The sequence below is a fragment of the Cyprinodon tularosa genome, unplaced genomic scaffold (genome assembly GCF_016077235.1).
Source record: "Cyprinodon tularosa strain WSP-4 unplaced genomic scaffold, ASM1607723v1 ctg14, whole genome shotgun sequence".
Lineage (NCBI taxonomy): Eukaryota > Metazoa > Chordata > Actinopteri > Cyprinodontiformes > Cyprinodontidae > Cyprinodon > Cyprinodon tularosa.
This window is the reverse complement of record NW_024038220.1, coordinates 394,299-466,387: the sequence shown is the minus strand read 5'-3', so window position 1 is coordinate 466,387 and position 72,089 is coordinate 394,299.

Genomic DNA, 72,089 nt, shown 5'->3' with positions numbered 1-72,089 from the left:
TGTTTACTTTCGTTATAGCTTTGATGGGATGGCCACTAATTGACCAAACCAGAAGCTTCTCTGGCCGACAAGGCACTCGTGAAGACTTCCTGAAAGCTGCTGGCTCCTTTGCCCAGCTGACTCTCAAACTATCATAATGTACTTCTGAATAATTAGCAGTTAATGATTTTATTTACATCATGTCCTTTGCCATGTTCTGTGTGAAGCTCCAGTAAAGCCATATTGCTCAGTTAGAATGTGATCAATCACTTCAAAGCTGTTGCAACAAACTGCTTAAAAGGTGCTAGTTTTAAACACATTTTAAAACCAAATTGACAAAGGGTTTTAAGTCCGATAATGATTATTTTTACATCCGTCTAAAGATCCCTGATATGCACGGCCTATTTTGGCGAGGATGATTTTTGATGCTTATATTGCTGGTTCTTTTATTTGCATAATAAAAATAACATTTTGAAAATCAAACAAGATATGAACAATGGATAGAAATTGGAGGGGGCAGCAATACATGCGCATCACATGATCTGAAAAATTCAGAAATCATTAAAGAATATTTTAGAGGCCCATCTTGGTATACTTGAAATGGCTCTGAAGCTTTGAGATCTGTGTTCTGTGTGGAAATCTCTGCCTTCTTTTAGGCCCCATGCTGGCCTTTGGGTCCTAAGATTTTACTTACTTTTCTTATTCCTTAAGTTGGCTGCTATTTATCTGTGTATATAAATTGAGTTTTAGCTTGAATCATGATGCACAGCAGACATGCGGTGAAAATATTTTGAGTTAAAAGATTTAAAATATGAATCTGTGTGGTTTTCACTAACCTATGCCTCAGTCCTTGGTAGGGTGTCTGGAAACTTTACACTTTATCTTTGACAATTTTGGCACAAGCAAACAAACTAGTGTATTTTGTGGAATTTCACCAGTGTTGGCTCATGGTCACATTATAAACAAAGCAAAAATGTCCCTCTAAAACAGATGTAGTAACAGCCTATGTACTCCTAATGCTCCATATACCTTCGCTTATTTTTAATATTTCAATTCCCGTCGCATCTAAGAGAGCTAATAGGTAAACAGTCTTGAATGGAAGAAATGAGGCAGGCCTACATGCCAATGAATTAGCATATAGATGAGTTCATCTCATACAAATACTGCTCTTTAGCCCAGAACTCCCCGTGCTGAGCAAAGATCATGTATGTAAAGTAAGCATGCAGGAAATGTAAATTAATCCATTCCAATCATCATTCAGTCTAATAAGATTTTTTTTTCTTCATCCCATCTTTCGTTTGTCCAGAGTTCCTCAAACAGCCAGTTAAACTATTGCCCCTCAATGCATTTTAATTGTTTAACAGAATAAATACAATTTATAAACAAAATTTTCCTGATAGCAGACATTAAATTGGTGTCGATAACAAATGAGCATAAGGGATGTTGCTTGTACCTCAGAATACAATGGGTTGGCCTTTTTCTGTTAAGCATAAATAAGCCACCTTAGGGTTTCTATGGGAAATCATAATACATTCTTTCTGTAGAACGGAAATTCTATTTTATAAGTGCCATTGACAATATGTTGTTTTATCCTCATTATTGTAATTCCATAAACAAACACCGCCTCTGTGAAACCAGACCATTTTATTACATAGCTCCTTTTAATATGCTAAAAGGAGCTTATAGAATTGGGTCAGCTAATTAAGCAATTAGCTTATTTCAGCTCTGTGGTCAGACTGGTGCTAATCTATGCCTTTCTGAGCCAACATCTGTGAAAACTGAGAGCTTGTGTGTCTCTCTATCCCATCCAGTCTGACAAAGGATCATGTTGGAAGCCTCTCCTTCCCCTCTGCAGAAAGGCAGAGGACTTGTCTCCTCTCGCTAATGCTCACGTTTCTTATGCAAATCCCTACAAACTGAAAAGGCTGTTTATTGTCTAATTAAGATACTGAGACAGTTATGTAGTGTTGTTGAAGTGTTTGCTTTCTGCATTTTTAGCTGTGTTAACACACAGAGAATCCCAGACAGATTACAGTTTTAAAGCCTTGATGACTGTTGGTGGCTTTCAGTAGAGCCTACCACATGGTTTAATGCAGTGTCACAGCGGAGAAGTAAATATATCAGTTTAATATCCTGATTTCTATGTAACTTTCTGACATTTGGCAGTTCCGGAGTTAACCTTTGAAACTTCTGAAGCATGTTCATTTTTGGTAAATAAATTTGACATCCCTGCTTTGGTTCTCAGAATTAAAACTTGCAAGCTTGTGGCAATTACTGCAGTTTTATTATGTACAGTTAATACGTAACAGATGAACATATTGCAGGTCAAAAATATATTGACTTTTACTATACTTGGCAACAATGGTGTCTCCTTTGAATCAGCCACACAAATCAAGGCCTCTGTGAAAAGTTGTAGGGGTTATTTTTCAGAAAAAAAGGCACTCTTATCCTGTATATAATGTTTTGTATGGTTTAATAATAAAAAAAGGAAAATGGGAGATAATTTTACAATTTTTTACAAAAGTTTTATGGAAGTAGAAAATCGCACATTTCTACTGAACTGTTCAAATGTGCCTGATAAGGTGCTTTTAAAATTGTCCATCCTGGGTCACGGGAGATGCTGGTGCCCATCTCCAGCTGTCTACGGGTGAGAGGCGGGGTACACCCTGGACAGGTCGCCAGTCCATCGCAGGGCAACACAGAGAAAAACAGGACAAACAACAATTCTTGCACACACTCACACCTACGGAGAATGTAGAGAAGCCAGTTAACTAACAGTCACGTTTTTAGACTGTGGTAGGAAGCTGGAGTACCCGGAGAGAATCCATGCATGCTCAGGGAGAACATGCAAACTATGCAGAAACTATCCTGCAAACTATGCAGAAACTATCCAGAACCTTCTTGCTGCAAAGCAGCAGTGCTACCCTCTGCGCCACTAAGCAGCCCTTTTAAAATTGTCCTTTTAATAATATATATGTATATATTTTTAAATTAAATGGCATACTGTATTTATTATGTTACCCGACAATTTGTGACCAATCCCAACCACTAATAATGACACCCTATATGTTTTATCTAATTTGTTGGAGTGTTTTTTTTTTCCTCATTGGTTGCAGAGTTTATGAAAGGTTCAACAAAATATTTAGACACCTTAACCGAAGAATGCAGAAATTATTTTTTAATGGACTGTTTGACCTGGCTCATGTCTACAATAAGTGCATTTGGTAAGTATGTTTTTTTATTTTAAAGAAAATTTCAGGCTGCTGTTATTCTCTGGTGACTGGTAAGTTCTCTTCCTTGTCAGGTTGATTGACCTATCGGTGACCAGGCTGGGGCCTGAGCCTTTCAGTTGACACAGTCCTTGGAGTTGGGGTCGGAATCCCTTTAGGTTTTCAAGGGGCAACAGGGCCAGCAGATGATGCACTGGGGCACGTGGTTGGGTGTTTTACCCCGGCACAGCTCAATTGCTATGCTGCTTGCACCCTGGTATCGATTCGTGGGTGCCATCTACCTAGTCCCTTGGGTTCCATCTGCAGTTCCTACACCGGCCAACTATGTGTCTCCGGGTCATGATGACTGTCAGCAGTGATCCGCTGAAAGTGCTGAAACTGGACCAGGAACTTCAGACCTTGCTGGCCAGGTGCCTGTGGTTCACCCTGAGACTTTTATTCAATGTGTTTTCTCGTGCTGGAGAAGACAGTGGACCTTCACCCAGTTTTGGATCAAGGGGTCTAAATGTGTTATTGAAGGTAATGTCTGCTCTCTTGCTGATCACCAATGAAGTTGTTGCAAGCATTGTCCCCAGGGGATTTTTTTATGTCAATCTATCTGGTGGATGTTTAATTTCCCTTTCCCATCATTGTCTATCATTGGCTAATTCTCTGCTTTGCATTTCAGGGAAGGACCTTTCAGTTTTGGGATTTTCCCTTTGGTTTATTCCTTTGAACCAGATGTTTTCAATGAGTGTGTGGCAGTGGCCCTCTCCCTTCTGCAGGCACAGTGTGTGTGGATCCTGCCCTACCTTGGCGATTGGGTCATCTAAGCTGCAAGTAGTAATTTGGGGCACTCAGACTAGGATTGCTCATGTGGGTGACCTGGACTTGTGGGCAAAACTACAAGAGAGCAAGCTCACTCGATCCTAGAAGACTGTGCTTCTGGGCATTATCTGTGATTCACTGCTGATATTTAAACTGCATATACCCTCTCCCCAGGAGTACACTTGCTGCAGCCCTTACTAGTGTGGCAAAGTTGCCTGCATCAGGGAGGACACAGGGTTCTGTTGGTGGCTCTATTTTGGCTGGTGAGGACCTGGTTGGCTCTGCTACAACCCTTACTTAGTAGCAGTTTTGGAATACTTGCTTTTTTTCAGGGGCTTTTGAGTCATGGGTGGTCCCCATTCAACTTGAAAGTGTACCTGGCTGCCATTTCCCGTTGGCATGTCAGATTCTGTGGTTGCTAGGTGGGCCGAAACAATGACGTCGCACTGTTTTTGGAAATGGCCAGGCACATTTGACCCCCCACACATCCTGTGGCACCTGCATTGGACCTTCCCTAAGTGATGGTGGCCCTCCAAAGCTCCCCTTTTTAAACCCTTGGCCAAACCAACTAAGCACCCAACAGTAGAGTTGACTTTCAGGAAGGATGGAAAATGTAATCTCCCAAATGATTCCCATAAATTTCTCTGATCACTTGGGTAGTTTAAAGTAAAATGGCTTTTACCAAGAGCGAATAAGGAAATCTGCAGACGATCTACTCATGCAGACTCCAATATGAAACAAGCTTCTTTCAGGAAATTATAAGGTAATCAAGCTTATGCAGCAAAGTTGCAGCACAGCATAGTTCTTACAAAAGGTTCCCAAACACTTGATTCCTGGGATCTTATCTGCTCACTCAAGAACAAAGCTGGTAGGAGTGAATAAGGAAATCTGCAAACAATCTGCTTGTGCAGACTCCAATCTTAAACAAGCTTATTCTTTTAGGAACTGAAGGTGATCGAGCTTACCCAGCAAAGATGCAGCATACCATAGTTTTTACCATAAGATTCTGAACACATGGCACTTTAGCTGTGGCAGACATGTCTCAATAGCAGTAAACAGCTGCAAAAGAGGTTGGATACTGGACTTCCTCACTTATTTTTTCACCAATGGTGTGATGTCAGAGCTCCAAGGCATGAATGGACCTGTAGCTATATATTGTTTATGAAAACAAATTACCCAACATGGTGTGTATTCAGGAGGTGTTTGAGGTTTTAAATATTCAAAATACAGGTGGTCAAAAGTGTGCCCATCTAATTTATTCAGTATATAGCCAATAAAAATAAATCGGGCGATTCTAACAGGTCTAGAGCAGAATGTTTTTAATCTGGTCTAATCTCAGTAAAGATTAGAAAAAGGTTGCCTCTGTGTACCGTGTCAACATCAAATTTTACTGCTGCCATCATCCTGGGGAGTTTTCTGTATTCTTTTGTTGTATAATGCATCCAAACATTTTGCATTTATGCCTAGCCTACCCATACATGTGCTGGTCATAAAATTAGAATATCATGAAAAAGTAGATTGATTTCAGTAATTCCATTTAAAAAGTGAAACTTGTATATTATATTCATACATTACATACAAACTCATATATTTCAGATGTTTATTTTGTTTAATTTTGATGATTACAAATGACAACAAATGAAAATCTCAAATTCATCATATCAGAAAATTAGAATATTACTGAAGACCAATAAAAACAAAGGATTTATAGAAATGTTGGCCAACTGAAAAGTATGAACATGAAAAGTATGAGCATGTACAGCACTCAGTATTTAGTTGGGCCTCCTTTGGCCTGTATTACTGCAGCAATGCGGCGTGGCATGGAGTCGATCAGTCTGTGGCACTGCTCAGGTGTTATGATAGCCCAGGTTGCTCTAATAGTGGCTTTTAGCTCTTCTGAATTGTTGGGTCTGGTGTATTGCATCTTCTTCTTCACAATACCCCATAGATTTTCTATGGGGTTAAGGTCAGGAGAGTTTGCTGGCCAATTAAGAACAGGGATACCATGGTCCTTCAACCAGGTACTGGTAGCTTTGGCACTGTGTGCAGGTGCCAAGTCCTGTTGGAAAATGAAATCTGCATCTTCAAAAAGTTGGTCAGCTGCAGGAAGCATGAAGTGCTCTAAAACTTCCTGGTATGTGGCTGCGTTGACCCTGGACCTCAGAAAACACAATGGACCAACACCAGCAGATGACATGGCACCCCAAACCATCACTGACTGTGGAAACTTTACACTGGACTTCAAGCAACGTGGATGAAGTGCCTCTCTTCTTTTCCTCCAGACTCTGGGACCTTGATTTCCAAAGGAAATGCAAAATTTACTTTCATCAGAGAACATGACTTTGGACCACTCACCAGCAGTCCAGTCCTGTTTCTCTTTAGCCCAGGCAAGACGCTTCTGACGCTGTCTGTGGTTCAAGAGTGGCTTGACACAAGGAATGCGACAGCAGAAACCCATGTCTTTCATACGTCTGTGTGTGGTGGTTCTTGAAGCACTCACTCCAGCTGCAGTCCACTCTTTGTGAATCTCCCCCACATTTTTGAATGGGTTTTGTTTCACAATCCTCTCCAGGGTGCGGTTATCTCTCTTGCTTGTACACTTTTTTCGACCACATCTTTTCCTTCCCTTCGCCTCTCTATTAATGTGCTTGGACACTGAGCTCTGTGAACAGCCAGCCTCTTTAGCGATGACCTTTTGTGTCTTGCCCTCCTTGTGCAAGGTGTCGATGGTCGTCTTTTGGACAACTGTCAAGTCAGTAGTCTTCCCCATGATTGTGTAGCCTATAGAACTAGACTGAAAGACCATTTAAAGGCTTTTGCAGGTGGTTTGAGTTAATTAGCTGATTAGAGTGTGGCACCAGGGGCCATCAATTTTGAACCTTTTCACAATATTCTAATTTTCTGATATGATGAATTTGAGATTTTCATTTGTTGTCATTTGTAATCATCAAAACTAAACAAAATAAACATCTGAAATATATGAGTTTGTATGTAATGTATGAATATAATATACAAGTTTCACTTTTTAAATGGAATTACTGAAATCAATCTACTTTTTCATGATATTCTAATTTTATGACCAGCACCTGTATTGTAAATAATGAATTTGGTAATTTACTTTTTGTTTTGCATCTGCTGAGAATAACCTTGTTTTAGGCTTGTCATTCAGAAATATTGTCTACCTTGAAAAACAAATACAGTGTTCAGAGAGGTTTCATTGATCCCAAAAAATGCTGTTGACTTTGCAAACTGTCCAATAATTTTTTGTTTATGGTTATGAATGGCCACTTCAAATTCAACTCATCTGTTCAGACATAACAAATTGATATTGATTAGAAACTGTTTTAAAGCTTGATGTATAGGTTCTAGTTTCCATTTAGATGTCTAGCTGCATACAGTATCAATCTAACCGCTAATGTCATCTTATGCTCATCATGACTGTCGTTTTTGCTGCTAAATTATGAATAATATTGCCATTTACAGCAGTTAAAATCTTGTGCTGTTTTAGATGGCTAGTATACTTCTAAACTATAGTATGCTAATAGCATTTTGATGAGAAATCTGACTGAGAAGTGTACCTAATTGAAGCAAAAGGCTTGAAATGCATTGTTAACGGGTCAGAGAGGCACCACTTACGGTCATGATGATGATGTGCAAGGTGTGGAAATGCATTTCCAATCTTCCTGGCTTGAGCCCATCAGTTTCCATTCAGAAGTGTATGCACTTGTTCATTAAGCTTATGCATATCATCATCTGGCGCACTCATTCTATCAGGCAGATATGGCAGGGATAAAACGATGTGAAGGATGGAAATTCAAACAACCATTCTCATTTGCAAAGGTCATTAAAGCCTGGCATACATTAGAAAATCTGCTAATTATGAAATGGCTTAACTCCACATTCAGTGGGATTATGTCTGCTCATTCAGAGTATGTTGATCCCCTCCCTTATTTGCCACAAGACAGTTGATGTATGGGACTTGTGGAACAGAACTAATGTCCCCGTGTTTGTCGGTCATCTTATGTGACTGTAAAAGTCCAAAAACTTGACATGTTATGTCAAATCAGGATCCACATCAACCCAACAAAACATAACGTTTAAGGAATTGTGTGGTTTTGTTTTATCTATGATAGGGATAAACCCCGAAACTCATTATTATTTTTTTTATTAAGTCAAGTATTTATGAACCAGTAATATAATTTATATAAAAACCTTTCAGTATTAAAAGTCGCAACATGAACAGCATAATACAAATGTACAAAGAGAAGCTCCAACTGCTTTTCAAAAACCCCTGTTCTACTTGAATTTCAAAGTACAATTGAGTACTGAGATGAAAATATGATATTCAAAAAGGACGTGGCAGTCCTGGTTTCAAAAATATATCACTAATTGAGAATTGAGAAATATATCCATAAGGTATATCAGATTTTCACCTTGTTCTGGTGTATTACCCAATACTGCCTTTAGTACAAGCTGTTTGTAAATTTATTTGCAAGTGGATGCAAAACATACAGGCTGTGTAAAAGAAGAAAAATCCAAAAGATTTCAAGTTGAGTTTGTGTTAAAAGTGTCCTGCTTTTATCTCTGACAATATCCTGGTCTATCTTGGACCTAGAAATAAACAAGCGGTATTGGCAGACTGTCACATAACTTCATCCCCGTCTCTTACTGCTGGTTGAAAACAATTCTGTAATGCACAAACAGTTCATACTCAGGGCAAGGACATCTCATCATTTGATGCTGGTGTAAAACTTCTAAAACAAAAAAAAATTGCTCTAAACAAGCTTTTTAACTGGTGTTTTAATGATCTGAGTCCATCTGCTAACTGCCTTCTGCCTATCTGACGGTCACAGATGTAACAGATCTAGAGGGACAATATACACATTCCTCCTGAGCATAATGTATCCCAAAGCATCCCCTGGACACCAGTTGTACACTGGCTTTGGAGACTCCTGATATTTGCACAGAACGACTCTTGTGAAAATACTTCCTTAGAGTCTAAGGAAACATGATAAAGTTACTCCATTTCTCATGATCATACGAACAAGATAAAGTATATAAAGAACAGTATATCAGAAGCTTTGTTTTTACTGCATGAAATCTGAAATGCACCCAAAGCCCTGGTTTGCTTATTAATGCCTCATGCCTGAGCAGGAGATAATTAAACACAGGCAAATGAGACAAAACCCTTATACAAATGGACAGGTTCAACTTGTGTTTATGAACCATGTACTTTGATATAGCTGGGCTGAGTCTTTTTGTTGTTTCTGTAATTAAAGTGATAACTAGCAATACATACTTATATTTCTGTGCAACTAGGTACTAGGTATGGCAAACAGTCATGGTTTCTTGGAAACAAAGAACAAAGTGCCCAAAAGGCTACAACTTCAGAAGAGCGGTTGACAAATCAATCCAATGTTATTCAGTTTTTAAAGGTTAATCTAAGATAAATGTAGAAATGTATGTTTTATTAACCACTGTTAAAGGTTTTCTGAAAGGGGATACATTCTAAAGATGTCATTGGACCTTTGAAGAGACACTACCCAGACAAATCCCAGGACCTTTGCCAAAATCAATAGTGACCACTTTGAGCTTTTTAACATTTTTGTATGTTGTTTAACTCTAGCTATCAGGGGTGTTACAGTAGTTATCAAAATTACAGAGCACATGATTCTGGTGAAAGTAGTTGAGTAAATTCTACATGATTGTGTTTCTTGTGGTAGCAGAAAAGGGTATCTTCTGGCAGAAATTCCAAGCAGTTTGTAGATTTGTGGCTTTTGTTTCTAACTCCTATTCCTTCACCTTTAACAGGGTGAAAAGTAAGAGACTTCCCTACCTTCAGTAGTGGGTAGGAAAGGAATTCCTAACTGCTGTACACAATCTGAACAGAAGTTTTGCATTTAGCGGAGCAGGTTGGAGTTTCTACTGATTCGTACTGTAGACCTGCTGTGCTGAATCCGGGCAGCCTTTACAGACATTATTATGGGACGGAAACATGGGCACATGAATGATGCTAGTCAAATTGGGACCTTAGCCTTCCACAAATGTAGTAAAAGGGTTGAAGCTGTCTATTATAAAACCCAAAATACATGAGGGTGTGTATATTTGCATGTCACTCTCAGTTAGAAATAATGTGTTTTTGTCTGCTGTGCCTATATGTCCTTTTATGCAAAGTATGGGAACAGTATATCTCTTAGCTGTGAATAGGAATGTTGGGTGGTCCATGTGCTAAAGCATCCAAATGTACCATCCTACCTCCTATTCCTATCTCCTTCCTTACTGCTAGCCGTATTCCAAAGGTTTTTATCATGACTCACTTTCAGTTTGGCTTAAAGTGGAGGATTGTCTTTTTACAGGTGGATCATCAAAATAAGTGGTCCTCCTAATTGTCAACCATTCTGGTGATATGTTTGCGTAGGGCTGTCCTATTTGCTCGTCCCCATTCTCACTTACCTGTGGTGAATCTGACATAGTAAAACATTTGTAAATCTTCTTTTGGAAAATAAGCTTGTATGACTGATGTAAAGAGCAACTTTTAAACAGAGCGTGCACGATAAGAAATGGGCTTGTGCATGCTCTTGCATGTGCTTATTAGGCGTTCCCCCTCGGGAGTGGGTACAGGGTTGTGCATGTGCATTTTTTTTTTTTTTTGAAGTGTAGAAGGCAGGTTTTTTCAAAAATTCGCAAAAATCCTCCACTATACTTTTAAGTGTTCTTACTGATTTGCCTGATTGGGAATGAACCAGTGTCTTTGGGTTGTTATCAAAATAAGGAACCCCTAAGATGAAATTTTTGCTGCAGTCCACAAATAGGGTTCTTTGGAGATCTTATAACCCTGTTCTCCTTCCACCTTAATGTGTGTGGTGAAAATATAAACTTGAACCCTCATTCAGCCGAGTGGCCAGTAGCCAAAGGTTGAGATCCTCTGTGTGTCTCGTTATATTTATTCCTCAAGGAAACAGAAGGTCATAAATTATCAGAGGTTTGAATCCTCTGATCGACACAAAAAGAAAAAGGTTTAAAAAGGTGTAGGTATATTTATCTGTAGAATCATAATGGCAGATTTAACCACTTTTTTTACCCCAGAAAATACATGTGGGAAGCACCTGATGATGTTGCTGATGCTTTTAGTATAATAATTAGAATGTTTATAGTTTTGTAATTTGCATAAGTCTTTTTAATTTGATTACCAAGTCTTATGCTTAATGTTTACAGCTAAGATATTTAATGACCAAGTTTTCATCAGTTTCAACTTTGGAACTGAATCAAATATTTCTCATCAATGACCTCTTATAAAAAAAATTCTCCAATTATATATTCTTTCAAAAATATATTTAATGTTCACATAGATAGGATGGAATCTAGGATTGGAACTGGACCTTCCCAAATTCATTCCTCTCTCAAAGACCTTGATGGATCAAATCACTTTGAATTTGGTCTGTATAATAATCCAATTGCCATAAAGACAGGCGGTAGTGCTCAGATCTTTAAAAGGTTAATAAGCCTCAGCTGTGGCTTGTTTCTCTTGGGTAAATGTCACTTAGACACAGGCCATTGTGGGTCAAGATCTCCCACCAGATCTAAATTTAATCACACAGCATTGCCTGGCCCTGTCCTCACCCTCATTAGTCCTTGGTCTGTGCAGGAGTACGATCTGCCCTCGTTCAGCTCTGCCACTCTCCATCCAAGCCTTGACTGTGACCCAGACGTGCCAGCAGACACAAACTCAGAGCAGACATCAAGTCCAACAGTTCAACAGATCTACTGTAGATTTGCATGACATCTGGGTTCTGCTGAAGAGCTTTTCATCAGGGTAAGCTACAAAATTCACCTTTTACCATTATACCATGTGTTCTGTTGGCTCGGCTGTCACCTGGTGCAGACTTGTGCCACCTGTCGGCTTGCCCCAGATAATGGCAGAATGACCAGAATGATTCAACCAGCCGTCTTGTCTTAATTATCTCCTCTGAGTTTAATTAACTACCTCATCTATTGGCCACAGGATGGGGAAAAAAATAAAATCTTGAATCATCTAAAGTCACACTCACAGAGAGGGAACAGAAGATTTTTATTTTGTTTGAAGCTATTAAAACGCATAAGATGCATCTTTACAAATAATTCCTGTCTATGTTTATGATAGATACATTTCCACATTGTAAGTGGAAGAATTTTCATTCCACTATTCTGTATGTTGAAAATATAAATCATGGCGTAAGGACTCCATATGGAAAATAATGCAAAATTATTTAGTTCTAAATGCTAATACAAATTACCCACAAAATGGGTAATAATTCCTCTGCCCTGCAGAAATGATTAACATAATTCTGATAAATAGGCAGATGGCAGAATGTGTGAATTGAGGTGGATTTATCTTAATTAATATCTTGAACCTACTTGGCGAAAGGTAAATGGCTCCACCGGGGCCAGGGATGTTCCTCTGTCTTGTGTGCGTATCTTTCTCCTGGCCTGACATGTAGTAGTGGCCCGAGGATATTAAGTTGCTCTCCAGGTATGCATCAAACCAAGGCAGCTTGCTGATAATGAACATATACCCAGGCAAGCAAGCTGCACGCACACTCGTACCCACACACACACAGATAAACCCACCCACACAACATATACACCTCATGAAATTCCCCACTTTTGTTTTATTATTTTTTTTCAGCGATTATGAGCTTTATGGGGCCAACATTATTAATCATTCCGGTGAGCTCAAATTTCTTGTGTTATTGCTGGTGTCAAATAAAACATACATTTCTTTTTACTCATCACAGATTAAAGCAATTAAAATGTTAATTATTACTAGTAGAAAAGGAACAAAGGAATTTAAATAAATTGATGTATTGACGTTTTTTTAATTAATTCATTCGGGTTCCCACTGTGTTGGGTAATTATGCTTAAGTGTTTAATTACATATTTTGATGGGATCCTCAATTACTCTGGCTTAATAAAATATCATTAGCCTGTCTCCTAGGTTTTAAGCTGTAGACACGTACAGCATTAGTTGATGTATTTAAATAAATTGTTAGATTAGAGACTGGTAGGCATATGGTAGGTGTCCAGCTCTCAATCTCAACTAAGTCTCTGTTAACCTAGTAGCTGCTCTTCACATCAAAGTTTGACACAGCAGCAAACAAACAGTGTCAAATTTACATATTAATTAGCAGCAGGGCTATTGGTGTAATATGAATTCAAATGTGGGGCCCAGCCATATACTGCGAGCTACAGTGCCGCCTTGTGGGAGTCTTCAGCTCACAATCCTGCGGAACAATGGGAAAAATTACTCAGACCTAAAGGCCATTGAAACCCTCCCCAGCACAGACGTGATAGGTATTATTACCAGGCGAGTGTAAATATTCAATATCCTTTCACTGGCTGTGTGTCTTACAAATCAATTTGCAGGGTCACAACATCAACTGCAAATATATGCAAAGCACAGATAAGCACCTAGTTGTCACCCATCCAGTGTTGCTCAGTCAACCTCCTCTGTTAGAATGCACATAAGGAACGAAAGCTGCCATCTGGTCGCTGTATGAAATGATCTTGTTCAAATCTTCCGAAAGGTTATTGCAGTTATGCGAGTGATCCATCAGCTTTTCTGCTTGTTTTTGCAGAGCAGTGGGACGGCTGAACACATTTACCCTCTGTGTTCTGCAGATTGTAGCACCCTCAACATGGGTTTTTTTTTTTTTACTTTTTTTTTGCATGTATTACATTTTCTTGAAAGGAACAAGGCTCTGCGGAATGGCTCAAAGGAAAGATCCTATAATTAGAACAGGGTTCACTTGGTTAGCAGGTAATTTACCTTTAGGGTGGAAGTCTAATTATTGCCTTTGAAAAGCTAATTTGGCGTCAGACACTTCAGGTGTCTTTTCTCTATACCAAAGAGAAAGGTATCCTGGAGCGCTGTCTTGTGCCTGGTGGGTTTACTGCTTGATGTATACATAGCTAATTCTTCGGAAACATGAGTTAAAAAGCAATACAAGGAATCTACTCTTTTTATTTATTTAATTCTTTTTTCTGCAGGAATCTAGAAAGACAGCACTCCTTGACCCTCTGATAAATGCTCTAAGAAGAGCATTTATCTGGCAGATGGTGTTTGTGAGTGACACTGGTTCCCAGCAGAAGCAGGGCCCTGGGAAACGATCACAGCCAAGTCTCTGCAGAGCAAACCAGCTTGGTTACCTGACGGCATATGCTCTGCTGTGGCCTACACCAGCTGAAGGATGCCTTTCACACCACACTCCCCGGACTCTGCCTCTGAGAGGGGCTGTTAATCACAGCTCAACACTCATCCAGGCACTTTTAAAAACGATAAACAGCTCTCCAACACAGAGCAGGTTCCTTACTTGAACTTTGCATATTGACAGTTTTTTTAGAAAAAGAAACAGGATGATGTTTTTGTTAACACCATTTAGGAGAGCCTGAAAGCTGCTATTCTACAACAGAATTAGGATTCTCTAGACAGACATGGCCTCTGTAGGATTTATTACAGTCTAAGAAACAGAAATACTTTTAAGGCCCAAAAACGATTTAACAATTGCATTAAGTTTTGCTGCATATTCTTTAACAGATTAGATACCTTTGAATTAATGAAAAATAAGAACAGAATAGACACTTTTTAAATTCCCAAATGTTTTATTTTGAAACTCAAAGTTGCAACGAACATTTGTGAAGTAAAATGTATTACACATTTGTTAGCAAACTCTTAATTTGTTCACTTTTATTCTTTTGAGAACTGTTTAAAAATGACAGAAAAAAAAAGACAAAACAATAGCATAATCATATAAAAGAACCTCAATTCTAAAAAAAAAAAAAACACATGAAGGCTGGATCTTGATAATTCCCAATATGTGAATATTATTTTTAAATAGATCAAATAAAAAAAGTAAAAGCAAGTATTTGGAGCATTGCACACACTGACATAAAGTGTTATTTTTTTGTAATTATGATATTTGAACCAGAAATATTGTGTTTTGACAGAATCACAACTGCTCACTAACCATATGTCTGCAGAACAGTCACTGACAGCTCCTAAAAAGATTCCTAAAAAGATTCCTTTATGTAAGAAATATTAGCAACATCAGAAATCTGCACATGTAATTTGTAAACTCGCTAAAAGAACATCCAATTGTTACCCATCTACTAGACTGTACCTCACAAAAACATATCAAAATGTTTCTAAAAAAAATACAAAAATATAAAGTGGTGATAAATGGTTAACAGCCTTTTTTTTTTTCAAAAATCAATTGTTATTTTCTGCTTAAGATTGTAAATGTGTGTTCCCGTTCTTAGATTTGTTGCTGTTTTGATTAACCTGACATAATATAGTTAGAAGTTAATGACATGTGTACATTATTAATGATAAGTGCAATCTAGAAATTACAGTTTGTATAATAATCTGCAGATGGCTTTTTTTCTGGCACTTAGGGAGTGTTTAACCAACACTGTTGTGTATTCCAGCCACACCAGCAGGGCCTGAAGGACAACAGTGTCCACAGCCACAGAGATCAGTAACAGGTCTGCTGCTGAAATATGTGCAAAGTGTCAATAGTCTGGATCCCCTCTGTCCAACTGGAAGCCATTGAGCTGCTAAAATAGAACTGGTGATTAGGACGCAGTCACCCCAGTCAGTGCCAATTCAGACGTCTCAGCAACCATGGGCACGGCAGTTTGATCTGCCTTGCTGTCATTGATTCACAAGGCTTCCAGCTGGAGCAAAGATCCCTGTTGAAGCGTGAGATAGAAACCTCTCCATCTTGGCACATCCTGACTGGCTCAAACCCCTGCAGGCCATTAGGGAGAGAATATGTTGTTTTTCTATTTTTTTCCCCTCCCTCCTGAAGAAAAATACAGTCTGTCTTCATGCTATAACAGCCATTACTTAATTGTGCCGGATTTTCTGAGCAGAGTGTTGCTTTAATTAAGCAGCTAATTGCTATGTAGCTCTTGATTAGCTTTGGGGGATGGGAATGTTCAGACAGGCTGATATGTTGTGCACACTTCAGAATCATTTACAGAAATTGAAGCTAATTTCGCTCTCTGTCTATTGCTGCATTAATTTAATTTGGGTTGCTTTTAGCTCGTTAACACTTCTAATTAATACGTTGACATCACTATTAAGATGTCTCTTTGAAACTGGTGTCTCCTGATAATCAGGATGGAGGAGGCTGACTGATGAAGTGAGAAACTGGCTGTGGAGACTGTTAAAAACTGTCAGACTGAAGAGGAGGACGACACCGTCCTCATTTATAGATCCCCACCCTAATACTTTATGATAGTGGACACTAATAAGAGACTGTGGCAGGTGAGGTGACCTAATTGGAAATGAAAGGAATGCTGATTGTTTTAAAATCTAACCCGGTTTCATGTGGGTCTGTGCACATGCATGTGTGTGTGGCGCTCTTGGGAGTTGGGGAAGGGGTGGAGGAGCATCAGGGCCAGATGCCATACACAGCTGAAGATCACGCCTGAGTAACTGTGTGTTTGGGTTTGTCATTTTAATGAGCTGAATTTAGTGACTATGGGCTGGTTACGCTGTGTGAAAAGCCGAATCGCATTACTATCACTTTAACCAGCCTTCCCTGTATAGGACATATGAGGTGGGATTTTCTCCAAGTGGGATCTTAGAAGTAAAATTTGAGCTAATAAACTGGTTTGGATTTTTCCCCTTGATGATTTTTTTCTATTACAATAAATCCGACTTTAGGATGTGCATTTAAAAAAAGCATATCTTTATCTTAAATATTAAATTGCAAAGTGTGAGTAAAACCACAGTTTAAGCAAGAGCCATGTTTTTCACCACATGAACGCTAACCCAGAGCAACAAAACAACTCGATGATGGACTTCCTCTCACGGTGTCTCCTTGCTTCCATAAGTTGAGAAATAGACATTGACCGAAGGGGGATTTGGTTATTTGGAACAACAATCAATAGTGGACCTTGTTTTTTTCTGTGAAGTGCTTTTGGCGGGTATTCCTCAGGACGGGCCACGCCGTAGGAAAGCCTTCTGTTTAGCACTTCATTAAAACTCCCTCTAATAGGAGCCACCAGGGAGACGCTCCCTGCATCATGTGTAAAAGCGATCAACATCTGCATCAATTAACCTCCTTATCCCCTCGGGGCCCATTAGAAAGAGAAACACCCTTTAAGGCTGCATGTGGTTTTTAGCTCACAATAGAGTGTGAACAGATATAATTGCTTGTTTACTTTAAGATTTTTTTTTTTTGCTATTTCTTTGAGTATTCAGAGAATATGTTTTCCTAATGTTTTTGCCAAGTTAAAAAAAAGGCCTATATGGACATAAGTGGATCAGTTTAAGAAGAAAAAAATGTGGATTTCAATATCAAACAATAGTGACGCTTTGAAAAATATCCTTGATTTAATAATAATTGATTACACTATAATTGATGTTTGTGGCATTGACATATAGGGTAATCTGACTCATGGTTACACTCCAATATTGTATTCTATTAAAAAGATTTAAAGGGTCTTACAATCATCTGATCCTACTTTATGTTCAATGTTCCCACCTTTTGCATTAGTTGTATCACTTATAATAACCAGCAATATTACAAAAGGCACTTAATATATGGTTATCTTGTTGTATAATTATAAGTGCATCATAAAATGTGTTCATATTTTGTTTCAAATCTTTCCAATTCAACAAGTAGCCTTCATTTTTTTTTTCTACAGATTTTCTGAATTAATTCATGCTACCAAATTCAGTTTTATCCATCTAAGTGCTTTGGATAATTATTCAGTAAATATATTCCAATCGAAAATAACTTGTCAAAGGCTTTTGAAAGATTTGTACTTGGTATAGATATGAAGCCTATCTCTTAATTTAATAATCAGTTTGATTCAAACCATAAAAGAGCCCTTAAGGAAAAAAGGAATTAGTATTAGTCCAAGTACTCTTTATTGGCTTTAATGATGCACCTAGGTCATTGTTGAAGTTAACCACAGAAACTGTTGCACTAAATTGATGAAAAGGAGAGGTTCTTGGAGTGTTGTGTTCTTATTATAAAAGCTGCATCCTTTGGAGTTAGTGATGCTAGTCAGAGAGGAATTGTATTTAAATATAAATAAAATAGTGAGGATCTATTTAAAAAGCTCAGAGCCTAAAACAAGAGAAATAAAGACAGTTTAGCCAACTTTCTGTATGCAAATGATCTAGTTATCTTGACAGAGTTTGAGTTGGTTTTACGATATTTTCTTAATACATATCCTGACCATGCTATGCAATTTAATATAAAATTCAATGCAGTTAAATGTAGAACTAAGCAGCAAAAATGGGACAATTTATCTTAGTGTTTGCTGTAAAGTTTTATTTTTTTTTCAAATACCATACAATGATAGTGAATTATGGTGCAGTCATCTTACACAAGGCAGAAGTTGTAATTTTATGTTCAAGGATGAAAAGAGTATCTAACTTTTAATCATGTGAAACATTTTGATGGTGCTGTACTCATCATCTCTGATGTAAACTAAGTAAAATTGATTCAGATTCAGTGTTACTAGTTTGTAGCAACATGAATGAATTTTTAAATTGGAGGAATGCATTTAGGTTTATTACACTGCGAAAGCAAAGAAAATATGGCTAAACAATTTTTATTCCACATTTGAATTTAATTTCATCAAATGCGATGTTCTCCTACTGGCTGTCAGCATCTGCCAGAAGTGTTTATCCTTCAGTAAACAACGACAGCTGAGCCCCTGATATGTTTAACAAACCCCAAACCAAATCAGCAGTAATAAAATCACTCATTTTGGTTAATGAGTATATTAACAGCAGAGGTAGTGTTTAAGCACAAACAAGAACAACAACATTAATAATTGCAACTCTCTAGTGGCTGGCTGATGTAAGCTTTAATAATTAACAAGTCTTTGTCTTTTCCCCGGGAGGCTCTTTTCCTATTATCCAACTAAGTTACAAACAAGTAATTACGCTGTCACTGAATGGTCACAACAGTTTACCCCCAGAATATCCCCAGGTTCACATTTAATACCTGCTTCAATCTGTGCAGCATTTACAGCTTACCTGACAGATGCCTCAGTTAAAGGCATGGGGTGGCATTTTAACTTATTTATTTCTTGTTTTTTTCCCTTCTCATTAGAGGATTAGCCTTCTTACCTCCTGTGTTTACATATTAGTGCTAATCCAATTGAGTCAACAAGGGCACTTAGTGCAGGCTATGAACTGAGTCTGCGGGACTTAAAATGAAAAGGGGAGGGATATTAATTTACTTCTTCCGATTTTAGGCTTCCAGGGAAAATAGTTTTTAACATCTGCTATGACAAATGAAGCATTGCAAGAGAGCATGCTGACAGTGAGAGACTAATCTACATGATGTTGGAGTAAGCAGTCGACCTGTAGAGGGAGCTCCTGGTTCTGAGTCTCTCCAGGCACTCAGTCACAGCTGTATAATGTAAATCCCTTTGCTTTTTTTAAATTAAAAAATTGCCTTTAGAGAAAACATGCAGAAACCTTTATTGATGCAATGCAGACTTCAGCTCAAATAATTCAGATGTGTAAAACAAGTGATTGGAGGAAGATATGTGTTAAGTTCTGGTTTAGCATGTGATTTGGTGCAGGGTGCACCAGTTTCTGGTTAATGAGGATTCTGATCCCTTGGCTCTCCCCTGCTTCCCTTCTTCTACACCATCATCTCCATAACATCAGTCATGATCTTTGACCTGAGGGCCATAGCCCGTGTCCGCTGAAGCTAATTAGCCTTTGATTGCTGGTGAGTGCACACAACACGAGTCACACCCGAGAGGTGGGTGTACCATGGGATCTGGTTGCTGCACCAACAGCAGCTCCTATAACACACTCTTGTGGAGCCAGAACAATATCTTAAACTAACTCCAGTGATTTTATTTTCCACCGGTTCAGGTTTATATTAAGAAGCGGCCACATTTAGCTATTTAATAGCACATTTTAAGAAGAACTTCATGTGCCAGGCTCAATTAAAATGTCTTCCTCAACATTGGGTCATTATAGTTCTCGTATTTGTCTACCAGAACCATTTATCTTCCCCTAATTAGTTATAGATCAATAAGGCAATTGATTTTGTAGTATGTTTAGAGATTGAGTGGAGGAGTTAAAGAGTCAAAAATGCAATACAGCCTTACCGCACACACAGAAACATGGCTGCCCAGATTTCCCTGCAGACTTTACACTGTCAACTCTAATGTGTGTCAAAACTGTCTTCTCAGGTATTGACAGCGGGGGGACAGATTATTGTACGCATGCAAACAGTGTCTTAAAGATATTATCCAGTAGGACATTTTTTTTTTTATAAACAAATGTGCTCTGACAGGATAAAACAAGATTTTAAGTGCAATGGTGGAAGAAATGCTAACGCTAAAACACTATAATCAGGTTAATCCAATGAATATCCAATTGTCAAAGCTGCTTATGACCTTTGAAAAACTCTCTTATATCGAAGGTATCCATTACCTTTTTGATCATGTCTCATGTTTTCAAACTTTCTGGCCACAAACAAACAAAACATCCCTAAAATTTCTTATTTAAAAGAAACAATCTTTCTATAACTTGGATATTAACAGCCTATTAACATCACCATAACAATATAAGATATTATGTATTGCAAACTAAATCAGTCTATGATTTTATTTTTCCCTCCAGACTCTGTCATCTCTATTAAGTTACTGATTTCAAGATTTTCTGAACAGATAAACAGTCTTGGTTGACAACCAGAAGGGAATGTAGCATCCCCAACTGGAAAATTATTTTTATTTATTTATTTTTTGCTGTCTTCTTACAAAATTCTAAAGAAATAAAACAAACTCATTCCTTAGATAAATATTCTGCATGAAACCTTTTTAGGGAAAAAGAAAAAAATGTGTTTAGAAATACTAATTTTGTGATTGTGCTTCTTGGGTGGCTGTTTATGTGTTTTATAATCAGTTTGCTATGTTTTTTTTTTTCTTTTTAACATTTCTTTTAGGTTGGTATTTTTTACACATTCTCAGACTAACCTTTGCCGTTTTTTTCTGTATTAACATTGTATTTATTTCAGGTTATATGACCCTTCCTAACTGCAACGAAATCTGCGGATAGAAATTAACTAAAAGGCTAGAATCTACTCGGCTGCATGCTTACTGTAAAGGTTTGATATTTTTTCTTTCTGTACATTGGACCATATTTAATAAATAAATCCATAGAACATCTAAAATGAGAAAACACTATGGTGGATGAGCAACAGATTTGTTTGTATTTCTGTTAAATGTTTTCCAGCTGATCCGTTTTTATGAATGGTTACTAATCATACAATTCATAACTACCACATTTGGTCCAAGCAACCTTTAATAATAATGAATACATGAGAATTCTGGCACTTCTTACAGAGTAAACCACCTTGAATTTTGCTAACATGAACTCTCTTTCTAACATCTAAGTGATGGAAGTTTTTCTTACATTTTCCTGATGGTTTCTGAGGTGATGAGGATCCTTCAGGCTGTGCTGCAGGGGCATGCAAGGTGGAGCTAACAGGTACGATTGAACTACTTTAACTACTGTCACCTTTTGTGGAAATAACACTGAGGTATCAAACACACTATATGGTTTTTATAAGAATATAGACTAATATTAATGGTGGTTATCTTTTTGTTGTTGTTATACATGTAAGCTATATAAATACATAAATGTTGGAAAAAACATAAGCGATCTGTCTCAAATTTACTGACTTTTATCTGACTGTTTAATATTTTCCCTTCAAATGCAGCTATTCAGTCAAATGGATCACAACTGTAGGACTATATTTATCATGAATCACATTAAAACCATCTAATAAGGAATTATATGGCCATAAGGAACATTAACAACAAATTCTAGAGAAATTTCAACAACATAATCTTTGAAAAAACTCCAGCTGTTATCTCTCTGAAGTACAAAAAGAGTTTTTTGAAAAAACAAAACAAAAAGACATTTGAGTTAACCTCAAGGTCATCTTGTATTGAAGATGATTTTGACATAAGAGCTGTCCAGGGCAGAACTGCTTTGTCAGAATAAAGAGAAAATTGTCACCTCTTGGGAAGGTAGAATGGATCTTTTGACCTTTAGATTTCAGAATCATGTTTCTCCAACCAGTTTATGTGAGAAACTCACTCAAAACGCCTGACCTAAAGGAAATGCTATGGTTCCCCCCTTTGGACTACTTTTCGAGTTTTCAGTTATTTATGTCAATCTGTTTGGTTGGTCATTGGTTTCTTTTTCCATTTTGTGTGTTGTTTTTCTTGTGTTGCTCTCTGTTGTCCACTATTTCCAGTTTCCTTTCCTCTAGTTTCTAGGCTCTTCTATCCACACCTGCTCCCTGTTAGCTGATTAACCCCGTATTTGTTCTGTTTCCTATATATACACCTTCTGTGCAGTTCCTCAGTGCTGATTTCTTGTCGTTATTTTGCTCCTCGTGTGTTTTTCCCTTGCGCCTTCTGGTTTGGGTTTTCTGTATTTCGTTCATGGATTTGTATTTCTGTTGCCATCTGCATTATATCTACAAGAACTCATCTCTGTTTCCTCCATCTCTGCATTTGGGTCCTCAACTCACCTCCTTCCAACCTCGACAGGAAGGGCTTTATTTCAGCAATTTAGCTACTAGCTACATTGTGTGCTGATCAATATTTTTCTGTTTTGGATCATTACAGTTCTGGGCAGAACTTGATCTTCAACTTACATGAGGTTCCTGGAATCTTTAAAAAAGACAAAAACTGTGTAAAAATCATTCATGCCCTTTATTGCTGCACAGCAATAAAAGAAATACAATCTGTTAAATATTAGAAATAAGCATTGTAGATAAAACACATCTGTTTGGAGCGCTTGCATTTAAGGGTCCACACAGTCATTCATTTTTAAATGAGAAAAGGATAATAAAAATAAATCACTATTTATTAATACATTGGCTGAATAGGATATTTCAATTTAAAGAACAGCATTATATAAAAAGAGAGAAATTGAAACAGAAATGTGTTAATCAAAAAATAGAAAGTCATAAAGAAATAAATGTCATACCTCACTTTTCAAAACTTCCTTTACAGAATAAGACGTTACTATGACTAGATCCAAAACCATGGAAAAGGCAGTTGGAAAAAGGTTAATACTCGTAGATGTTGTGCTTGCATAAATTTATACTTACCAAATTACAGTGTCCTTATTGTTGAAAGTTTTCTTGAAGATCAGTAGAATGCCAACAAAATCCTTTGTAGGTAAAATTAAAATGGAAAGATTGAAATGAAGATGAAAAACTGATTTTTGTTGTTGTTATAAGTCACAACTATATCTAAAAGGAGTTTGATTTGCTTTACACTAAAGTGTGCAACATGGCTTTACAATTCAGGAGTGAGGCATGTAAAATACAGGCACTGAATGGTTCACTAGCCAGATTGCGAGGTGTCAAGTGTGCTAAAAGGCTGTGTTAAACATGTCTGTGCTGTAAAATAAATATTTTCAGGGTACTAGTTTTCTTGAACTATTTTTTTTTTTTACCTTTTTATGTAATGTAGGATGATGGCGATGTCCATAAGGCAAGAAAAGGAGATAAATTATATGAAATGAGAAAACACACTAACAAAATGGTTTATTTTTTTTACAGGCAGCAAGAAAGATCTTTCAGTATAAATACAAGTACTACAAAAATACAAAAGATACAAAGCCTCTACTTTGAGCTGCTAAGGTCTGTATTTTGTTTAAGCATCAAACAAATTTCAACAAATTGCATTCTTTCTTCTTTTCCTAAAAGAAAAGTGCAGAAATTACGCTAAGTGAATGTTTTTTATTTTAGTGCTTGAACCAAGATAGTAAAGTAACACCCATTAAAACCTAATTTGCACCTTTAGGCAGTTCATTAATATAGTGAATGGTAGAATCACACCAATATAGTCCATCCTCACCTTAGGGCACTATCTCTATTCATCAACGTGCACACATTTCTCATTTTCACTTACATTAGTCACCATTGTGAAGCTAAGGAGCAGCACTTGGGAGACAATAGACACATGTAATGTCCTACAGTTACTGTCAGCCACCATGAACAGATTGTCCTCTTTCAAACAGCGTTTGGATGCTTAACTGTATATTTATATCAAACATCTATTAAGGGAAACAAAAATCACTGTTGACAGTTTCCAAAGATCTTGCAGACATTCTATCAGTTTTGCATTTTCATTTTATTTAAATCCTTATCTGGGGTTCAGAAGCATCATTTGAAATGTAATTCAACTTTGCAAAGATTAAACTCTGGCATCCTCAACAATGAAACTCCGACATCAGGTAATATCCTCATAAATACAAACACACAGCCTGAGGCCAAGCGAAAGGCTGCAGTTCTGTTAACCACCAGCAGATGACCAATTCCACCTCCTTCCCCCTACGGACTGGCCTGTCTGGGTTCTCCATGAATTTCCCTTTCTTTCCATCATTCTCTGATGTCCAGCTGCTCCTGTCAACACCTTCTTATGGGAAGCAATTCATTGCGACATACTGGCAGCTGAGACCCCTGTGATGAACTTCAATCTGCCGTTTGCAGCGGGGGCTTCACCCTGAGTTGGGCTAATCAAGGGAAACACCCCCTTCCAAGAGGGAGGGCGTCTGCAGACAGATTGAGCCCAAGTTACCCCATAATTACCCTGCCATTGCCCCTCTTCTGCAAGCTGCTGTATCTGAACCGACTCGCTGAAGGAACAGACATTTTGGTGATTAGTTTTCAATCTGTTTCGCTGTGAACAACAACCAATGAGCTTCAATTATGCTCATAAACCAACCTTTTTTTTTTTTGGAAAACATTTTAAAAGGGTCATAGCACTTGGCATTTTGTTATGCCTCCTACGGCAACAGTGTAAATGTCTTTTGCCGCAGGTTTTGATTATTTCCAACTTGGCACAGTCCCTGGAGGGAAGTTCTCAGGGCTTTCTGAATTTTATTAAAGCCTCCACAGCTGATTACTTGGAGTGAGGTGCACAGGTTGGTGCATTTTAGTAGTGGAGTGGAGGCCTGACAGGGTCATGTTTAACATGTCCACAGGCAATCAATTCACCTTAACCCCTCCTGGTTCTCCAGGCCTCTCAACCTAAGCTGTCCTTAATAACCAGGCAATGGCGAATTACTGATAAGGCACCAGGGTGTCTGACCTATATATCTCTCCTTGTATGTATTGGAAAAATTTATTTATGATGCGTATAAATGGAAAAATTAAACAATCGCGCTGTGAATCACTGTGAAATTCACTATATTCTTCACCTTTGTGTATACAGGAAATGTATTTGATTTGAAATATCATGGTTTAAATAAATCAGCATGTAATTTGAATAAATGATATTTGCACCCAAGAACTGAATTGAACAATAAAAAGATATACATTAATTATTCAGAAAAGCTCTACTTTTAGAAGTGGTACTTCCTGGTAAGTGGTTTTCATTATCATTTGAAATATTTTCATTTTTAGCAATTGTTAGCAGATGTATGCAGTATCCTATTAAAAATAACTTTTTGTTGCTGCTGCAGTTTTACCATTTATCTAACATTGAGTCAATTAATTTCAATTCAAATTTAGAAAAGCTTTTTTATTCCAAAGGGAACTCAAACATTGTTGTAACTCTGATAGATTAGGAGAAGCCTCTCATTATAAAGAGACTCTGTTGTTGTTTAATAGTTTGATGAAGATTTATTTTATAAGGAGTTATTCTTTGTAAAAATCATCTCCAGCTGCAACAGGAGAAAATAATAGAGCCGATCTTCTTTATCACTTTTTTGAGCTTCTTTAAGTCATTTTCTCTGTTTGTGTTATCCCAACAGATGCTGACAGAACAGATCACAATGCATCATCTTGTGGCAAACACTGAAAGGAAGTAAGATTTCTCAAAAGTTCTCTCCTCTGACCGTTTTTCCAGATCTTTACAGTTGAACCTCCAGTCCTGAAATCTGTTAGGGATCAGATTATTGTTTCCACACCCTTCAGTGCTTCATCTAGGTAGACTTTCATCCAGGCAGATGTTGAGGACTCCAACTGAGCGGTTCAAACATTCTTTCTTCCACTACCCTTACTGAGCTGACATGTTCTCTTCTCTTTCCTATTTTGAAGGGGTACTAGAATTTGGCCTGTGTTGGATCAAACCAAGAAGTCATAATGATAAGGTTTAAAGACAGAATGTTTGGGAAAAAAATGTTGCTTGGCAAAAGAAAAAGAAATCAAAATAATTGGTCAGTGATCATATAAGTGGTATGACTGGTGCAATGCCAAAACAAAAATCTTACAACAAAAATCTTGTATAGCTCAGTGGTTATTCTGCATTTTTCTTACATGTCAGCGACCTCTGTGTAAGTTTTTACTTAACAAGCATGCAAAAGGTTCTACATTTGCCCTCAGATGACAGTGACTAATTACCCTGAGGATGCGAGCTGCTTGTTAGGCTAAGGAAAGAATCACTTGAATCTCAGCCGACTAAATTCATTATTTCTCCATTTTCAATTCCCTCTACCTCATCTTACAAAGGTTAAAAACCAGATATGAAGGTCTTTTTTCTCTAATTGTGTTCTGCTCATTTTCCACAAGGATGTGGACCTCATAGGATTTAAGTGTGAAAGACCTGAAGCATTTTAACTAAAAGTTCATTTATGACATTTGTTTCCACTTGGAAGCTTGTTTTATATCGGCAAAGATAGGATATATATTTCCTTCCAGTAAAAAGTTTCCATCCAAACATAGTCAGAAAAGGGTTATGGTCTCAGGTGTTCTTTGGTTCTGCTTGATGTTGTGCTCTCCAGCTGTTCTCCATCTGTAGGGTTCTTCTTGTTTCTTCACTTACCTGTGCAGCTGCCGAGGTCACGGCTGTTTAGACAATTAGGAATGTTAGACAGAGGGGGTGAGTGAATCGCAGAGAACATCAATCTGTCTGGACATTGTGCTCTCCCTTTACCACCCTGCTGTTTTGGTATTTATGCACACTGTTTACACGGAGCACACAGAAGGGGTCCGTCCGATCAATCCCATTATCTTTGTCAAACAGGGCCGATGCAGATCCACAACACTCCTCTTTTTTGATGGTAAAAATTCACAAGAGCTCTCTATTTGTGTTATGATTTCTTGCATTTGCCCTGTTTCCTCAGAACCTCCTTACTTGTATAATATATATAGCCTCTTAACTACCCTTCCTTGTGTTCAGCACCATTTCATTCCACCTTCCCCCAACCTTTGACGCCCCTTTGCTTGTCCCTGGATAGGTTTCAGCATATAAATTTGAAAATGATTTGTCCTGCCCTCTTAATAATAGATGAGAGAGCAGAGTCAGGGTCCCTTCAATAAACTCCATCCTCGCTTTAATTAGTGAACAAAAAAAAAAACACGGCAGGCCTGCTGAGGACTCTGGCTTCGGCTCTGTGTTAGTAATTAAAACTGAAACCACCAAAAGGAGAGGAGAGAAGAAGGCTCTATTTTTAACGGGCAGGCTGTTTGGTGCTCAGTGCCCGTATAAGGTTCTGCAATAAAGAGTGATAATGAAGGTGTGAGACCTCTGGGGGCTGACTGGGCGTTCGCTACAATGGCTGCTCTCACACCAGACTGAAATACAGGGAGCAATTAGAGGAGGCAGCGTATAGACTGGCCACCAGAGATTAGTTAACACCTCAGGAGCTCCGCTTCAGGACAGGCACATGCTTGTTTTCTTTCTCACTCTTCTGCTTTCAAGATAAGGCCGTAATGATAAGATTTATTTTATTCAATTGTCAACTCGCAGATAAACTTACAACTGGTCCTGTTGCCGGTTGTGTTCATATAGATAGGGTCATTGATCTCTTCAAGATTTATAGTTTTGCTTTTGAATTATTCACGCACACATAAAATCTTTATCTTCTCTTTTTTTTTTCTGCACAAATGGACTTTAACACTCTGACCAGTCCTGCCAGAGATGGAAGAGACCTTAAGCCTAAGAACCAATCAAGAGGACATTGTTAATAGAGGCCACATATAAGCCGTTAAGCCAGTATATGCATAATGTTATTTAATTGGAGTCATAAAAAGCCAATTAACCCCCTCCCCCGTGCTCTGTCTCTCCCACTCTCTTAATTCTCTGCCTCTTTCTCTGTCAAATCACGGGGAACGTGTGAGCATGTGTGACACAAATTCGAGTATGTGATTCTATTGTACACCTAGCATGCTATTATTTTAACAGACTTTTAAAGGCAAAGAAAAAAAAGATAAGAAAGATGTCTCTAAAATGAGACAAAACACATCCTATTCAAATTTTTGTACAAAGGTGAAGAGCTGCGTGCAATCCCTCTTTTTATGCCTCATCATTCTCCGCATATACAGATTTTGACAGTATATTTGCTTCCAGGGAAAATAGCAACAGTGGGTCGCAATATTGGATCTGTCAGGCTCAGCCATTTAAATTTCAATGCCGGCAAAGTGGAAGAAGAGGGGGGGAAGCAGACACTGTTAAATATGATGCTTGAATGAAAATCTAAACCCTCCAATACCTCTAAGCAATGTAACTCAATGAGATGAATTAACTGTAAATGCCTCATTCTCTGTGTGAGTGTCTTCCAATTTAAAATCTCATTATTCATATAAGATCCTGAACAAGGTGACTCTTAGGATAGATCAAATAAGTGAAGATAATCTTACCGGACAGTTCTATGCAAATAGGAAATGTATTGAATCAACTAGGAGGAGAATGGGGAATCAAATAAGCTAATAAAGTAGAGTTAGGATGAAAAACACCATGAATAATGTTTCCCTGCTATCTCAGCTTAGTGCTTATACTGCCTGTGAAGTTACAAAGTGTATTAATTCAAAGGATGCTGTCATTTTACGCGTATTCTCTTTAGTATTTTTTGAATGGTATTAACAGCCTGGTTCAATAAGCTTTTCTGCACCTATAAACCAGAGAGCCATTTAATCTCTTTCAGCATCATCTCCGAATCATCACAGCCACAATATCTTAATATTTATTCCCAAATTACAGTACATTTGCTGCAAATAGTCTTGCAATTTACATCTCGAATGCGGGCAATAATAGCTCTTTTTACATCCCGGCACAGGTTAGTTGTCCCCAAACCAACCAGAGACACTGTAACAACTAATAAATGTTTGTTGTAGAGGTCTGGATGACAAGGATTGATTACAGGCCAGCTCGTTCAGAGCTGCACAGGTCTGCGTGGGTTCATCCATAATTCATAGTATAAATAATGTAACACTCATTACAGAGAAAATATGAACTTTTTTTTATAGTTTGTGTATTGTTAATATTCTGAATGTAAAGCTAACATACTCTGTGCTTTAATTTGTTCTTCACCCCAGGGATGAAACCCAATGACAAATGCAATGATATAATTATATAACAGCCTCACAGAGTGGCTGGAAGATAAAGGAACTCTGATAAGGCTGTGTGCACTGTTAAAAGAGGAATATGTTGTATTTATTAACCTGTAGGATTAACCTCATCCAGTAACTATATGTTAGAAGTCTGATTTGTTTACTTATTAGCATTCAGTCACGACATCTAAAAGCAGATTTTATAACTTCAGTTGTGGCTTTGATTGGTCAGTAACAGCACTGGAAGACTCTTCTTATTCTTAGAGCTAAAACATTTTGCTAAATGACTCTTGAAAGGGTTTTTTTATGTACTTTTCCCCTTTTAGTGCATTTTTCTAATCCATGTTAAAAGCAGCCATGTCACTTACTGAGAAACTACCAAAGGCCACTCCATCACTTCACATGAATACTCTTTTAAACATGAGTATCCTTCACCCTGGGTTTGTGAGATGCCACGAAAATCTGTGAAATGTGCAAATATACAAATGCTGGTAAACATTGGCTTGAGGAAGATAACGGTACATCAGGAGGCTTGGACATATCGAGGAGATCACAGAAATGATGGGAAACGTGTTTTTTTATTTTCAGAGGCAGAAAAAAAGCAAGATTTGCTTGAATTTCAACTGCTATGAACTTGTCATGCTTGTCATCCACTACATGTTGTTCTTTAACCTCTGCTCCTTCCTGAAATCTCTCAGACAGAATATTGTCTGTTGTTCAGCCAAAGCAGAAAATAATTTAATTCCTGCTCAGAGGATCGTGACTAAGCAACAGGGATGTAAAAGGGGGAAATATAACTTGGGAAGAAAGATATTCTAGACTGTTCATGGCTTCATATCTATAGAAAAAAGAGAGGATTTTGGTGAAAAAAAAGAAGCCTGCCCTTTGCCCTTTCTCCTCTCTCTCTTTTTCTATGACCTGGTCCATCTGGCTTATGGCACGTCATGCAGAGTTGTCACATACAACACCCTTCACTCCCATAAATCAGTTTCATCAACTCCTTAACATCTACTATGATTCTCACAGTAAGTTGTAAAAATCTGCAAAAGATATTTCTATAGTAATTGCTAGGCTTTATTTTTTTAGGATTAGAAGCCATCAAGTAAAAATAATTAATGCATTTTAAATAAATAAATGGTATTTTTCTCCTTGGAGCTGGCTGACCAACCATCCTGTTTGATTTGATGGGTTATTAAACACTTCTGTCAATAAATAGCGTGGTTAATGCTGATTTCTAGACCCCCCGTCAATAAATGACCATGAAACCAGCACAAATTAACCTCCAAATGTCATGGGAAAAGCTGGTTCCACTGTCATTACACTAATACACTACGAAGAGTCTGGTGACAGCCCATCACCTACAGTATATAAACATCTTAGAGGCACACAAGTTTGTATTTGAAATGATGGGCAAAAACCAAAGAGCTTTTGACATCTGATAATGAAACATGTTAACAGGAGTAGTAGTCTAACAAAACAAAAGATCTTCTGAACCTCAGAATTATGTGTTTGCCACAATTTGTGACTATTCTTTAAACTGTATTCTTAGAGCTGATTTACAACATTATTTTAGACATAAGCAGATCACAATAAATTAAAGTGCTTTTTGTCAGATGTTGCAGTAATCCTTTGCATTTCAGATCTTATTTTGCTGTCCACAACAAATACCTGCATGGAATTTAAATAAAAGAAAATACAGTAGACATTTTTACAGCTTTTCATGTTGCATTTACAAACTTCAATATGTTTTATTCAGACTTAATGCGTTTCTTCAACCAAATACTGAATAATTGTGAAGTAGAAGAAAAGTAACTTACACAGCTGTCAGTATTTTTTTTTTACAAATAAACATCAAAACTCTGTCATGTGTTTGCATTTAAACCCCTTTGCTGTGTTATTTCTCAAACAGTTCGACTGCAACATGCACAGCGTAATGAAGACCAAGTAACACAGACAACCAGAGAAAAATGTAGGGCCTATATAAGCTCTCATTGGTTTGTGAGTGGCGTGCAATTTGAAAAGCACCTGTTTGCTGTTGTGGTTGCAGTTTGTTTGCTCCGGTTTGGAGCAAACAGGACAGTCTCTCCATGACAGATATTGATTCTGAAATGATAAAAACATTTTCCTTTTTTAAATATTTTTAACGGGAGCACAGTTTGGAATCTGTGGAGTCTTTCCTTCTTTTTTTTTGCCAAAACTCTCTCCCTTATATAGGATATTGTAGTTCCATGTTCCCATAGTGGATGAATAAATGAGTGTACCTCACACACAATAAAACTAATGTTTTTCTTTCATGTTTATAGTTCCAAAGAGCCAAAGTGGTAACTTCACATTTAATAGGTTACTCATTTGTTAGCAGTTTCCATAGTTACTGCAATTACTTTTCAATTAATATGGAATGTTTTCACTGCTGGTTTTTGCACATGCTTGTCTTCTGTGGCTTATAAAAAATCCTGGAATTTCATCACCCTGCATTCATTTTCTCAAATGGATCTTAGGCAGTGGTTTCATCCCTATGGCTGATCACTAGATACGTTTCAGAAGCTGTCACACTGTGAGATCATCATTTTGAATATCAGACACTGTCAGCAAATCTTTACAGGTTACCTTCGGACACCAGGTATTGAAAATGTTCTAGTCTTACAGTGCAATCATTTGTCCCTCAGTGTAAGACCACAGATTTAGAGCCATGATCAAATGCCTTTACCATATTCCAATATCATGGTCTTTTGGCACACAGAGTATAGTTAACATTCGACTGACATTTCATGTAATCGTAAGTTAGTTAAGTGTGAGCTCTTAAACACATAATATTTCCCTATTTTTCATGGTTTTAAGCTGAAATCTCTATAAGATAAGAGAAAACGTTGTCATGATCTCAGCTCTGATGGCTGGGCTGATTGCTCATTTCATTCACCTGCCTAACTCTGCCCGGTTTCCAATTACTGCTCATCTAATCCACCTGCTTCTGCTTCTATATACTGTATTCGGATCAGTCCCTGCCATAGGCGCACGATTATTGCTCTTGCTCTCTTGCTCTCTTGCTCTCTTGCTCTCTTGCTCTCTTGCTCTTGCTCATTCTCGGGAGCCAATGGAGAGAGTGTTTTTAACATTCCGTGGTGTTTCTGACATCCTGACCTGTTCTGCCTCTCAACTACTTAGCCTGCCTGTTCCCGTCTGAACGTTCTGCCTGAACTATCTGTGGACTCCTGGAACCCTGAACCAGCCTGTTCCTGTTCTATTCGGTATCTCTGACTGGGCTCCAGACTCCTGGACCTCTGAGCCTTCTTGTTCTGATATGTTTCCCTGACCTGGCTTTGGACTACTGCTTGTTCTCCGGGGCTGCAGCATCTGGGACACTCTGGGCAGCACCTGCCACATCTCCTTGACAGCCCACCGGATAGATCCTACCTCGTTCTATGGAGTTGGACTGAACTGTTAATCCAGGTTAGTGACTCACCTGCAGTGTGAGCCTGTCCTGCAGGCTGACAATGATGAACAGATTTTGACTAAATGCATTTATTGTTTGAGCTGTAGTTATAAGATATGAGATATATTGTTATAAAACAACATTATATTAATGATTTTATTTCAGTTATTGTACATGGAATTATTCCATTATGAAGTAACAGATCTAGCTGTATGCAGGTTGATTGAAAAATCAAAGATCAAATCACTATTTAAACCTTTCCTGCTAATAGATCCAGTTCAACTTAATAAAAGGAACAAACCGCATAGCTCTAAAGCTTGTCATTTACTATTAGTAATTAGTTAAAAAAACAAAAACAACGCAGAGAAAGTGTATTTTAAAGGGAGACAACAGTGTTATAGTTAGCAGTAAACCAGTTATGTGTTCTTATTACCACCACCCAATGGACTAAAGGTATAGTGCAGTTTTTCACAGGGGTATTTAATGTACTGTAGCTGGTTAATTGAAAAAGCAGGCAGTTAAATTCCTCAGGATTCCAATCACCAGGGTAAAATGTAAGCCAAGAATCTGATAATCAGACATGTATAGTTTCTTATTAAAGGGTAAGACAGCTTTGCATCAACATCCTCGAAGTTTGTTATTTTTCAAGAAGTATGTCAACATGTATGGCTTAGTGGCTTATCACATTTGTGCTTTTGAAGTTTACTTTATATAGTTTACTTTGCTATATTGTCTGTGTTTTCTTTTTTGACCGTGCAATAAAACATGCTAATACCAGTGCGGAATTGTCAACTTGATCCAAGTAAATTTCCATTTCTACTATCTAAATAACCTAATGTAAACTAGCTGTGATTGTATTCATTAAAATATGTCTTACAACACAGAGAGTTGTGAGAAAATACTCTTAACCGAGGATTTGTCATTTCTAGAAATAAAATATATAAATTCATAGTCTCTTAAATTCTGCTTTTAATGATGCTTTGTATTCATGAAACAAATATTTCCAAGCACATATGATTATGCATGCTTTCATGCAATATTCAGTCAAATAAAATCCATTAGACCAAAAAACAAAAAGAGGGGGATGGAAAAAAATCTGGTTTTAATGCAACAAATCATTTGCCATTAACCTCACCTGTTATTTTATGGAAAGCAGGGTCTATGCCATTCTAATATATCTAACAAAGCCCAATCAGTTTAGGATCAGATGCTAACATAAAATAACATTGACACTGTGACTCTCCTTCCATTATCTATACTACTTTTTCACATGCAAGGCTGTAATTGGGGCTTTTATATTTTGCATTTTTGATGCTTCAGCTGTTCCCTATATCAGGTCTGGCCACACTACTGTGAGGACTGTGAGCAAAATAACCATGATGCATGACGCGCATGAAGTCAGTATGTCATGACAGGTCAGTATCATGCGCTCTCATTCAGCTGCCGGTGATACGGTAAGTTCTACAATCTGGGCCAACAAAGAGATTTACGTTTCTGTGTGTCCTGTAGGCTCTCCAAGTCTCTGCTTTTGTTGTCCTTTTCATTGCCAATATCAACAGAAATGTCAACACCGGGCGTCTGTCAGCACCTTGTGTCAGATAATCATAGGAAATAGAGCTTGTTATGGCTGAGTCTGTAATGCTCTCATAAATCCCTTACTGGGCATCAAGTAGTGCAGGAATATTGTATGATAAGCTGATTCTGCTTATATGAATATGAGTTGAAACTTATTCAAAAACAAACATTGCTGCTGATGAAAAGAAAATGTTAATGTTAAAACATAAAAATATTGAGTTGCTTGCTTTGACATTTGAAGAAACTGTTTTTGTGGTTGTTCTGAATGTTAATGGCAGGAATTCAGTAATACAGTATGAATCTCTTGCCTCTCACTCTATGATGTGCTCTTTATTGTATCTGAATGCAAAACTAACAACTTATGAAGAGAGTGAATATCCTGCTATATTAAATTTAAAATACTCTCCAAGGCTGCTTCAAATTTGTTTTCTTTTTACTTAGTCTTATGCAAAATAGATAAAAATAAACAAACAGCAAAATATATTTTGTGTTCTGAATATAATTCATCTGGTTGATGTTACTTAGTTTTAGTCAAATATTTTAATTACAGCTCAGTGCACCTCTTTCTTAGGAGTCTAGGTAAAACATTTGGGTTGCAGTATTTTTATATACATTTTATGATTTGATGTAAAACACATATACATTTAAAATCACTTATTTTGACCATGAGCTGTTGTGGACAGGAAAGTTGTCCAGTGTGTCCACCTTACTACTAGAAAAGGTGAAATGCCCCCACTGATGCATATGATACTTGTTTATTACTGCTTTATTTCAGTATTTAACAACATATATATGTGAATGTCCTATCATAAATTATGCATTTATTTAGCTATTTGCTTGTGGATAATGTTTTATGACATAGATTGGAAGAAATTTTTGGCTTTCTTTGGCTTTCATATCTTATATCTGTCATTTTATTGCTCCAAGCTCACATCATGAATCCCCCTATAGTTGTGCTTAAATACAGCATGAGCTGTGTTTATTAATATCTTATATCATGTTATCATGTTACCAAAATTAGTCAAACAGCCTTTCTTTGATTGGAATGTCTAATGTTGTAATAAGGTCTTTGTTTTTTCGCTTCAGTTCTGCTCTTATAAGAAGAAAAAAGTATTGCGCCACACATCATTCAAACAAGAGATACTTTTTCAGTCTAACGTAGTTGTTTTTCTTTAACATGGATAATACTTACAAAAAGTAACATTATCTGAACATTTTATTATATTTTTTTTCTAAATGTTTTCAATAATCTTTATTTAGAGTGAGCATCCAGGAGAATATTATCCAGTAAATGTGACTTTCAGACCCACTGTATGCATATCATGGCTGACTGTTAAATAATCTGCTCATGATGGCTTGGAAATTACATTTTAATTCTTTCTAGCTTTCTATGGGGATTATTAGCTACTTTTTCAAGCAATTTTATATTATTAACGCCTTCATTTATTTATGTAAGTATTTTTATGTTTTATGTTAGATTTTGTCCTCCATACAGTAGGTTTCTACCGGTAACAACTGCTTCACTTATTTTTCATGGCTGATATATTTTTTGCTTAACAATTTTGACCCATGTTTCCTCATAACAAGTAAGGTGCTCTATAAGTTTATTTTTCAATTAACAGGTAAAAATACTATATTTTTTGGGTGCTTTTCCCTTAAATCATAACGATTTATGTTATCTATCATTCAACACAAAAGGATGTAACAGAAACAGAATGCACAGAACTGCATAGGATATTCTTTATTACATGACTTCCAATATGCAAAAATCAAAGTATGTCAGCTGTGCTCCCACACTTTGCTTGTTAGCTCACAAGTCAGCTTGCTAAAATGACCTTGCTAACATTTTAAATCTTCACATTCATAAAAGGCAAATCTGGGGACTTTAGGACATCCTCACCCCCCTTCACAAATCACACACTCTTGATTTGCAATTCCAAATCTACAACATAAATAGGCCTTCACAGCACCAGCGTGAATCCAACTTAAAAAAAAAATCCCTGAATAGATTTTGAATTTTAAAAACTAGATCAAATGAAAATCACACAAAGGCAGCAGCAAGTGGAATTGAAAGTGTGATACGGATGAGGGGGGTGTGTTGAAGGGGTACGGATGAAAACAGGATTAGACTCCACAGGCCTGGTTCCCACAGATTGCTTGAAATGGGGAACAGATTTAAAGCAGGTACTGTGTGTTGACAGGTTTGAGGGTTTTTTTTTCTACACACAGGCATTTCCCTTTTCCTTTTTTCAGCATGTCTTACACATTTAACTAGACCCATGTCAAAACCTGTTTACATGTCATGAAAAGAAGCGGAACATGTTCAAATCGGGTAAGCTATTGAAGAAAAAAACTTGGATGATTTGACAGTTTGAGTCTCTTTAACATTCACCACTTTGAGGAGGCTGAAGCAAGTGATATGCGTGTTTAGGATTTCCCTCTCACTGAGCTTTTTAAGCGATGTAATTGACGCTGATTAAAATTATGCGCCAAGAGTAAACTCCACTCTTGTTTACATGTGTGACCCGCGCACAGAGGAGCGCCACGGTTCAAAGGCCGCCTTGTCGCACCTTGATTTCTTCCTCCTGCAAAATCACACAGTTGCTGTGTGCTTAAGCGTTTTCCCTGTATGTCATCAAGTTTTGGAGATTAAACTGTTTCATGTTTAATGGGATAAGAAGGAACATGAGCTTCTATCCAATCCTGGCCAAATTGAGTGTTTTTAATGCAATTTGTCAACTCCCTCTGCTAGTGGGATTTGTTCCATACTGTTAGATGTGGAGTCAATTACATAGTATCTCGAAAGAGCATTTTACTTAAGAGATTGCCCGTCTGGCGATATTAAAGCTACTTAGTTTACAGCATGTTTAGCTGGAATGAAGGGAGTGTGGTTAACATGTTTTTTACATTTTCACTTTATTTTTCTAAATGCTTGCCGTTTAAAAAAAGATTTACTTGTTGTACCAGTGAGCATTAATATAGATAACATATGTGACAGTTGGAATATGAATAGCCCTTCTCAAACATTCACTTACGTCTAAATACGACTGAAACGTCCAGCATGATTAATTACAAAGCCCAGGCATTACAAATGACTGACCAGTTAATGTTAACAAATATTCTCCCTTAAGGGTCTCTAATAATTTTATATTCTCCACAAATATTTTTCTATCCACCTGCTCTGTGTGCTCCTATTTTCTCCCCTTTTTTCCCCGGTTTTGTGATCATACATAATTTAGTCCCAAGCCACATCTAATAAATGATGTTGACATATGCTCTTGCAGAGAGCGCTGCCTGGAAGTGTTGGTTGATAAGCCTCTTTGCATTCCTTCTGGATCCAATTTTTGCCCTATCAGTACAGGAGTATGTGGCCCCACTCACACAGGTCCACCAGACCCCTGATATGTCCTGGGGCTTCTGATTAGTGAAAAACCCTTAAAGCAGGTGAAGTGATTTTTGTAAAATTTAAATTTCTCACCAGTAGCAGTGCTTTTCAGATCTTCATTTTATGTTTTAGTTTTTTTTTACTTGTATAAAGAATTTGCAAACATATTTTTCTGTGTTTTTTTTTTCTTTTTTGTTCATGTCTAAGAGAAAGATTGTGATACACAATTTTAGACTTGCTTCTGTGCAAAAGAGCATCAACTATATTGTTTTAAAAGTAGCTGCGTAGGGGGGCTGGGAACGACTGTGGGTGGGGGGGTCATAAGCAAAAACTCACTCCCACTTAGAGTGAGAATGCTGTGAACAAACTGCCCCCACAGAGCCACCAGAATGTGGAGATGGATTAAAAATTGAAATTGCTATAAGCGGTTATATCCAAATATTTGTCCACTCTCAGCCTGAAATGAATTCCTACAGTTCCAGCTCGGCAGCGGCGCCCCCGTCTGTTTTTCCTCCTTTTCTTCTTTATCTGAGCATTTTGAGACAGAATCAATTAGATCAATTCCACTCCACCAATTGTTTGCCGTATATTTTATTTTCCTGACCACACCTTAAATATTAATATTTGATTAGCCTCCAGGAAGGGTTGGAAAGTACTTATTAACCTTATTTGTCAATCTGTCATTGCCGCTGTGTGAGTTTTGCCATGCCTTCTGGGCTGGAGGGGGGGAAGGGATCCTTTAGGGGAATATCATCTCTTCCAATTGCTGCTTTCCTCTGGATGTTTCATCGTAATTATCCATTTGAGGTTGCTTCCACAAGCATGACAGCCATTTTTGCATTTTGTCTACTTTTGTTAATTGATAATCTGATACTTTTTTCAGTCTATATTAGGAGATAAAGCTGTTTAGCTGCTCTATTTTCTTCTTTACAAATTACACAATCATGCCAACTTTTGTTCCTTGAATTAGAAAATGAGTTTGGGGGTTTACGCTTTTATGTGTTTCAAACAAAATATTGTGAAAGTTGCCATTCGGGTCATTCTCATTACTTTCCAAAAAGAATACGCATCTTCTAACATTAAAATTGACAAATAGACTTCCCCAATGTAAGCACTTCTTTTTTTTCATTAGTAATTTTAATTAAGTCTCCTCCACAATGCTGAAATGGACTTTATGCATAATTGTTCATTATACCTCTTATTTTCAACAGTGGGGAAATTAGGAGCATCAAATGAATGAATCTAAGACATGATTAGTCCTCTTCTTCCCAAATGGCTAATTTTCTTTTAATGCCCGAGATGAGCTTTGATGCAAAGTGAAATTGATACTAGATGCATCAAAACATTTAATGAATTGCCAATTTTGTTGTCAAAATCAAGCTAACTGTTGTTCTTTGGGGAAATTTAAGAGCAGATTGTGCTTTTTCAGTTTTGGAATAACACTTTCATATTGTTTTGTTTTTTATTGAAAGTAAAAACACTTTTTGTTTGAAGCTAACATTTACATTAAAGTCAGTTTCTGCTTTCTTAAATCTGCTTTTCTCTGAGTGAATCCCATCTTCAAGCACACTGGAGGCCTTGCAGATCCATCTCCTCAACCTCTGTGTTATCTGTGATGATACGCCCCCATGCTACCAAGCTCAGTCAAAGACCATCCCATGGTTTGCAGTGTTAATTACAGATCTTTTGATGTGATAGAACACAGCCCTGTAGAGATTGATTACTCTTTGAGCTAAGTTGTCTTCCAATTACTTAGACAATTAGCCAACTAATTAAAATACTTACCCTGCGCATTGAAAAAGGAAGAGGAGCGCCGCTGTGAGGATCTCCCTTGATATATGAGCTGCCAGTGATTCTCAGCTCGTCTCAACTAAAGAAGAGAAGGCCTGGTGTGACTGCTGAAGCAACATAGAAAAAAAGGCCAGAATTGAGTCCTGGGCTCAGTTCAGCATACTGAGAGAATAATGTTGATAAAGCATTTCAAAGCGTTCATCACTTCTTGTTGATAGAGGATAAGAATGTTTGACAATCCATCATTTCAGATATGTTTTGATTGGCTGACAAATAACAGACTCTGAACGAAAAGCTCAAATATTGGAAATTCAAATAGCTTTTTCTTCCACTCAGTATTTGGCTTTTTATCCAAGAAATATTTGAATGCTGAAGCTCAATAAGAGGAGTGAATGCTCCGGTTTTTCAGACAAATGATTAGTCTCCACACTTGAAGCCACTAACATGTATTAAAACCATCTAGCTGGTTTAAAAAATGTCAGTTTGGGGCATTATGAATAATCTTCTGATAATAAAACAAAAGCAATCTTAAAAACGCTCCTGAGGTATAGTAATTATTATAGCATCTGATAGCAAATAGTTAGGATTATATTTTTTTTCATCAAAATATTGAATTCTGTGCTCATTCAATATTAAACTGATGATATTTGTTTCATTTCAGTTCCAGGTGTGAAATAAAGCTGTGATGCCTGTATGTCTGTGTGGAGGGTTTTGCTGCAGAATTTATAGTTGTTGGTTTAGATTAACTAAATATGTCAGATATTTCCAAATAAAAACAGAAAATATGTGAAGTGGGAAAAAGAACAATAATTTTTCATTAAGGTCAGAATTCTCTTTAAACACCCTGGCTCTGATTTCATTTTTTAAGAAAGACCTGTTTAAAACAGACATGATGCGATATATTGTACTATTCATTCTGTGTGTATTGATAATGAAAGACAAAGATTAAAACATAAGTATTAGTTGAAGAATAAACACATTTTTGATTGATTACAATCATGAGGAAATTTTGAGCTTAAATTTGTCTTGAATTTCATAAGTTAGTCAGATTTCACTGAACATAATAGCTTTACATTTTTAAGCTATTATGCATTTCTTTTTATTTCATTAAAGTTTGATAAAGCGTTGTACTGTTTTACAAAAAAACAGTTTTTAATTGCCTTTTTATTTTTAAATGTTTTTTAAAGACAATAAGAAGCGTGACATTTTGATTAATATTGACTAATAAAAAAAAAAATGCTTTTCCCTTGTTCAAACTGTGAAGTGTTTCTTTTGATAAAGAAAAACCACAAACATAATTCTGTGCAGAAGGACAGTAATATAAACAGCTCACAAATTTTTGAGTATTAGAAAATAAAAACTGAAAAAAAATAAATACAAATCAATTAAACCTTTGAAATTACATTCTGAAAGAAAAACAGCTCATGATGTTGGGACGTTTATGATATGATGGAAAACCTTTGAGTTTGGCTAAATTAACCCGTTAAAGCCTGGACCATGAAGTAATGGATTGAAAGTGTTGTCCTTGAACCTTCCGACAACAGAAAGATAAAAAAAAAAAACCGACATTTTGTATAACTTAAATTACATAAATTATTTGTATCAATTTTGATAAATAAGGCATTTCTGTGTAATCTTTTATACATTTTCTGTTCACTACATGTGTCTGATTATGTAACTCCGGGTTTTCAATAGCAAAACTATCACACTGATAAAGCAAAAGTCTGAAAAACTCATGTACCAAATATGATACACTTGGCTTTAAAGGGTTAAAAGAATTCTGAAAAGAGGAGCAGGTCAACTTTTCTCCACAGTGATGTAAAAACGGATGAGTTACCTCTTGTGCTTGACAGCATTTTTTCAGTTTTTAATGGTAGATTTAAAATAAAAAAATAAAAAAAATTAAACTAAATGCACCCCAAATAGAGTTATGTTTCCCAGGCTTATATTTCTTTGATATGTGATGATTGCATATAGATTCTGATTGTGAAAACGCAACATACATTTTTTTTTTTTTTTAGAAAATTAGAGTAGGATCATTTAAAATAGGGCATTTTTAAAACATGTATTTTGCAAGACATCTGCTCAATTCTTTTAACTTAGTATTTAGCTTGCCATCCTTTTGCATAAATAATTTCATTGGTGCTGTGTGGCAATGAGGTAATTAGTGGCACTCCTGAAGTGTAACAGAAGCCTATTATACAGCTGTATTTGAAACCTTTGGTAGTTAAGGCAAGAACCTCCATAAAGGTTATCAGCAGAAGGAAGAGTGAAGATGCGTGTATTATGGTGAACCATGGAATCCATGGTGGACCAACCAAGCCAAAGAGGTAGCCTCCCAGATCATCACTAGCTGTGGAAATGTCACATGGACTGTGTGGCTCGCCAGAGATTCCCTGCAGACTCTAGGACATTCATTTGCAAATAAAATTTTTTTTTCTTTTTAGCCCAGGAAAGATGATTTTGAAATTCTAAACGCTTTCAAAAGTGGCTTGTTACAAGGAATGTGATGTTTGTAGTACCTGTGTAGGATTTGATTCAATGTGGTGGATTGTAATGCATATCTATATATGTATGTATGTGTGTATATATATATATATATATATATATATATATATACACATACATTGTGTTTTTGTCCTAGGTCTGACTGAGGCTTTTTGTCACGTTCCCTCAACCCCAGCTGGGCAGCTCTATTATTGCTGCTCTATTGTAATGTTAATAGTGTGTTATCTGTGTGCAGGACAAATATGCACTGGACAATGGGGGTGCAGACATGCATTCAATTTATGCATCCATAATTACTTTTGATGATGTCGATAATTATGTTGTACTTTGGCCTTTATTTCTACTGTGAAAATTGCAGAAGCTCCTTATAACCTTTCACACTTGCTGATTAACCATGCAAATAATATCTTCCGAATATTCTTGAATTAAGTATTTTGTTTTAAACAATTTATGGTAAATTGGTAAAAATATTTTATGACATCAAACAATCCAACTTTCTAGCTTAATTTTATTTCCTAATTGCTAAAATAATGGAAAATAATAAACTTTACAAATTGTTCCCTCTATCCAAATAAAAGGGTTACATTTCTCATTATTTCTAACAGTTAGTTGGATGCTTATTTGTTGGCCATGTTTACCTTACACAACAATCTTCAAAGAAATTAGAGAATAAAAATTAAAATGGGAATCACTTCTTGCCAAAGTCACAAATACACTTCTGAAATTAGTTAAACTAATTCACATGGACCCTTTTATTTGAGTTTTTGTGATTTGTTCATTACTATTATATCAGAAATATCACAATTCAGAAATGAAGGATGTTTTTCTGCATCATTTTTATCTATGTTACTTTTCTTAATAAATAAAAAAATACATCTATCAAAATCTATACATAAAAAGGCATGGAAAATATCCAGATTGATTGAATCCTGGTAATATATTTTATCTACCAAAGCATTACTTTTTCCCAATTGTGGGTTTTCTTAGCCTTTTTTTCCCCTCGCTGTCTGTTTCAGACAGTGTGTCTTATTGAAGTTGCTGGTGCAGGATCGAAAGCTGTGATTACTAGGTCAGCAAGTCGGGGAGATCAAACCCTTCTTTTTCATCCTCTAATCACAGACTATATAAAACAATCTTAGCACCATTTAACCTGCACAGGGCTCTTGATGTGGCTTGGCATGCTCTGTCTCTATTAATCAATCAGCTTCATGCCTTCATGAGATCCAGGATGCAAATGTGTGTTATTGCTGCAACTCCCTTCTCTGAGGATTTTTTTTACTTCATCATTCCTCAGGTACCAAATTATCTTGGCTTATATGTAGCTCAAGTGTTACAGTGATTCAGAATTATTATATATAGATGAATACAGCTCAGTTTTTTAAATAAGTTTTAAAAGCAGAATTCTTTGAACGTTTTACTTGGTAAGTTGTGAAAATATAAATTGCAGTGTTAAGTTATAAATAATATTCTAGTAAACTGCAAATGTACTCTCATTTTGAGGGCTTTGTTTGTGATAATGCATAATTTGAAAGACTTATCCCTGTGTTTTATTTTCTGCTGAAAGGTTTCTGCATGGTGAAACGGCTGGTAGAACTGCAGCCTTGCAGCAAAAGGGTCATGGAGTATTTCAGCACAGAGTTTGAATACTGTCCATGTATGAGTTTTCTCCAGGTACTCCAGCCCCTATGACATTTAAACCCTGCCATATTTATTGAGTATAAATTACAAGCTGAGCAAGCACAAATTACAATCTGCCTAAAGCTGCATGAAGCTCATGTAAAAAACCCAACAAATAGACTGAATGGTTAGTACTTTGTTAGTGCAGATTGTTGCAGTAAAAATTATAATTTTTGCTACTTTTGTTTAAGAGTTATTAAAGATTAGTTTTTAGGTCATCCAGAGGTCACCGTCCCCCCATCAAACCTATTTGAACCAACGTGATAAGCTTTTTTACTGCTACGTTTGTGCAGATTTGTGCCGTTAAAACTGTCATTTGTGCTACTCTCGTTTTTAAGCAATAATTCATTACATTTTGGCTGATGATGTCACCATGTCCCCTGTTAAGCTCCAATTTTATTAATCATAATAATAAAATCTTGCGGTCGAGAACCATGGCCTTAGACTTCCCGTCCGCTTGACACGCGGCTGCAAACTGCCCCGGTGAATGCTGCAGGTCTTGTCAGGAGGTAGCCAACAGCTCTAAGGTACTAAGGGTGTATCTCATCCATGCCCAAAGCCTTTTTTTGGTAGACATTAGCCTGGGTGGGGAACAAATCCAGCCCCGAGTACCCCATAGCTTCTTCCACCACAGAAGGTGTGTCAGCCGTATTGAGGAAAGGCGTTAAAGTAATCTTCCACTGTACAATAATGTCTTGTTACGAGATTAGCAGCTCCCGAATTCCACCAATTTGACATCTTTTAAAATATATCTATTTAAAAATGCTAAATAATTTTCTACATCTGAATTGGATCCATCAGCACTAAACAGTGGTCGTTTAAGATGCACTTTGAGATTTAAATACTTTTATTCTGTTTTTTTTTTAAACCAAAATGCTTGACTGACAACAAATCTACACAAGAATTTCATAAAGACAAAAAACACATTATCTGGACTCCTCAAAGCAAGGTAAGTTTATTTATATACTGCATAACAGTGGCAAGTAAATTCAAAGTGCTGTACATGAGAAAAAAAAAACGATAAAGAAAAGTAGATTGCCGGGTCATATAGTAAAAAGAAACTGTTAAAGAGAATAAAATTGACCGAAAATGGGAGGGAAAATAAGATAAATAAAAAAAGTGATTGATAAACTTTCTTAAAAAGAATATAAAATGATTAATGAAGTTAGACTGGAAAATAATAATGTGTAGAAAGCACAGCTAAAGGCTGTAAATAAATATGCATTAATTTCAATTTAAAGCAAATGGGGGTTTCAGCCTGTTTTGCTGAGAGTTTATTCCAGATTTGTGGAGCATAAGAACTAAATGTTTCTTCTCCATGTTTGATTTTGGTTCTACGTATGAAAAATAGTTTAGAGCCATAAGACTTTAGAAGTCTTGGCGGTTTATACTCTGACAGTTTGTACTGTATTCTGAAGCAAAGCCATAAAGTGATTTTTAGAGTGACAGAGGTAATCATAGCATGATTGTTGCAAGAGTAACAATTAATGGAGCTGGGTTGATTTGCTAAACTTTGTTTATGTTGGTGAGGATAAGGGTAGATAAATTCTGGAACAACTGCAGCTGTCTGATAAATGTTTTAGGCAGACTTGTGAAGACAACAATCAATGGTACCAAAGATAAATGCTTGAATTAAGGCTGGTTTATACTTAGAAACCAGGCCATCTGTGTGTGTGTTGAAGTGGTGTGCCCTTTCCCCTTCCGCAGACACTTAGGTGCACCTTCCAAAATTGTAGGTGGATGCAGACAGTGCTGCAGACAGGAGGCCTCTGATTGGTCAAATCTACATCCGCTCTACACTATCCATATTTACTGTTTGGTACTTTACCATTACTGTTTTGTTTGTATGACCGCCATTGTGGAAAACAACTCATGAAGATGGACCAGCTAGTAGAGCAAGGTGCGTGAGAACGCTGGGTCCCTTTGTCCACCTGGATCTCCGCTCCTTTGTCGCCCTCATGTCCCTCTGTTGTTGCACAAACTTACGTCTAGTTTTTTTACACTTCCTCACCACCTCGGCCGTATCTAGACCCACAGCTAGTTCGTGATTGTCCCTCTTGCGTTGCGGCATGGAATAACATAGCACAGACCACGCTTCAATATTGGGCATAAATCAAAAAATAATACAAGCTCACTGCGAGACAGCCCTTTACTTTGTAAAGGTTCTGTTGAGACAATAGTCCTTTAAATCCTGGAGATGTTTTGTAGGCATTAGAAGGCACATTTTTAATGATTGCAGGTTCTTTAATATAGAAATTGTATCTTTTGAAGCCTTGCTATGAAACATAAAAAAGGGATTCTTGGATTTACTAGTTTTTGGAGTTTATTTTTTCTTTTCTCTTTAATATGAACGTGATACTTTGGTTGTCTGTTCTCCACATAACCTCATTTTAAATGAGTCTCCATTGGCACTTAAAAACTTTTTGTTATTTCTGTATGAACTAAACTGTTTTTTTGTTTGTTTCTTTGAAGATAGTTTTGGTTTTGATGAACAACCTACTGTTTGTATCTGTGGCTATTTTACTGTGGCTAACAACATAATGTCCCTTCCTGCTGCTGTGCATGATCTGAGAGCTGTGTCAAATGGCTGCTCCATCGTCTCAGGCTGGCTGGACTGCTGATGAGAGCAACATAAACTACCACACAATATCCCATCATCTTTGGCCACTTAGTTCCTCTCATTGTCAGAGGTTATTTTGTCCTTATGAGGTGTAGAAGGTTTTCGGTGTCAGCGGTGGATGATTAATGGCTCTCCATGGCCCCCTCCCTCTGAGAAGTGCGTATTCTGCATCTAGAACAAGATTTTCCTCTACCTATGACCCTCTTAGCAGACGCCTGTACGCCAGGAGAGGAATTTTTAATTCCATGGAGACCTTTGTCCCCTTGAACTTATTTAACACATTTGTTCCTTTGACTCAAAAAAGTCCTAATTGATTTTTTAACTGGAAAGTCACATTTACATGTTTCTGCTCCCTCATGATTAATCAAGTGTAATTAGCAACATAAGTAGGGATATAACGTGTTTGGAATCACAATATAGTATTATTGTTAGGATGTGATATCAGTGCACATTCACAAGCCACTTTATTACGTACACTTGTTCAACTCTTTGTTAACTCAAACAGCATATCAGCCAATCACATTGAAGTAAGATGGCTTGCTGTGGTTTAAACTGAACTTTAGAACATAGGTTTGAAAGATTTTAAAAATGACGGTTGTGTGGGAATGGTTTGAAAAAGAAACTATTCCTATAATGGCAGTTGCAGGTTAGGTCAGTGAAAATTAATGCAACTGGCTAAAGACAATAAAAAGGAAACATTTCTTAATTGTCCCACTCTATACAACTAAGGTCATGGGAAAACCAAGTTTTATACTACAACAGACCAAGCCTCAAAGCAGATGGGCAACAGCAATAGATCGAAAGGGAAATACCTCTGTTCTGTTTAACTCAGCTGTCACACCTTCCCTGTTGAATACAGGGACTGGGTGTTCTGAAGTTCGTGGTTAAAAGCTCCACCATGGCATAGATGTGGAGGTGGATTAGATCCACTCTGGGTATCTTAGTGTCTGGGTATTGTTGGGCTGTCATGGTTGTCATACCTTTTCAAAATTGCGTGTTGATTTTTAGACAAGAAGAGGAACTGGAGGGTGTGTTCCAACTACTGGGGAACCCAATTCTAAGCATGTGTGGGATGGTCTATCCCTGGGAGCTCGAGAAGGTGCAATCTCCTTCCCCTGGTTTCTTAAAATGGAGGATGAGTTAATTGTTCTCCACTGGCCTCATATTTCAATAGAATAAGTCCAGTTTGGGAGGTGGTTCATAAGATATTCTGATTGTATATCTGCCTGTGGTAGTTCTACAGCAACTTTATGTTACTCTAATTTCAGGTAATCCAAATCAAAGAGGAACATTTTAGACACACTGTTATTTTTGGGGGGCAAAGAAGAGCACTTTTGATGGATAGCCGGGTCCAACCTGGTCCTAGCAAGATATTCTTTGTTAAGTGGCCAATCATTGTCAGTCTTAACACAAGTAGAGAACATTGTATTGCACCATCATTATGGATAGATAGGTACATAGCAGTAAACCTCTGACTTCTGGTTGGCACATCAACATTCCTTTAATCTTTTTCGTTTTGAGTGAAAAAAGCAATTCCTTGTGACTGTGCTTTTAGATGCAAAAAGGAGCCAAATAACTTGGTTAGGGCGGTGTTCCATAGAGAAACGGATACTACCATTAAAACTAAAAAGAAAGCCACCTTTGCATCTTGACCTTTACCACAGAACTCTGCTCTTGTTTCCAAATCCCTTTGAGTGTAAGAAACAACTATACTCTACTGGGGCCCATATGACTCAAATTATATCATTTGTCCAATTTGCTATTGTTTCATCCATGTCAGGATAATTTGCTTTGGGTTTCCCCGTAATGTCTTGGGTTTTAGCTGCCCCCTTGAGAGAGCTGCTGTACTGCTTGTGCCCTAGATAGACTGTTTATCAAGTGCCCCATGTTCTGTCAAGTTGACTTTCTGAACATGATGCACAGATAAAATGTATGGCTTCATCTCAGCAGCAGTCTCAAGAGGACTGAGCCTGTGACCATGGTGGGAGCCTGTTTACATGGGGCATTAATTGGGTTGGAGTTAAAAGTGTGGCAGCAAGAAGTCTTGTTCAGGATAAAGACAAGCCAGATATCATGACTCAATACAAACTGTGTAATGAAAGCTTTATCTCTTCCGTAACAGCTGTCTTGCTTCCAATTAATCTCATCATCTCTCTAAGCAGGTGAGAAGTCAGAAGCCAAAAATATTCAATATAGGTTTTCATCAACTGTACAGTAAAATGGATGCTTCAGCAAGGATATGTCATGTTTTTTTTTATACAGATCAGTTTCAATTCATATTATCTGCAGCAATTTAATGAAAGCATGAGACAATACACCATCTATATTCAAATAAATCATTATTTATTTTTTTCCCCCCCTTAGATTTGTGCACACAGTCAGTTTTTGATTTTGACATAGGGGTGAGCAAACTCATTAATCAGCTTGTGAACCAAGACAGGCCTGGCCTCCGGGGTTCACTAAGCACAGGCACTGTAGGCAGCAACAAACGTCCAAACAGCTTAGTACAACTCTTCAAAATACTTCAAAATCTTTCGTTTTACAATGACTGTAGCCAAATCATGCAAACAAGGGGACACTGACTGTCTTAGCCATTAAAAATACGGAGGAGTTGAAATATCATCTTTCTGCCTCATCTCATGCACGCAGGGTGTCATGCTTCTCCAATTAATTGCCTGTTCGCCAAATGTATCTTTGCACAATATCTTGTTATATCTTTTGATTGCATGTGCTTAATCCTTATCATAATTGGAGTTGCACGCTGCCGCTGGGCCATTTGTGTCTCATACCAAATTAGGCTTAAAATTGTTTACTGAAATTATGATGTTGTTCACGGTGGCTAAGAATTGTATATCACAGAAACCAATTATGCAGCTATATTAAAAAATTAAGTATGAGAGGAAGAAACATGAATATAGTGATATTTTAGATGGTGCTACTGTAAATTGTTCTTTTTTTATCCTGACAGGAGATGATGTGCTTTTACATCAAGGGGTCTGGTCTCCTTGTTTATTTTATTGGCTCTTGATGGCACATGAACGATTCCCCCAGCAAACAAATCAGTCCGTTCAACCATCCGGGAACCAAAAGTTCAGTGAAGCCAGTCCTCCTTGTAAGTACTTTAGGTCTCAGACAGAAGAGGAATAATAATCATAACCATGAATTGGCTACATGGGTAATGGGGCAATTCCTCTATCCCTGTTTGAAATGTGGGGGCGTTGCTTTCACACAACTTGTGTTAGTAAATTGTGCAGGCATTGAGAGGTCAGGGCAAAACAGCCAATCATTAGGTAAGCTTTTAGGTTATGAATCATTTCAATAAGATTAAATAAAATGTTTTTAATTGAAGTCAAAAGTTTCAACATGATTATTATTTAAAGTAAATATTTATATGTGCTCAAATGTTCACTATTTTATGTGTCCTAAGCACATATGTTTGAATAATAGAAAATGTATGACCTGAATTTATATTTAGTTGTTATTTAAAGAATGGCTTAATAAAAAATATATTTTTTATTATTATAAAAAACCACCAAATTAAAGCAAGGCTGTGAAGGAAAACAATCCAAGGTCCCAAATTATAATGGACATGAAAATTATGATGTTTGCTTATGTTTTTATGTATTTTTCCTTAATTATCCTGTTACTGCGATGTATTGATTAGGGAATTTTGAGACAGCATCTATTTGGAATTAATTTTTATGTTCTGTATGAATCGTCTAAAAACTAATGACTTTTTAATGAAGAAACTGGAGACAGGAAGAATCTCATCTTTCAATGTTTAAAAGTTAAATGCTCCCAGAAAGCAGATAAAATCAGTTGTAGCATAAGGAGCCATTCAGAATGCAAGAGGAGGCTTGAATTATCTTCAGACAATTTAAAGTCATGTATTTCTGTACGATAATAAAAATGACTCCATCATTATAGATGTTAAAAAGGCGAACAGCAAGTCTCAACTTGAGTATTGATTTCTGAAACATTTAGGAAATACTTGGCTTTTTCTGATCACTGTACGTACTACAGCTCCACAGATATGATATCAGATTAACTAAAATGTTGATGTTTGTTGCTAATCCTGTCTGTAAGCACAGACAGTTTGCATGTAAAATCTGATTCTGCTAAAGGCCAAGGTTTTACATAACATTAGTGTTTGTTTTATAACTTTAAAAACAATTAAACTAATCTGAAGTCCTGTTTGAGGCGTGTTTTTTAAGTGCAAGTTACAGCAGATGATATAAAATTGATGAAATTAAGTCAAATTTTTTGATGGATTTGATCTGCCCACATATAGCATGTTCTTACTGCATATGGGATCAAGACAGAGAATTCTTAATGTTTAACTACATCTCACACATTACATAGCAGTTTCATTTTATGTATTCATTTTTTTCTTTTATATCTTTAAAGGATGACTGATTACCAAGAAATAAAATGTCAATGCTTTTTCCCTCAACTACTTACATAATAATAAGAAAAAAATCAGAAATCAGCTTAATGCAAAAAAATAATGAATCAGTAATATTAATATCCTCAGAATCAATATGCTATCATAATGTATAACTCTTATGTATTCAGGAAGTCACTTTAGGCATCCTGACGAGGGGATTTTTTTTACTATTTAGACAGAATATCTTTATTAGTGACAAAATATATGTTTCATATGATGACATATTTTATTTTAATACATACCATTGCTACTTAAGCCTTATGTGTTAGTTGACTATCAATATTTACTGGACTGCATTGATGATAAAGCCTTATTTGCTTACCTCTACATGTTTCCTCCAGTGCAACTGAAACATAAGGCAGATATGAAGCAGTGTGATTGGAGTTTAAACAGCTCTATAGGATGCTCACTAATAACTACAGGTGACATATTGACTTACTGAAGAGCAGTTAAACCAAACCAAACAACAAGCAAACAATAACTCAAGCTAAACCTGACACTAAATCCCAGGTATAAAGGTTAAAAAAATAAAACAAAACAAACCAACCTATTTTCAAACACAACTTGGATTATTCTAAACTCTTTAGCATATCATTTTTTTGTTGAATCCTTGGGATCTTGTCAGTTATTTACACAATAAAACACTTCAGAATTACATCTGCAATTTTCTCTTTTACCCATTTTTATTGAAGCAGCAGATACAGGTAAGCATCTACGCCTTAAGGTTTTTACAGAGGGGTTTTATTTGACATCGAAATGAGAACACCTACAGTAAATCTAAATTACTCTGCAGAAACAATGTAAATAGTTTGATTTTGCATTTTGTAGAAGAATATAAACCAGAAATAGTGGAAGTTGATATTATTTTGAAATGCTAAAAGTCCAAGGTTGTCAGTTCAGCCTCCTTTTTTTGTCTTGTTTGAAGGAATAAGCTTGTGCCATACAGTAATGCAGAGAGGAAAAATGTTTTTCACCACAATGTGTTTTATAAAGTAAGTTTGGCCAAAACATGAACTGGATTGGAGAAGAAATACACCAGTATCTCCTGGGATTTTTTAGTTTATTTTGGCACAACAAAAGCAGCAAAGAAGAACAACGATGAAGTCAAGTGAGCAGTTTTCTAACAAGAATTGTTATACTTATGATGATTTAAGAGTTTTCCGTCCTCATAATCTTTTAGCTGGATTTCCACTATCTAATATCCAAGTGATTATTAATCTCTGGAAATGTAAAGCAGATGGATAGAAAGAAAACCTTAGAGTCCAGCTGTTGGCCAGTCTTTAAAGACAGTATTGCAGGTTCCTGTTCTGCAGTCTCTGTGGAGGCATATTGGCAGACTCTGTTTGCTCTGTTAATTAAATTTCCTCTTTGCAGCAAATGAGGTCATATCCACTATTGGTGTAATGTCTCTCTCATGTACAACAAAGGGAATGCAGTGAGTCCAGGAATCTTTACTGAAACAATCAAGTATATCATTGTTTGTCTGCGGATCTATACTTTTGAGGATTATCACCATGGTGAAATGTGATGCTTCTGCTTGTGGTTTTTATTGCTTCAATTTTACAGACAGTTGGGATTAATGTTGGGTTCTGCAGCTTCAAGGAAGAAAAAAGCGGACAACAATATAGGAATGTTTTTCCTTTATTTTGAAGTTGAAGTGAATGAGATCATTTGTTTTTCACTGAGCTTGTTGAAGCTGTAAGTATGTCATTTCAAAATATATATTATGATTCACAATATATTGACTGACTAAGGAGGTGCACAGAATTTTCTGTTTTTTTTCATTTCCAGAATTAATTCAGATAAAAAAAGCATTTTTTTTTTTTTGTACACTACCTCATATTTTCGACTATGTATGTATTTTGATATATCTTTTTTTGTAAATTGGTGAGAAAAGTTGTGGTAAGCGTGCAAACTTGACTGACTTAAACAGGCTCCAAATGGGATTTTGCTCAGTGCTTTGTTTATTTACCCTCACACAAGCTGTCAAAACTGAACATGACAGTTAAAGGCTCCCTTTTAACCTGAGAGGAAGTAGTTATTTTCTTTAATTGGAAAATGCTCACTTCTAGTGAACGAATTTGGCTGAAAAGATAAGTTAAGTAAAAGTGCCCATCCAATTAAACACTCTGTGAAATTTCCATTTTGATATCCACATCCTGTTTTGTCCCCTGTCTCTTTTGTCAAGAAACATCCAAGCTGAAATGAAATCAAGGATTTTTATTTACCTGTTCTTAACCATTTATAAAACCAGCACCCTGTATTATGCAGATATGACAATGTCATTTTGAAGAGAAAAAAAAATATCCAGGGCGTTTTAATTAGCTGAGAAAGTAGCATGACAGAAAATATATTTCAGGGTGCTTAAAAAATGAAAGGTTCAACACGTCTAAATAAGATAAAACTCAAAATGTTTGGAGGGTTGAAACAAAACAATTTGGGAGCATTTATTAATCTGAGTGATTGGAATGACTATCACTCCGGGTTGGTTTGTTTATAAAACAAAAGTTTCCTTAAAGTTTGGAAAATGATTCGCAGCCTCATTAACTCTTCCTTTCATCTCTGGTGTTCCGAAAGCAAAAACGTAACTATAAATCTAAAGAACTAAAGATTGATGTATGATCTATTAAATGTTTTATCATACATTCTTTGCCTTTTGTATACTAAAAATATGTAAACATTTGTTTGTTGTATTTATGCTTAAAAAGGGATGGGAGGGTGTATAGGGTCCTCTGTTCTCTTTATGCATTTATAACCCCAATGTCATGGCCTGGGTTCATATGGAAATTCATTAATATGCATTCGCTCAATACTCTCAGGGGAGCTGCTCATGCATATGTGACGTCTGCTGCTGTATTGTGGTACTGCATGGTGAAATAACAAAGGGTCTGACAGGGGCCACAACAAATAATAAAGAAAAGGACACAGCAAGACAATGTGGTTATATTGTCTATAGAATAAAAGATATATGCTATTTGGTGTTCAGTGTGTAGTTTGACAAAAAAAAAAAAGGAAAGTGAAGTAAAATGTGCTGAAAAGCAAAGTGATAAATCCAATTCCACCATTTACAAAGTTAATACATGCTGTACTCAAAGCTGTCATGACAACATTTTGAAACAGAAGTCTTTTTAAACCTTTGTCTATAAGAAAAACCTGTAGGTTGTTGGTTTTTGTTTTGAGGAAACTCTATAATCAGAATCAGAATCAGGTTTATTGCCATTGTTAGTGAAGGAGTTCACAAACTAGGAATTTTTTATGGTACAATCGTGCAACATGAAACATATAATATGGAATAGGTAAATAAAATTATAAAAATGGACTGTTTCTACTTCTTCAGATCCCTGTGATCCTGGATGTCATCTATATTTCTAAAAGTTGTAGTGACTTTTATAAAAAGAACATTCAGAAAACTTAGTTGGCTAAATTATTTAAACGTTGTTTGCTGATAAATGATATTTAACACAAAATACAGGAACAAATTGAGGTCCACTGCCAGTAAATACTGTATAAATTTACACTTGATGTTTTCTAGATATACACTTTATATGTATTCTTGTGTCCAAACAGTCAAATATATCTCTGAAATCAAATGGACATATAGCATAATTTCCAGAAATTTTTTACTGATAAAAAAGAATATAAAATCATTTTACATTAAACTATTTTCCTTTAATACATTTGAACTTTGGTCTAAACTTTGTCTGGCCTAATTGTTACTTGGCATGCTCTATGTGTAAAACAATACATAGGTTCCGCTGTGCATCTAGGGTCACAGCCTTGCTGGTAAGCGAACCTCCACCTTGGTCTCAAGTCTTGTAGTCCATTTAAAATGCAAAACAACAAAAGGATACCCCCATTCTAATCAATCAGAGTTTTTACTCCTTTTTATAAGGCCTTAAAGAAGTCTTGTTTGTTAAGAAATATCTTGCAGAGCACCATGAGATAATGCTGATAGCAATTTTTGTCACACTTTAGCAAAAATGTCCAGGCTCAGATTTTCATAGAGAAGTATTTGTCTCCATATACAAATTTGAAGAGCACTTCTGACACAGTCTGGCCAATCATCAAGTCGAATTTCTTCATTTCATACATGTTTTTTTTTATATTATTAAGGATCATTTTAGAAAAAACAAAACAATTGTGAGCTCTTTTGAAATCCCTCCCATCATCTCAACACTTACTTATGCTTTACTTTCTGACTCACAAGTCTACAGACATACAAGATGGATTGGACTTTGTCAATACTGGACATGTGGCATTAAGTATTATCCACTTTTTGTCTATAACTTTTTTTTTTTAGATTTTATTGTTCAAGTTTGCTACTATTTTGTCCAGTTGAACAAAACTAGCTTCATTAATGCGTAAAATGTTTTTAAAGGACCACAATCCACATTTACAAGACTCAGATGTTATACAAGTGAATGTACAGAAGAAATAGCAGACAAATTAATACATTAACTAAATAAATAATAATTTTTTTAATTTGCCCCACACTTAAATATCTTTTTATGTCAGTGTCAGTGTATGTCAGTCCGACACATTAATATCAGATTAAAGTTCCTTCCCCAGGTATGTGTAAACACAGGAGGAATTTGACTCTGGATTGAACAATGTTCACAATGTGCTTACTTATATTATAAGACAATAATACAGCTATGGGACAGAGAGCACAGATGTACACACTATAAACAAAGTACATTAAAACAAAAGAGCAATAGTGCAATGAGCAGAGTACAAATGATGTAGAAGTGAAGTATTACATATTAGGTAATGACCTGTAAACAAGGGTTGGTAGAGCTAAAATTTCAATCTGAAAAACTCACACGAAGAGAAAAGAAAATTAGAAGAAATTTATTGATACATTTACTTTTTCTTTGGCGCTCAGACCTCTGCAGGAAACATAACGCAAAGAATAGGGCTGTTTCCCAACTGGTCATGGAGTGGAGATTGATGAAGTTGGTCAGTCTGTAGACTGCTGGTTAGCGAGACGGTCTGCTGAACTTCCTGAGGAGATCCTGTGGATTGCGTGAGCTGACACAAGAGCTTCTCTCAGGGAGCTGGAAGATGGAAGTCCAGTTAGATAACACAGGTTAAGAGAACCTGTCCATGATGAGCAAGTATGAAGCGACAGTGGAGAGGAAAAACTCCCAGTTGGGAAGAAACGTCTGGCAGAACCAGGCTCAACATGGCGGTCTTCTGCCAGACCGGTTGAGATGAGACAGGAAATACAGTAAGAGTCCGGGAGGACTGACACTCTGATGAAGCTTTAGTTACGATGGTGGAGGAGGGGTTGGAGGTGGGTTGAAACGCAGACATCTGAATGAAGTCACACAGTGCAGCCACCGCTGATCGGAGGCCTTTTAAGATGAACTTTTGATGCCTATTGGTTTTTGTGGAGGTGTGGTTCAAAGCTGATTGGCTGTGTTGCAGGTGGTTGTAGAGAGCAAAGAGTTTCTTCAGTTGAACTTCCACCCAGGCTCCATTTGTGGGTTATTTCACGGGAATTGCTACTTAAGCCATTTTTCAAATGTATCTGTTGATTAGAGTGGTTCTTGATTTTGTGGGGTTTGGCGTATAGTGTTCTGTAGAGCCTGCAAGGGGGAATGGGGTTGGAACAGGTTGTGATGCTGTGGAAAAGTATTTACTCTCACATTTAATGTCATCATTTTCACAACTGTAATATCCGACAATGATCACCCAACTAAATATAAAATACAGTTTTCAATTGATAATTAACATTAATAGCCTGTTAACTGGCTGCAGCAGAATCATCAATAACTAATTTAAAGCACCTAAAAAACATAAATTAATTTAGCTTCTGTTGTTTAACCCAGGTTTTTTCAACCCTGGTCCACAAGAGACACTGCCCTGCATGTCTTGTATGTTTTCTGGCTGTCACATAGCGAATGTCAACTGATAGCAGATTAACAGGGTTTCTTGAACTCCAGTTATACAGGTGTGTTAAAGCAGGGAAACATCTAAAACATGCAGGGCATTGTGCCTTAAGGACGAGGGTTGAAAAATAGCACTTTAACCCTTGGTAGCATCTAGCCTGCTACATAAAACCATTGTAACAGTGGAGAGTAGCCTAAGTGTCTAGCGTTAGTTTAAAAATTTGGAGGCATCACATACATCTCGCCGATATAACGTCACTTAATAGGTAAATGGAAAAGAGGCAACCAAACCATGCAGGCCACGTGTATAAAGAATAAATGCTCCCTAAACCTAATAACTGAAGAGCCACCCTGGGCTGTACAGCTATTGCTAAACATTTGCAGTCATAACTCTTTTCCTTCAATGTGCAGGACATGTCAGTTGTAGAATTAAGCCCATACCATTCTAAAAAGTTAGTTTTTAGGCCCGCAGAACATTTAAATGGGAAGTCTTTAGGATTATTAATATATCTTTGGCAAATGTCAGAGGAGCATTTATGCTTTTTTAATCAGCATTCATTTCCATCTTTAAACTTTCATTAGTGCCACTTTTTCAAGTATTTTTTTATCACAATAAACAAAGAAGAATTAAATGAGGCTGCAGTGCTTTACATGTTAAAATGGTTTTCTCTGTTGCCCCAGATGAGTACTTGAGGGGCTATTGCAGTAATTTAATTTTAATTTCATATTAAGCAGACTTTATGTAAGTATTTTTTTATGTTTTTTATTTTTTATTTTAAAGGTCTGGCAATAAGGGGAGGGGGGGGGCTGGGTGAGGATGGTTAAAATAAATACAGCATTTAAAGAAACCTAGTTAAAGAAATATTTCAAAAGAGGGGCAATTACCTTTAAACAAAGGCCGGGCTGATCTGAAAGCTTGTTTCTCCTCACTAAATGAAATAATTGTTTGAAAATTAAATTTTGTATTTACTCAGATTGTCTTTGTCAAATACTAAAAAGTGTTTAAACTATAACATTTATGACTAACTAAAAAAAAGAAAACCAGTAAGGTTGTCAAAAATATATCATAGGTTTATTTTAATTTTTTTTTTTTTTTTTGTTTTTTTATATAAATGGCTAAGGCACTTGGATCTTTTCCATAACCTAAAATAATCTTTGGTTAATTTGAGAAAACAAAATACATGTAGATTAAATAAAAGTGAAATAATAAGATATGTGCAAAGTTTGTTTTTAGTTGTCAAATATTGGTACTGCTTAGGCCAAGAGAACACATGGAAGATAAAAGTGGCTGATAGGAAGTCTCTATTAAATTTGCATTAACACATTGTGTAAATCTGCTCATGATTGCTTCGGATAGACCCCGTGGTTCAGCGTGCCATCCCCAGCTTCCATACACTGGCCAGATGGCCACTTCAGAATGAGATTGACACACTGTTTCAAACTGATTTCATGCTATCTCTCCAGAGAGGGAGAAAGACCATCCGCTCTTTTGGGAATCGGGATTACAAAATAGCCAATTAAAAAGGAAAGTGGTGAAATCTTGGCCTGATAACGTGGAGATTAAATCAGTTATAGTTTATTAGGCAAAATTACTTATTAGAAACTATCCTCCTCCAAACAGATTTCCATTAGAAGCCCAACTCCTTTTTTATCCTCTCTCTTTTATCTGATGGCGGCACTCTGTAATTATAAATCTTCCAAATACCAATTATGACACAAATTGGACAGTATTTCCTTCAACATTTCATTTTTTGTTGTATGCCTTTGAAGTACAGAAAATCTTCAGCAATGTTTGGCATAAATATGGGCACTGCTTACCTCTATTCTGAATAAAAAATATATTAAAGCAGTTGTAGATCTCACTTAATTTGTTGTCACTGAACCCTGCAAAACAATCATGTCAGATCTCTGTTCTTGTTTCCCAGCATCCATCATGTGCCCACCAGGTGTCAAGTGTAATTACTCAAAGAGAATGACTGAGCAGATGCAGAGGCTGTGGGTGAGAAAGAACCGGGAGACTTCAGCAAGTATCAGTGTCCCAGGATAACTGGTGCCTGCTCTGCTTTGGAGGCATCTGTGCCGCACCTGTGGACAGAGAGGCACACCACCTGCTACCAAGCATCAGCTGTTGGTTTTTTCCAAGGAATCTGCAGACCTACGTTACAGCCTTTCTCCCAAGTTGACCCGATTCACGAGAAAAGGCCCCCCACAAGCTTTTCTCACCTGCATCTAGTTTCTGAACATTAAAGAGCTCCCGGGCTGGTCTAAGGTTGATCTGGTACCTGGGACATTTTCTGACCCCGATGCTGCTTGGCCTGCCTCCTTAAACATTGTCAATCTCACGCCGACCTCAGAGCCCAGCAGCTATTGGCCAAGTGCAATGCACACAGCCGGTTTATTATTATCCCTCCCCCCGCTGAAACCAAACACTAAACTCATATCTGAAGGTGATGACTGGATCCCTTTATTCTTCTTTAAGAGCCTACAAAGTCTCTGAATCAGATTGATATAGATTGAATTCTTATCCTTACTATTGTGAGTAACCATTTGTATTCATGAAATCAAAGCATTTACCTGCCAGATGAGCATCTGTGTATTGGTACTGGTGCAAAAAATGAGGATAAGGTGAAGCAATGAGACCTGACTGAAATGTACGTTTCATCTGAAAATCTGAAAGCCCTTCAGTCTGTAGGGAGATAATCAATCCTCTGCTGATGCTACGATTGACGTTGGCAGCTAGAGATGCTTTAAAAATGTTTTTTTAAACATTTAAGCCATATGGCCTTGACAAAAAATTTAATACCTTTACCTCAAACTGCAATGGCAGGAAAACATTATTTCCTTTCATTCAGTCAACATCAATTGTCGTTAATGATTTCCTTCAAGAATATGGGAGATGGATTATGTGTTTAGAATGAAAAGGTTTGGATAGCCCATGGCTTTAGTGAAACCTCTGTCAAATCAAGAATTTCAATGAATGTTGATTATCTTGCATAAAACAGATAATCACATAAAACAGATTATCTGTTTTATGTGAAACAGATTATCTGTTTTAGGCATAAAACAGACAAACTCAAACCATCTTTAAACTTTCAAAACTTAGAAAACACAATTTTCTCTGACAAATTGGGCCGGATTTATCAAGATCCAATTTTGCGTGCATTAATTTGCGCTCGCAAACTGGAATTTTGCGCGAGGGGCTGAACCATGGTTTGCGGGTGATTTAACAAGAGCGATTGCGTAACTGGTGGAAGGTGCAAAACTGTTGGAGACGCCCTATTTAAATGATGGTTTTGCGCGTTTTGTGGTTTGCGGCAAAGTAGTTTGTAGTTTGTGCAAACTAGTGCATTAAGAAATTTTAATCTTACAGTGACACCCCCACCCCCTCAAAAAAAAAAATATATATATATAGCCTATATATATACAAACTTTGGCAACCTTTATTCCCTAATGTGGTATGTGGCTGAATTTCTACTTCACTGCAGTAAAAAAAAACCAAAAAAACAAGTGTTTTGTATTGGCCTGTAGAAAAATGCACATACCAAATGGCTCATCCCCGCAGCATTTGGCAGGTTGCTCCACAGGCGCAGGGGGAGAACCCCGACCCCGTCGGACAGCACTTTGGACAGCACTTCTGAAAAAACGAGATTGGGAGATCCCAGCTCTCGCTGCAACCGCACGCTGGAATGACCCAGATGCAAAAAAAGTGCAATGTTGCAAGGAGTTTTGTGATATCTGGTATTGCGTGGGTCCTCCTTGTGGCTGGCTCCAAATCCATTCGGAGTTCCCCAAACAGCTCCAAAATGGCAATGCTGGATAAACGAAATGTTTTGATGATCGTTTCCTCCTTCATTGCAAAAATATTCACACGGATTGAAAAAATGTGTTCTCTGCGTCTCCTTGCTTCATTTCGATGTCTCCTTCTTGCGACAATAACCGCTGCCATGTGTGCGCAATTACGCATACAGACCATTTGCACCTTCTTTTGAAACGTGTTAAATATAGAGTCAGATACCGTTAGCAAAATTGCTTTCAGGTTTAATAAATCACTTTGCGAGTGCTAAATTAATATATTTACATGTTCTCCTCCCACAAGACGCACTTTTGCGTGTAAACGCCCCATATTGCATATTCATTGCAGAAAAAGTACTAAATGGATCAGAGGCGCTATTTAGCACGTTTTAAAGACCAAATCCTTTTAGCACGCTGTTGATAGATCAGTTTGTACATTTTTTAGCGTGCGCAGTGAAATAGCTCACGTTTTAATACACGCAAACCTTTGATAAATCCGGCCCATTGAGTAGGAACGCATATTTTGTGAAAAATTGCAAAGCTGAGAACCTTTAACTGCTACAAATGCTTTGCTTTACCCATATTGTCAGATGGTTGTTGCCAGCGGATAAATGTTGGCAGATCTTAAAAGTTGAAGTGTCAATCAGGCTGTTGGCCCACCATTTCGTAGCTAGAAAAAAAAAATCCTTCATCTGTTGTATTAACTAAACAAAATGGCCTAATGAAAAGCTGGCTTTGCTGCATTGTGCCATCCATGGCATAACAGCATATGTGATGCTGCTGCCTCTGGTAATTTTCATATGCCTGTTCATATGTTACTCCATGCAGAGAAATTAAGGAGGTGTCAGAAGCGGGGGCCTCTCAGTGCAGTTATTGCACAAAGCATTTGGATGAGGGACACTGGGAGAACCTATTTTATTTCATTAGAAGAAAAATTAGATGAGAGTCTTGATCTCAGAGGATATCTAGCAGTGCCTCTGGCAAACTGACAGACACAAAGCTGTTTGATTTGCAGCACAAACAGAACAGCTGACTAGCAATGCAAATATATACCAAACAAGAATCTGTTAAACAAATGACTTTTTTCATTAGCAACACCAGAAGTAGGACATTACAGTGTTTTATATGCACATGTGGTGTAATATGAAAAAAAAACAGACTAGGAAACACTGCACCATATGGCAAAACATATACAGGACTGTTTCAATGTGATTCTCATTTCATATGCTTTACATGTTAACCTTTGTATGTAAAATAATAAAATATTATGAAAATTAATTCATGATGAAATTAGATAATTGAGTTGTTTCTAACAGAAACAAATCTAACTTACTGATATGAGATGAGAGCTTGCTTTTTTATCCTTTCTCCATAACATTAATATTTTGATTTCTTTCGGTATAAAAAAAGCCACGTGGCACAAATCCCATGTCAAATTTCCCTTCATGTGGATTTTACATAACAACATTAGCAGACTTTTTTTAGTTTTTTAATCAAAGATACATTATTAATTGCAAAGGAAAATAAAATTTTGTAGTAATTCAGGTGTAGATAATTGTAGATGGAAAGGATCTTCTATAGAGGTCTGTCTTGCACCGCATCGAGTGAAGCCTCTTACTGAAGATACTCGTTCTTTAATAATCTTCTGAAGAGAATGCTTACCGTTGTCCATAATGTTCTTCACTTTATGAAGAACTCTTCTGTGTGAAATAATCTCCATAGTTTCTAGTGGAGTTCCTGGAACAGAGCCAGACTTCTTTGTCAGCTTGTCATTTGCTCTGATACTTCTACCCAAGCAGATGAAAATAATAGCAAACCGACTCAAAGCTAAGACTGATTTGTTTATTTGTGTGTAGTGGGAGCAAAGGCAGATATGTGGTTGTTTTTTAAATCATTTATTTGATGAATATTTATTTTCAGAATTTACCCCAATGACAAACACAAAGGAACAGAATTAGAGACAACGTTATATTCACATATTATAGGGGTAATTTATGCCAAAGGCAGCATTAGACTGGTGGGTTTGAATTATTTTCTTAATGGGTAAGACATGGTAGAAAGTGAGCAGGACATAACAATCCATTATTATAAAAGGAAGTTAGAAAATGGTAAAAGAAAAAATTGAAAAGGTGCTGCAAAATAATGATGAATTTGTCACACAGACATCTAGATAAGTATATAGATTTTATGTAAAATCGTTCTTCTTTTAAGTAAAAATAAGCTACTGAGGAACATGTTTTTAAAAGTAGATTAAAGAGCAGAGAACAATATTGGAATAATGTTTTGTTATTTCAATAGATAAGTTAAAACGACTCAAACTAGGTGATAAGATAATATTGGTTTTGCTTATTTATTCTCATTTGCATTCTAATTTAAGTAAGATAATTTGAATTATATTTGGCTTCATTGTTAAGAATACAAAGATTGTTGACTCTAAAGCCTACTTATAAGTGTATTATCTCCACCTATTATACAACAGCCATATGCAGTAAAAAATAATACCTTTTATAACTATATTACTTATGGTATTCTTGAAGTGGGCAGAACCTCCTATTGAATAAGGAGCGTGATCAAAAGTTTATGTTAAACAAAAAAGGATCCATATTCTACTTTTTAAACTAAGGCATTAATATAATAAAGAGGAATAAATCGTCTTTTCTCGTATTACAAACTAGTCATATATTATTTTATGCGAACATTGTATTATTGTAAAAACAAAACCATACATCTAAAGGTATCACAAAAATCAATAGTCACACCCTCAGTTTTCTTACCCTGACATTGTGATTATAGTTTTGCATTTCCTTAACATCACTTTCAGCTGGCACATTTTTTACCTAATGGCACATTCTATGCATGGTGGAGAAAATTGCTCCTTTTTGCACAATTACAGATTACATTTGCCAGACCCCTGGCTCAGATTTGTTTTCACATGGCGTTCTGGTGTGAGAGGCTGTCGGGGTCTTCTTTACTCATCCTTAGCTGACAATCATACTTTATTGAGAATGGAAAAGTGACGGCTAATTGATTTTACAGTGATACCGATGGGGAGACAATGAATGTGCCATCAATTCAATCCGCTATTTAATGGTTCCAATTTAGTCTGTAAACGCTCACTAAACTAATTTCACTGGGTGCAGCAATCTGAAAAGCTATCATATCTCTAATCTCCTCCTATATATTCATAAGGAAAAAGGAATTTAGCCAATTCCGAGGTGTGAAGATGATCTGTTAGCGCAGTGTAAATGTTTAGAACGCTGCAATTGAGTTCATTTATAAGGATATAAAGAGTTTTATTGGCAGGGTCAGTGGAGTGGAACTGTTGGATAATAGGCAGTTACCGAGAAGTGTTTGAAGGCTATGAAGCATAGAGATGTAGGGAATAAAATGCCGGGACATACCGTAATCGGAGGCTAAACTGAAATTCTAAAACGGCACGGCTGTTAGATTCCCACTGATAAAAGGTTCGGTGGCAGAGGCCATTGCTATTCAACCATCTATTTACCTTCCTCTGTGCAAGCTCTTCAATTCTGGCTGGAGTAAGAGGCAGTGAGCCGCATATGCCAATGTGGTGTGAGATAGATCTCTGGATGCAATGGGCTCTATTTTCCCATCAGAGCGTTTCTCAAACCCAATCATCATCTGATATGGCTTTCACTTCACAAAGAGAACAGGATGTTAATATGGCTATTCTCTCAATAAAGGGAAAATACACAGCAGTCTTTCAAAGATGAGTTCATTCAATTCACAACACAATTCAGTGCCCATCAGTGTGACCCCAATACTTCCGCTCTCTTCTGTCATTTCACTTCCTTTTAGCCCCTTCTTCCCATTTATTCCTCTCTCTAGGCGTCACACACGCTAGCTTACACACTTATTCCCCTTCTTACTGTTTCTATCTTCTCTCTTTTCTCCAAGGTCCTGTGTTTGTTAAAGCAGAATTGCTTTTCTGTTTTGTTTTGGTGGGATATAAGTGTTAAGGTCAACATTTTTTTATTACATTCATCTTTTTTTATTCCTTTCCCTATGCTTTGGGTATAATTTAACCTGGATAGTTTTCAGCAGGGACATCCCTGATCACATCATGCCACTATGGAGATATTCAACCCCCTGGAGTGCCATCCTTTTGTGCAACAGCAAAGATCATTCCCACCCTGCTGACGTTTGTTTATGAAGCACTGTTTAGAACATCCATTTAGTCTATTTGAGCGGTAATGTATGTTAGCCTAAAGAGATGGAATCAGGGTTGCTAAATTGATGTTTGTCTGTTTATCCAAACAAGGGACTCGACTGAGGTCCCCTGTTGACTTTGCCTCATGAGTGAGCAGAAACCCTGGTATCCTTTTTTATCATAAATGTTCATGTTGAGTGATGTCTCTGCAGATATACTATACAGCAAAGCTAACTTCACCAATTAGCATGAAGGAGAGTATTCCACTTTGGGACACAAGAGATGCTTGTGTCAGAGTTTTATGATTGGTTTACTCAGACATCCCTTTTGGGGATCGTAGTCCTACATTCATGCACAATCCCATGAGGAAGAGATGTAAATATACAAGGAATGCTGTCACAGCACAGACAACAATGAAGCCTATTGTAGGCGTTGGTGAGTCACTTAAATCTCTCCCTTATTTTTTAAAGCCTTCATGGAAAAACTCTGTAGTTTTGTTATGTCCTGGTATAACACTCAGAATAACTATTTTTCCACAATTTGTTTCTCTTACTGTACCGATTAGCTTGATTTCTTTTCTTCTTCAGTTAGAAGGGCAGGTCAGATATTTGAAAGTGACCTTAATATTAGACGTAGACACTATATAAGTTGTCTGTATCTGTAAAGTGCCTTGAGATGTCATGGATTGGTGCTATATAAATAAACTAAAATGAATTGAATTGTATTAAAATATATTTTGAGTTTGTAAAAAGTGAAGAGGATGATCAACCACATTGTTTTAACTAATCTCCACTGTTTTAACTAGTTTTTGTCATGATGGGTTCACTAAAAGCGACCCAAGAATGCAGAACACCACTGATGGACACAGGGATGAAAGTTTAACAAGTTTATTTATGCACAAGCACACAGAATGTACTGGTTCAGGTTCGGGGCCTGGATACTGGTTCACCGGAGTCTGCGTGAGAGACAGTTCAGTTAGCGTTGCCAACAGAGGTTTGATTTCCTGAAGTTCACTGATTGTACCTTGAGGGTTCTTGAAGTTAACTTTGGGAGAGTCTCTGTTGGATCTGGAGAAGAGTTCATCAGCAGAGTCCGTTTGCTGCTTCAGCGTCTCACGTCTACAATGAACAGACCTTGGCTTTGGGATTCCCAGCTCTAGTCCAGAGCTGCTTGGAGGTTCTCTGAGATTCTTCAGGTTTGGCTCTGAGGGTCGGCTCGGCAGGTTAGCTCTTCCTGAGCTTTCACGGAGGAGACACAGGTTTCCTAGGAGACAGAGACAATGGTTAGAATCCCAGCTGGATTCAAAAGTCATAGAGTTACACTGAGGATCTAGGCTTAAGCGCTGACCAACTGGAACAACACTGCGGCGTTGAGGCAAGGTCTGAAGACAGCTTAAGTAGTGGATCCTCTGATGATCTTGATGAGCTGCAGCTGTGCAGGAGGCTCCCTCAGAGGATCCACGGCGGACTCTGCTGGAGAAAGGTGGAATTTCTCCAGCTCCCAACAGTTTTAGCAGTTCAAAACAACTCAGGCTAAAGGGTTTATATTTGAGTTAGTTTGAATTTAACAAGTGACAGGTGTTATTTTCCTACCATTTTCTTAGCTAAAGTGAAACTACGTTTTTATGACAAACATTTTTAGCTGATCTTTATTTTGCTCAGATACTTTCCAAACAAGTACAATACTTAAAAAAAAAAAAACACAGAAATGTAAGTCGTCCAATACATATGGAGAGTCTGTCATGTTGGTTTGTAGTTTTTTTACCCACATGCAGAATCACATGGAGAACCAGTGACTTTAAATATGTTATTTACAAAAGCATCAAGAATCTGGAAACGTAGGAATGCAGGAAGTTAGTTTAACATTCTGGTCGATGATGAAGACTGAGAACTGCTGCACACAGGTAAGAACTTTTTCTTACAGATCGTAGATGAACTGATGTTCACTGGTTGTCTGGAACAATAACAGAGTCCACATTGAAAGAGATTTCAATGGTTTAGGACTTTGGCTGAAGTACCATCAGGGGTAATCATGCCTTGAAGATAGATGATCCTTCACCTCCTTATTGTATATAAATGCTAGTCATCTCGATTGAGAGATGTTCTCTTGAATGCAGACAAGAGGACTAAACAAAATAGGCTTGATCAGAAAGATTTGAAAAGCAGGATGAATTGTTAAATAACCTAGCAGCTTCAGGCGAACCGCAAAGCGACAGAACATTGCCTGGATTTCAAATGGACCGAAACCTTTTGTCCAGCTGAGTACTGGGAGCAGGAATCCTCTGATTGACCAGATTTGTTTCCACTGACCGGTTCAAGGCAGAAACCATCAGGTTCCAGAACCGTCTGCATCACTGGATGGGGAGTTTGGAAGAGGTAAATGCAATGTCCTGCTCATCAGATGGAGACAGGGGAGGTTGGTGTCCTACTGTAGAGATGACTCATATGGAGATAGACCAGTAGCAGATGAAGTGATAAAATTATATGCATATTCGTCCCAAGGCAACAGAGTACTCAATGATGATGGGTGTGATGAACAGCGAAGAGAGATTATCCTTCGCTACCCTATATACATGCTAGTCATCTTAATTGAGAAAAGTCTAAGGTGTGCAGTAACACGGGTCGGCCCAGCCACCAGCAAAGATCTCACTCACTCACACAGAAACACAGTAAAACCCCAGAGGCCCAGAGTGACAAAACATCTACAGGGATGATTTATGCTCAGAAACCAGGTTGTCTGCGTGTGCTCTCCTCCCTTCTGCAGACACTCTGGTGCACCTTTCCAAAATTGTAGGGGACCGCAGACAGGAGGCCTTTGATTAGTCAAATCTACATCTACATCTCTACACTATGCGTATTTCCTGTTTGGTACCTTACCGTCAGTGATGGGACTAACGGCGTTGAAACTAACGGCGTTACTAACGCCGTTACCTTGTTTTAGTAACGAGTAATCTAACTAATTACTTTGACTGTAACTATAACGCAGTTACCATTGCAGACACCCCGTTACTGCGCGTTACTCAGGTCGCACAATGAACCTTTTTTCATGATAGGACTCGTGCGCAGCTGCGTGAAGCTGACACCCCACCCACGTCAAAAAACTCTGCAAATAGACTGAATGGTTAGTGCAACGTTAGTGCAGATTTGTGCAGAAAAAAATATTGTTTGTGCTACTTTTGTTTAAGAGATATTAAAGATTTATTTTAGGTCATCCAGAGGTGCGCGCCTTGTCATGAGAGAGGGGAGGATGAGAATCCGTCTGTCAGTTGAATAGGTTGGTGTTTCTGCTGGTGGGTGTTAACGTACAGCACACACAGAGAGATGGAGAGTGATGATGACTCCAGCAGCAAAACAGCGTTTTCCACATGGAAATACCGGTGTTACGTAGAGCTGCGTTTCCCCATCACATAACGGTTTCCTCTGCATCTCCACACAGCGCAGGCGGCAAGAGTCACCGCGCAAGCGACATGAAACGCGCATGCTCGCTAAAGGCGCGCAACAGTCGCTCTGTGCTCGCGCCACAGGAGAACTGTGGAGAGCGGGAACGATCAAATGAAGCTGACAACAGCCAGAAATGATAGCCTATATGGAGAAAGGGAGAAATCTGGATGGATGGATGGATGGATGGATGGATGGATGGATGGATGGATGGATGGATGGATGGATGGATGGATGGATACTCTGCCTTCTCAACCTACTGTATTTTTTATTTTAAACATTATTTGATGGCCTTTGTGGCAGGGATGGAGATCCATATTTTATGTCACACACAGAGTATACATCTAGATAGATAGATGGATAGATAGATGTTGCAGTATCTATAACAACCCAAACACACAGGATTTCAGAATTAGACATCCCCAGTTATTAATTTCATATACTCACCGGATCTGAATGTCCTGTTATAAAACTTTACATCGCGTTCCCCCCTGATGTCATTTACGTTGAGTTGCAATAAATGCTTAACTCTCTGCAGGTTCTTGTCTTTGTCGTCCGCTCTATTCAGCTGGCTTTGGAAACACACGGTGAGAAGGTGGGGGCCGGGTGATGAGGTTTACGGGGGCGAGAAACGCAAAAGTAACGCAATAGTTACTTTTACTAGTAACTAGTTACTTTTATTGTGGAGTAACTCAGTTAGTAACTCAGTTACTTTTTGGGAGAAGTAACTAGTAACTATAACTAATTACTTTTTCAAAGTAACGTGCCCAACACTGCTTACCGTCTTGTTTTGTTTGTATGAGCGCCAATTGTGGAAAATGACTCGTGAAGTTGGACCAACTAGAAGAGCGAGGCGCGCAAGACGCTGGGACCCTTTTTCCACCTGGATCCCTGCTCTTTTTCGCCCTCATTTCCCTCCGTTGTCGCACAAACTTGCGCCCACTTCCTCACCGCCTCGGCCGTATCTAGACCCACAGCTAGTTCGTGATTGTGCCTGCTGCTGTGGGAGTATAACCAGCCCTTAAAACCTGCCTTTACCTTTACATAAACAGAAAGTTCAGAATGTCTTACATAAGAGGCAAAAAGATCAAAACTCTATAAAATATGCATATGGATGCAAAGTAGAATAGAGCTGAAGAAAATGTATTAAAAAAGTTTTCCTCTAAGAAAAACAATCTAATTTAATCTTCACTGTCCTTTTTATAAATGATACTCTTTAAAATAGATAGAGCCATAAGCTAATGAACAATGGAGCATGTGGTGCACTGCTCCTCCATTTTCCAACATAAAATAAAAAATATAATATAAAAATACATTTATTCGCAAAATCTGATCCTCCCCTCTAGACTAAGACACAATAATAACCTTTGGAAATTTCCATATTCTATTTTTACTATCAAGCAAAAAAATATATATATATATTAATAATAATAATAACAAATATGTGACTATACTTTTACCCCTCTATTACTTATATTTAGGTTGGTTTCTTCTAACTTACACCATGTGCAAAAGAATTAGAATTAGAAACAGCACAAGCTTTATTGCCAAGTCGGATTTAGAAACAAATGTTGCTTCATCTGAGCTGATTTTTCAAAAAAGGCCTTTTTCTGAATTGATGTTACATGTATAGCATGTTTCTCACCTAGCAGATCAAATAAAATTCAATAGAAACTTTTCACAGCAATGGGAGGGGGCTACATCACCGATAAGAACTGGTTGCAGTTTGAGGCCAACTCACCATTTTTGTATTGTCTGTGTCTGGTGCGCCAAATCTATCTGTCTCTTATCGCAGCCTCCCAAAGAATGCTAAGGATTATTGTTGGACTATATATAAATAATTAACACTTTAGATAAGTTCTCTTATTGATATTATACAGCAGAAAATTTACGATTTCTAATCAGGTGGAGTTTTTTTCCACAGTGTATTTGTTGTTTCTCTTCCGTATTTATTTTTCTACATGATGACACTATAGAATGAACTGTTTTATTTAGATGTTTTTTAGTTCTCTTCATCTGATTCATGCATCAACTCTGTCACAATTTGAACAGTATTTTGTTGGCCAGTTAAAGTTGGACTGCAGACTACAGTTTGCTGGGGTTGAGCTGCAAATACAGATGCTAAAACAGAGGCGGGGAAAATACCTTTAATCCCTGACAAACAAGCATCTTTGGCTGTGGGCAAGCTTCTTTTGTGTGTGTTTTCAGCGGTGGAGCCATGCAAGAGATCGAGGGGGGGGGGGGTTAAATAGAGGGGCCCCACGAGTAACCATGGGGAGACCAGCTCACCACAGATAAGGGTGATCATGCTGAAAATGACTCATAGGTAAGACCCCTATCTCTGGATACCCAGCTAGAACAAGCTTTATCAAGCCTCGTCCTGATCTGGATCTTAAAGACGAAACTGCATGAATTCCCCCAGCAGAGAGGTTATAAAGTGAAGCAATAGATGCTTTGCTGCTTTTCAGATGGAGGGCTTACCTTCAGCCAGATGGACCCTTGGATTGCCAAGAGAGGTCATCTTTGCACAGATCCCACTCATTTATCTATTTATCAGTTTATTTTCCCGTTTCCACTGAAGGGTTTGGCACTGAAAATCACTGGTTGGCCATGAGTTTAGATTTTCCACTTTCACCATCTGGCTATTTGAAGGTTTTAACAGCACGACAATGCAAGGTTTGTTTGGACAAAAAAATAAATAAATGCAAATGAAAGGCGGTGTTATTTCTGACTGCTTTTCAGCTCAGCTTTTGGCTTTCTGTTCTTTTTAAACGATAGCTGCAGCAGATTGATGGATTTGACTTTCCTTCATATCCCTCGGCTTTACTTCAAAGACACTGTCCTCCAGCCATCTCAGGTTATCTAAATGTTAGACACTTAAGTGCAGAAACCTAATTTTCAAATTTATTTCAATAGCAGAGAAGAGATAACAGTGTTTCAGTGAACCAAGAGTATTCACTTTCAAATCACATCATCCAAGTCCCAACACACTTGACTTTGGATTAGAAGAACCAGATTAAAAAGCTCAATTTAATTAGAGTGAATGGATAGATCTAGCACTTGAAAGAGCAGTAAGTAAGGTTCCACTTATGCAGAGATATCTGCTGGCACACTGAGGTTCATACACTCCAGGTAAAATTGAAGATCTAATCTTTCTAGCGCGAGATAAAACTGTCCTGGCTGCCAGCTGGGGATGCACAGAAGCCTCATGATGTGCCTCGCTTCACAATCACATGCTCATCCCTTGTAGCCGTAATGTAGATCAATTATAGGCCAGAAGAGGCACTGTCACATACAATTCACAGCATCAATTTCATGCTCTTGGAAGCAGTTTGGCAAGTGTTCCCTCTTTTTTACATCTGCTAACAGATCGGAAGGCAACATGTCAACGAGAAAGACAATTTAATGGTGTGACAGCTAACCAGCAAGTGCAGTGTCGAGGAGATTTTCCCAGCAGTCCCTGTCTGTCACGGGCTGATATTTATTTATTTGCTGCATAGCCCTGCACAAATAAAATGTCACATCTCATTTACACATCCCACCCTTTTGTGATGCAAAGATTTGCTTTAAATGCTAACTGTGGGGACCGCTCAGGCTGATTAAAGACCCCTTGAAGCGTGCTCAAATAATACACAGTGGGTGTGTTAGAGGACAGCAGAGATGTAGCTGCTGTGTAGATTCACAAATATTTAGCTAAATGAGTTTTCCTGATCAGATAACTGAGAAACCATTTACTCAGGGGCTCACAGAGAACACCATACTGATATAATGTGATAAATCCTAAAATTACTGTTTAGGTAGCACCAAACACTAATGGAAAACATTGTTCTTTATATGTGAATATGACTGTTGAGTTATTCTAAAAGCATAAAGTTGCAGGTAAGAGCTAATTAGTTGAAGAAAATAAAGCTAAGCAGATCAATATTTTTCAGTTTCTTGCAGTGATTAATACAAATAACTCAGCTGTAATTGCAGTTTTACTCTTAAGTAAGGAATTTTCCTATAAGACAAAGAA